The 72089-nt window shown below is 43.2% G+C and overlaps 3 protein-coding genes across 4 annotated transcripts; 1 reads left to right on the top strand and 2 right to left on the bottom strand.

Moving 5' to 3' along the window:
- The first annotated feature begins 40716 nt into the window (after positions 1-40716).
- LOC139410234 (MCM3 minichromosome maintenance deficient 3 (S. cerevisiae), like) lies at positions 40717-56786 on the top strand. Of its 2 annotated transcripts, none has more exons than XM_071155705.1 (17): positions 40717-40776; positions 40863-40975; positions 45347-45555; positions 45740-45870; positions 45988-46226; positions 46374-46482; positions 48192-48345; positions 48672-48803; positions 49063-49271; positions 50410-50584; positions 50755-50881; positions 51003-51153; positions 53687-53827; positions 53941-54026; positions 55959-56035; positions 56214-56286; positions 56576-56786. In XM_071155705.1, the coding sequence occupies exons 1-17, from the start codon at positions 40717-40719 to the stop codon at positions 56784-56786; spliced, it is 2397 nt and encodes a 798-aa protein (XP_071011806.1). The 2 variants fall into 2 exon arrangements, with proteins under 2 accessions (XP_071011806.1, XP_071011808.1); XM_071155707.1 differs by having other exon boundaries at positions 56561-56786.
- A 553-nt stretch (positions 56787-57339) lies between these two features.
- Positions 57340-63387, bottom strand: LOC139409767 (meprin A subunit beta a). The gene is made up of 14 exons (XM_071155147.1): positions 63340-63387; positions 63051-63081; positions 62883-62939; positions 62749-62792; positions 62524-62602; positions 62228-62345; positions 61519-61697; positions 61106-61324; positions 60655-60807; positions 60012-60233; positions 58805-59061; positions 58160-58367; positions 57780-57956; positions 57340-57572 (listed from the first exon to the last, which is right to left on the bottom strand). The coding sequence occupies exons 1-14, from the start codon at positions 63385-63387 to the stop codon at positions 57340-57342; spliced, it is 2025 nt and encodes a 674-aa protein (XP_071011248.1).
- A 2440-nt stretch (positions 63388-65827) lies between these two features.
- LOC139410233 (E3 ubiquitin-protein ligase RNF138) lies at positions 65828-69609 on the bottom strand. The gene is made up of 5 exons (XM_071155704.1): positions 69506-69609; positions 67964-68161; positions 66567-66678; positions 66207-66314; positions 65828-66113 (listed from the first exon to the last, which is right to left on the bottom strand). The coding sequence occupies exons 1-5, from the start codon at positions 69607-69609 to the stop codon at positions 66033-66035; spliced, it is 603 nt and encodes a 200-aa protein (XP_071011805.1). The 3' UTR covers positions 65828-66032.
- Between the last annotated feature and the right edge of the window lie 2480 nt (positions 69610-72089).

Here is a 72089-nt window from a genome sequence, read left to right as displayed (position 1 = left end):
AAGAGAGAGTAATGGATAGAGAAATAGAGGAAGAGACTGAGGCACAGAGAAGGATAGGAAGAGAGAGCGAGGTATAAAGAACTAGAGGAAGAGGTTGAGGCACAGAGAAGGATAGGAAGAGAGAGTGATGGATAGAGAAATAGAGGAAGAGACTGAGGCACAGAGAAGGATAGGAAGAGAGAGTAATGGATAGAGAAATAGAGGAAGAGACTGAGGCACAGAGAAGGATAGGAAGAGAGAGCGAGGTATAAAGAACTAGAGGAAGAGGTTGAGGCACAGAGAAGGATAGGAAGAGAGAGTGATGGATAGAGAAATAGAGGAAGGGGTTGAGGCACAGAGAAGGATAGGAAGAGAGAGTGATGGATAGAGAACTAGAGGAACAGAGTGAGGGACAGATAAGGATTGGAAGAGAGAGTGATGGATAGAGGAGACAGGGCAAAGGATAAAGGAGAGAGAGCGATAAGGTAAAGGGGACACCTAGTCAGTTGCACAACTGAATGCATTCAACCGAAATGTGTCTTCCACATTTAACCCAACCCCTCTGAATCAGAGAGGTGTGGGGGGATGCCTTAATCGACATCCACGTAATTGGCGCTGGGGAGCAGTTGTTGTTCGGGGTTGACTGACTTGCTCAAGGGCAGAACAGCAGATTTTTACACAACCTCTGGAATTTGAATCAGTGACCTCTCGGTTATACTGGTAGATGGAATGGAGAAGGAGACACACAGACAGAGAGACAGACCGTTAAGCGCCCTGAGCTCTGTGACTCTCTGCCTCCACCTCAGGCTGTTTGTGCACCAAGACTCTGGTTAACTGCAGTCAATTACGCTCACAGTGTGTGTGTGTGTGTGTGTGTGTGTGTGTGCGTGCGTGTGCGTGTGTGCGTCAAATCAAGTTTATTTGTCGCATACACAGATTAGCAGATGTTAAAGCAGGTGCAGTGAAATGCTTGTTTCTTGCTCCAGTAGTGCAGTAAATGTCTAATGATACAATACTAATATACAAATGTAAAAAAGAGAAGAAAAGTATACATGTATAAGTAGGAAATGGGTATGTACAGCAGTAGTCATATTGGACTAACTACACTATGTCGAGAATACAGTTTGTACATACAAAGTGAGTAATCAATTAGTCTTCATTTCAGATTTCAACAGAATATTGTTGCAGGAATGCTAATCTTATCTGTTTTTAATTAGCTACAGAAACAATTTTGGAACAATAAACATTATGTAAACATTATTAAAGTGTCCAGTGTGTGTGTGTGTGTCCAGATGGGTGTTTGACACAGTACCAGATGATGCTATGACCCTCCCTTTCCTCATCTCCCCTGAGATCCTACAGCTAGGGACTAGATATACACACACACCATCAGCCAGCCGCAGACAGATTCAGTAACCTGGAGGTGAATTTCCTGCCTTATTGATCTGATCTTAGGTCTTTAGTTTTGAAGAGGGTTTATGATCAGCTAATGACAGAGCTGTAGAGGTAACCTTTGTGTTTAACTCCATGACCCCGCCCTGTGGACCAATCACAGCAATTACTGGCTGTAAACAGGGGCATGCCCTCCAGTCAGCAGCTGGAAGAGAGAGAAGAGCCCTTTAAGACCTATTGGATACATCATTCAGTTAGATAGACAGGTCAATGTGTCCTCAAAGAGAGAGTGGAGCATGGCAGAGACTTGGAGAGAGAGAATCTGACATAACAATAGAAAGACAGAAAATAGAAAGTTCTCTCAGCTCTTTGATGTTAGAGTCATCTTTTAGTCCGAACACATATAGTGAGATGCCAGTATCTACATACCAGGAAACTGGAAGGCAGTGCATAGAAATTAGATATAGCCTAAGAAAAATGTATCTGTGATCTGATCTAGTATACAGCGTACTAGTGTAGATGGAGTAAACCTAGACTACAGCCCCACCTGTCAGAGAGGTTCAGAGAGAGAGAGTAGCCTAGACTACAGCCCCACCTGTCAGAGGTTCACAGAGAGACAGAGAGAATGCATGCAGAGCAGAATTAGGCCGATACCCACTAATTATCAAAATCCAGAAAAGAGCCGTTAAATTCTACAACCACCTAAAAGGAAGTGATTCACAAACCTTCCATAACAAAGCCATCACCTACAGAGAGATGAACCTGGAGAAGAGTCCCCTAAGCAAGCTGGTCCTGGGGCTCTGTTCACAAACACAAACACACCCTACAGAGCCCCAGGACAACAGCACAATTAGACCCAACCAAATCATGAGAAAACAAAAAGATAATTACTTGACACATTGGAAAGAATTAACAAAAAAAACAGAGCAAACTAGAATGCTATTTGGCCCTAAACAGAGAGTACACAGCGGCAGAATACCTGACCACTGTGACTGACCCAAAATTAAGGAAAGCTTTGACTATGTACAGACTCAGTGAGCATAGCCTTGCTATTGAGAAAGGCCGCCGTAGGCAGACATGGCTCTCAAGAGAAGACAGGCTATGTGCTCACTGCCCACAAAGTGAGGTGGAAACTGAGCTGCACTTCCTAACCTCCTGCCCAATGTATGACCATATTAGAGAGACATATTTCCCTCAGATTACACAGATCCACAAAGAATTCGAAAACAAATCCAAATTTGAAAAACTCCCATATCTACTGGGTGAAATTCCACAGTGTGCCATCACAGCAGCAAGATTTGTGACCTGTTGCCACGAGAAAAGGGCAACCAGTGAAGAACACACATCATTGTAAATACAACCCATATTTATGCTTGTTTATTTTATCTTGTGTCCTTTAACCATTTGTACATTGTTAAAACACTGTATATATATATATAATATGACATTTGTAATGTCTTTACTGTTTTGAAACCTCTGTATGTGTAATGTTTACTGTTAATTTTTGTTGTTTTTCACTTTATATATTCACTTTGTATGTTGTCTACCTCACTTGCTTTGGCAATGTTAACACATGTTTCCCATGCCAATAAAGCCCTTGAATTGAATTGAATTGAATTGAGAGAGAGAGAGAGAGAGAGAGAGAGAGAGAGAGAGAGAGAGAGAGAGAGAGAGAGAGAGAGAGAGAGTAGCCTAGACTACAGCCCCACCTGTCAGAGGTTCAGAGAGAGGGAGAGAGAGAGAGAGAGAGAGAGAGAGGGAGAGAGAGAGAGAGAGAGAGAAGCCTAGACTACAGCCCCACCTGTCAGAGGTTCAGAGAGAGAGAGAGAGAGAGAGAGAGAGAGAGAGAGAGAGAGAGAGAGAGGGAGAGAGAAAGAGAGAGAGAGAGAGAGAGTAGCCTAGACTACAGCCCCACCTGTCAGAGGTTCAGAGAACCTCTGTATGTGTAATGTTTACTGTTAATTTTTGTTGTTTTTCACTTTATATATTCACTTTGTATGTTGTCTACCTCACTTGCTTTGGCAATGTTAACACATGTTTCCCATGCCAATAAAGCCCTTGAATTGAATTGAATTGAATTGAGAGAGAGAGCGAGAGAGAGAGAGAGAGAGAGAGCGGGAGAGAGAGAGAGAAAGAGAGAGAGAGGGGGGGAGAGAGAGAGAGAGAGAGAGAGTAGCCTCGACTACAGCCCCACCTGTCAGAGGTTCAGAGAGAGAGAGAGAGAGAGAGAGAGAGGGAGAGAGAGAGAGAGAGAGAGAGAGAGAGAGAGAGGGGGAGAGAGAGAGAGAGAGAGAGAGTAGCCTAGACTACAGCCCCACCTGTCAGAGGTTCAGAGAGAGAGAGAGAGAGAGAGAGAGAGAGGGAGAGAGAGCGAGAGAGGGAGAGAGAGAGAGAGAGAGAGCAGAGGTCACGATCAGATGAGCTCCTGCATTTTTCAGCATTTTCTTTAAAAAAGGTAGATTTAGAGTTAGATAAACTTAGCTACCCTCTACAACATAACCCTCACTTCAAATCAAAACTCAAAACCTACAACCTGATTTTGGACGGAATTTCAGAATCACCTGGAAGGTTCACAACTACCAAGGATTATTATTCTATACAGCAAATTCTCTGGAAAACAACAGAAACCTGAAAACACCACCAAACCTGGAACTGTGTGAGTAATGTTTAGTCTGAAACTATATTCTATTTCCAAAAGCCAAGAAGAAAAATACACGACATTACTTCATAAGGACATAATTCTGTAAAGCTTGATACAGCTTCAATTAGCACTGACATGTCAAGTGAGAGGTGTCAAAGTCCATTAGCCCAACAATGGCAGGAGAGTGAAACAGTCTACTCCAACCAAATGGAGAGGCCTTGGAAGCTGCCTCCTGCTGTTCAGAGGTAATTAAAATACGTACTGTATTTTAATTACCTCTGAACAGCAGGAGGCAGCTTCCAAGGCCTCTCCATTTGGTTGGAGTAGACTGTTTATGTAAAGAATGATAAGGCAAGAAAAGATTACAAAATGAAGCTCCTTATGGAAAATCAAGAGACACTTTTTGCTGACTATTACAAAAATGGGAACATCAGCAACCTTGTCTTCCACACAAACCATCCCCTGGCATGGCACAGTGCTATATTAGCACACTACCCCTTTGTTAAGAGAGGGGGGGTTAACGAGGGGTGGAAACTCAGGACACTTGACAACGAGGACTCTGAGTCAGCTAATATAAACCTCTATAAGTCCGGAACAGTAATGGTACAGGGTAACCCCAAACAGTTTCAGCTGGACTTCCACCAAATTAAAGAATTAGCCCAGCAGGAGAAGCTCTCCCTTGAGAAAGATACCCCCACCCCGAGTGGGTCAGACCAGACCTCTTCATTATATAACCCCACAGACGAGCAACCCCCAGCGGAAAGTCAACCTCCCAGCACAGAGTACTATTCCCTCATTGAAATGAAGGATAAATTCACCCAGCTGGAGGTAAGGCAGGTGGAGCTGGAACAGCAGGTGATTACACTTCAGTCAGCACAGACCCAGACAACAGTCCAGCACAAGAACACCCCCTTAACCAGACCCGGAAAGCTGGAGGTGGAGAGAGATATATCTGCACTCTGGACTGTGGTGAGACAACTTCAACAGGAGAAAGAGCAGGAGCAAGAGAAGAACAGAGCACACGAGGAGAGGATCAGACTGCTGGAGGAGAGGTTGAGGGGGATGGCGTGTGACAGAGAACAACCCACCAGAGAGATGGCCACCCCCACAGAGAAGCCAGCAGAACAGCCCACCTCAGCACCCGACAAAAGTCTCAACACCACAGCAGAACAGTCCACACCAGACCCTGATCGTAGAGTCGACATCACAGCAGAACAGACAAATGAAGAACCTGAAGCCCAGCGGCTCTCACCGCCTCTGAGCACCCCCCCTGTCAGCCACCCTGATAGCCAATCTGACAATCCCCCCACACCCACTGAGGACAAACACAAGACACAGATTGTTCTCCTTATGGACCCAAATGGGAAATATATAGAATAAAAAAAACTTTTTCACAAACACAGTGTGTCTAAACTCTGGTGTCCAAACACCCAACGCGCCCTAGACCTTCTGTCTGAGGACCAACTAGGCTCAACTAGCCACATAATAATACACACAGGCACAAACGACCTGAGAGCACAGCAGGAAAGGGTGGCCACAGCACTGAAGGGAGTGATTGAAAAGGCTTCTTTTACTTTCACCAACGAACAAGTGGTTATCTCCACCCTGCTACCACGAAAAGACTTCCACCCTGCTACAATACAGCATGTAAACGCAAGTATTTCCCGTGACTGTGCCTCAAACCAAATGTTTTCCTGGCCCACCACTCAACGCTGGACTAGAACAGCCTCTATGACCAGGTCCACCACTACAAGGCAGAAGTGCCAAACTTTGCCCGGACTCTAAAGGACATCGTTCTCAAACGTATCCCCAACACTTCACACAGGAGCAACAGATCAATTGACACCCCACCCAGACCAGTGAGACACCCTCCCAGACCTGCAGGACCCCCCCCCCCCCCCTCTGGACCTACACATAGAGGATCCACGCCAAGAGGATTTACATCCAGACCACAGCACCCCCAGACACATTCACACCCCCACCCCAACCAACACCCCCCCATGTCAACCATGCCCACACCCCATTTAGGCCCCCTCAGATCAGACCTATGCCCCTCCTGCCCACCCCATGCACCCCACCCCCGCAGAGGGCCTCAACATGGAAGTCACACATACGCCCAGGAAGTGAGCGGGCAAACAGGCCCAACCCCCACTCTTACACTCGCCCAAGCCAATGGCATGTACCAGATGCTCAGCAGTCTCTGCTCACACTTACTGGCCTGAGGCCAAACCACAACCAACAACATTGGACACTTTATGGAACAAAAAGCCTTCCCTACATCATCCTGGAATATCCAAGGCCTGAAGTCATCTGCCTTTGGCCTAAAGAGCAGGAACCCGGACTTCACCAAAGAAATCGGTAATACAGACATTGTCATCCTGCAAGAAACCTGGTATAGAGGAGACGGACCCACTGGTTGCCCTCTAGGTTACAGAGAGCTGGTAGTCCCATCCACCAAACTACCAGGTGTGAAACAGGGAAGGGACTCAGGGGGTATGTTAATTTGGTATAGAGCAGACCTAACTCACTCCATTAAATTAATCAAAACAGGAACATTTTACATTTGGCTAGAAATTCAAAAGGAAATTATCTTAACACAGAAAAATGTCCTCCTGTGTGCTACCTATATCCCCCCACTAGAATCCCCATACTTTAATGAAGACAGCTTCTCCATCCTGGAGGGGGAAATCAATCATTTTCAGGCCCAGGGATATGTACTAGTCTGTGGCGACCTAAATGCCAGAACCGGACAAGAACCTGACACCCTCAGCACACAGGGGGACAAACACCTACCTGGAGGTGACAGCATTCCCTCCCACATATGCCCCCTTAGGCACAACTATGACAACATAACCAACAAAAACGGGTCACAACTCCTGCAGCTCTGTCGCACGCTGGGTATGTACATAGTCAATGGTAGGCTTCGAGGGGACTCTTATGGTAGGTACACCTATAGCTCATCTCTTGGCAGTAGTACTGTAGACTACTTTATCACTGACCTCAACCCAGAGTCTCTCAGAGCGTTCACAGTCAGCCCACTGACACCCCTATCAGACCATAGCAAAATCACAGTTTACTTGAACAGAGCAATACTCAATCATGAGGCATCAAAGCCAAAGGAACTGAGTAACATTAAGAAATGCTATAGATGGAAGGAATGTAGTTTGGAAATCTACCAAAAAACAATTAGACAACAACAAATTCAATCCCTTTTAGACAATTTCCTGGGTAAAACGTTCCACTGTAATAGTGAAGGTGTAAACTTGGCAGTAGAAAATCTTAACAGTATATTTGACCTCTCAGCTTCCCTATCAAATCTAAAAATCTCAAATAGAAAACTGAAGAAAATGAACAACAATGACAAATGGTTTGATGAAGAATGCAAAAATCTAAGAAAGAAATTGAGAAACCTTTCCAACCAAAAACATAGAGACCCGGAAAACCTGAGTCTACGCCTTCACTATGGTGAATCACAAACAATACAGAAATACACTACGGAAAAAGAAGGAACAGCACGTCAGAAATCAACTCAATGTAATTGAAAAATCCATAGACTCTAACCACTTCTGGGAAAATTGGAAAACACTAAACAAACAACAACACGAAGAATTATCTATCCATCTTTTTGGCTCTATAACAAAGAATAAAGAGCAAAAACATATACATGATCAAATACAAATCTTAGAATCAACTATTAAAGACTACCAGAACCCACTGGATTCTCCAATTACCTTGAATGAGTTACAGGACAACATAAAAACCCTCCAACCCAAAAAGGCCTGTTGTGTTGATGGTATCCTTAATGAAATTATTAAATATACAGACAACAAATTCCAATTGGCTATACTAAAACTCTTTAACATCATCCTTAGCTCTGGCATCTTCCCCAATATTTGGAACCAAGGACTGATCACCCAAATCCACAAAAGTGGAGACAAATTTGACCCCAATAACTACCGTGGAATATGCGTCAACAGTAACCTTGGGAAAATCCTCTGCATTATCATAAACAGCAGACTCGTACATTTCCTCAATGAAAACAATGTACTGGGCAAATATCAAATTGGCTTTTTACCAAATTATCGTACAACAGACCATGTATTCACCCTGCACACCCTAATTGACAACCAAACAAACCAAAACAAAGGCAAAGTCTTCTCATGCTTTGTTGATTTCAAAAAAGCCTTCGACTCAATTTGGCATGAGGGTCTGCTATACAAATTGATAGAAAGTGGTGTTGGGGGTAAAACATACGACATTATAAAATCCATGTACACAAAAAACAAGTGTGCGGTTAAAATTGGCAAAAAACACACACATTTCTTTACACAGGGTCGTGGGGTTAGACAGGGATGCAGCTTAAGCCCCACCCTCTTCAACATATATATCAACGAATTGGCGCGGGCACTAGAAAGGTCTGCAGCACCCGGCCTCACCCTACTAGAATCCGAAGTCAAATGTCTACTGTTTGCTGATAATCTGGTGCTTCTGTCACCAACCAAGGACCGCCTACCGCAGCAACTAGATCTTCTGCACAGATTCTGTCAGACCTCGGCCCTGACAGTAAATCTCAGTAAGACCAAAATAATGGTGTTCCAAAAAAGGTCCTGTTGCCAGGATCACAAAAACAAATTCCATCTAGACACTGTTGCCCTAGAGCACACAAAAAAAACTATACATACCTTGGCCTAAACATCAGCGCCAGAGGTAACTTCCACAAAGCTGTGAACGATCTGAGAGACAAGGCAAGAAGGGCATTCTATGCCATCAAAAGGAATATAAAATTCAACATACCAATTAGGATCTGGCTAAAAATACTTGAATCAGTCATAGAGCCCATTGCCCTTTATGGTTGTGAGGTCTGGGGTCCGCTCACCAACCAAGACTTCACAAAATGGGACAAACACCAAATTGAGACTCTGAATGCAGAATTCTGCAAAAATATCCTCCGTGTACAACGTAGAACACCAAATAATGCATGCAGAGCAGAATTAGGCCACTAACTGTCAAAATCCAGAAAAGAGCCGTTAAATTCTACAACCACCTAAAAGGAAGCGATTCCCAAACCTTCCATAAAAAAGCCATCACCTACAGAGAGATGAACCTGAAGAAGAGTCCCCTAAGCAAGCTGGTCCTGGGGCTCTGTTCACAAACACAAACACACCCCACAGAGCCCCAGGACAGCAGCACAATTAGACCCAACCAAATCATGAGAAAACAAAAAAAAAAGATAAGAAAAGAAAATATAATTACTTGACACATTGGAAAGAATTAACAAAAAAACAGAGCAAACTAGAATGCTATTTGGCCCTAAACAGAGAGTACACAGAATACCTGACCACTGTGACTGGCCCAAACTGAAGAAAAGCTTTGACTATGTACAGACTCAGTGAGCATAGCCTTGCTATTGAGAAAGGCCGCCGTAGGTAGACATGGCTCTTAAGAGAAGACAGGCTATGTGCACACTGCCCACAAAATGAGGTGGAAACTGAGCTGCACTTCCTAACCTCCTGCCCCAATGTATATTAGAGAGACATATTTCCCTCAGATTACACAGATCCACAAAGAATTTGAAAACAAATCCAATTTTGATAAACGACCATATCTACTGGGTGAAATTCCAGTGTGCCATCACAGCAGCAAGATTTGTGACCTGTTGCCACAAGAAAAGGGTAACCAGTGAAGAACAAACAGCATTGTAAATACAACCCATATTTATGCTTATTTATTTTCCCTTGTGTACTTTAACCATTTGTACATTGTTACAACACTGTGTATATATATATATATATATATATATATATATATATATATATATATATATATATATATATATATATAATATGACATTTGTAATGTCTTTATTGTTTTGAAACTTCTGTATGTGTAATGTTTACTGTTCATTTTCATTGTTTATTTCACTTTTGTATATTATCTACCTCACTTGCTTTGGCAATGTTAACACATGTTTCCCATGCCAATAAAGCCCCTTGAATTGAATTGAATTGAGAGAGAGATAGAGAAGGAGAGAGAGAGCTAGACACCATGTCCTTAGAGATATGCTGCCACTGGCTCAATACATGGGCTGAATATTTGAATATCTGCTCATCACACAAACACACTCTTTCTCTCAAATGTTGTTGCACTGTATACCAAAATGTCTATACTTTTTCGATACCAGAACATGAAAAAAAGGTTTGGTAGCCAGCCCATTCTTGCATAATCAATGCTTGGAGTTTGTCAGAATTTGTGAGTTTTTGTTTGTCCACCCGCCTCTTGAGGATTGACCACAAGTTCTCAATGGGATTAAGGTCTGGGGAGTTTCCTGGCCATGGACCCAAAATATCTATGTTTTGTTCCCTGAGCCACTTAGTTATCACTTTTACCTTATGGTGAGGTGCTCCATTATGCTGGAAAAGGCATTGTTTGTCGCCAAACTGTTCATGGATGGTTGAGCGAAGTTGCTCTCGGAGGATGTGTTGGTACCATTCTTTATTCATGGCTCTGTTTTTGAGCCAAATTGTGAGTGAGCCCACTCCCTTGGCAAGCCCACACATGAATGGTCTCAGGATGCTTTACTGTTGGCATGACACAGGACTGATGGTAGCGCTCACCTTGTCTTCTTTGGTGCGAAAAGTGCAAATCAATCCTAGAACAACAGCAAAGGACCTTGTGAAGATGCTTGAGGAAACAGGTACAAAGTATCTATATCCACAGTAAAATTTGTCATTTTTCGACAGAACCTGAAAAGCTGCTCATCAAGGAAGAAACCTCTGCTCCAAAACCTCCATAAAATAACCAGACTAGGTTTGCAACTGGACATGTAGACAACGATCATACTTTTTGGAGAAATGTCCTCTGGTCTGATGAAACAAAAATGGAACTGTTTGGCCATAATGACCAAATTATGTTTGGAGGAAGAAGGGGAGGCTTGCAAGCTGAAGAACACCATCCCAACCGTGAATCACGGGGGGGGGGGGGGGGGGGGGGGGGGCAGCATCATGTTGTGGGGGTGCTTTGCTGCAGGAGGGACTGGTGCACTTCACAAAATAGATGACATCATGAGGCAGAAAAATTATGTTGATATATTGAAGCAACATCTCAAGACATCAGTTAAAGCTTGGTCACAAAAGTGTCTTCCAAATGGACAATGACCCCAAGCATACTTCCAAAGTTGTGGCAAAATGGCTTAAGGACAACAATGTCAAGGTATTGAAGTGGCCATCACAAAGCCCTGACCTCAATCCTATAGAACATTTGTGGGCAGAACTGAAAAAGCGTGTGCGAGCTTTTTATCCAACCCTCCTCCTGGAGAGTCCATGAGAGCTACTGGGTGTGCAGGCTTTTTATCCAACCCTCCTCCTGGAGAGTCCATGAGAGCTACTGGGTGTGCAGGCTCAAACGCACCAGAGACAGTTTATCAAGGTCCTGTTGATTTTTTTTTTACAACGTGGTGCGTTCGAGCAGGGCTGGAGAAAAAAGCCTGCACACCCAGTAGCTCTCATGGACTCTCCAGGAGGAGGGTTGGATAAAAAGCCTGCACACCCAGTAGCTCTCATGGACTCTCAAGGAGGAGGGTTGAGCCCCCTCAAGCCAAGTCCAGATGAGCCCCCTCAAGCCAATGTCTCCACACCTTCAGGGCCCTGACGACAGCCAGCAACTCCCGATCCCCCATGTCATAATTTCGCTCCGCCGGGCTGAGCTACTGCAAAAAGAAAGCACATGGGCGGAGCTTCGGTGGCTTTCCCGAGCGCTGTGAGAGCACGGCTCAAATCCCAGCCTTGGACGCATCCACCTCCACTATGAATGCCAAAGAGGGATTCGGATGCGCTAGCACGGGAGCCGAGGTGAAAAGAGCCTTCAGGTGACCAAAAGCCCTGTCCGCCTCAGCCGACCACCCCAGATGCACCGCCCCCCCCCTTCAGCAGTGACGTAATGGGAGCAGCCACCTACCCAAAACCCCGGATAAACCTCCGGTAGTAATTGGCAAACCCTAAGAACCGCTGCACCTCCTTTACCGTGGTTGGAGTCAGCCAATTACACACGGCTACAATGCAGTCACATTCCATCACCAACCGTGATGTGGAAATACGATACCCAAGGAAGGAGACAGCCTTTTTTAAGAACAAGCATTTCTCAGCCTTGACGTACAGGTCATGCTCCAACAGTCGCCCAAGTACCTTGCGCACCAGAGACACATGTGCGGCGCGTGTAGCGGAATAGACCAGAATATCATCAATATAAATCTACACACCCTGCCCGTGCAGGTCTATGAGAATCTCGTCTACAAAAGATTGTAAGACTGCTGGAGAATTCTTCAACCCGTACGGCATGACGGGGTACTCATAATGGCCGGATGTGGTACTAAACGCTGTCTTCCAAGTTATATGCGCTCCGCTCCTGCTGACTCCATTGAACTGGTGCGGGATTCTGTGATAAGGTACGTCTAGGTGGTAGGTGTGGGAGTCAGGCGCAGGAGAGCAGGGATGTCTGAGAAGAGTGTTTTAATAAGATAGTCCACCAACACAGGAATGACACAATCGAAAAGTTACAACGCCCTCGACAACAGAGAACCCGTGCAAGCGCACGGAAGAACAAACAAAGTTCCGACACTCATACACTTAAGTAACCATGAAAACAAATAACGGTAAATCCAACCGAGCACATCACAATAAAAGACCACACAAATTTAGGCAGGCAGCAGGTTACAATTATACACACAGGAATTAACGCAAATGAAACCAGGTGTGAAAAAGAACCAAAGACAAAACAAACAGAAAAGGAAAAAGGGATCGGTGATGGCTAGTAGACCGGCGACGCCGACCGCCGAGTGCCGCCCGAACAGGGAGAGGAGCCACCTTCGATAGAAGTCGTGACAGCACGATAGAGCTTTCCCAATCCAAAAGGTGCTGAAATTATCATCTAGTTGAACACACGGGTAGGCTATTGCTTAAATTTTATAACAACAATTGGAAGACTTTGGGAGTTTCAGTAAGCAACAATTTGATACATGCCTTCAATTGCATCAGCCTACTTTATTCCAATATTTTCCTCACTCAGTTACATTTATTCACACAGTAATTCTTTATGAATCCACCCAGTTGTGGTTAACAAAACAGTGCATGCTTAGTGGTGAGCTATGTGAAGAGACGGGAGAGTTGTGGTTAACAAAACAGTGCATGCTTAGTGGTGAGCTATGTGAAGAGACGGGAGAGTTGTGGTTAACAAAACAGTGCATGCTTAGTGGTGAGCTATGTGAAGAGACGGGAGAAGTGACATGCCTTGCAAAGTTTAGAACTGACAGGAGATGGTTAACTGGCGCTGCCTAGCAACCATCAAGACTTGAAGAGTATAGTGCCTGCCAATGTCACCTCAGCATTACGGTTACGTCTCTCCTCTCTCTCTCTCTCTCTCTCTCTCTCTCTCTCTCTCTCTCTCTCTCTCTCTCTCTCTCTTTTTTTCTCAAGAAGGCAAGAGTGAGCTCAGGGGGAGCAGGAGGGAGACTGAGGGAAGGGAGGGAACAACAAAAAGAGAGCATGAGACAGAGAGAGATGAAAATAATACCAGAGGAAGGTGGTGGAATCAGAGGGGGTCATATTAGCTTTCAGAAATCTGCATTTTCAGACCATTAAAAAAAATCTGTGTTTTAAACCTTTTCACCTGCGTTTTTATTTTGAAAGTCAACGGTATGGCTTTTGCTTCAAAAGAGTTATACGGCAACTATAGTTCTCCTGGAATGTATTAGAGAATGTGGCTAGCTAGCTTCATTCCCAAATGAACTACCGGTAAACATCAGTCAGAGCACTGTCTTAAGCGCTGTTCGTGAATGCTAGAATCTTATTGATCAAGACGACAGCAACGATTTCTCATTCGAGTGCATAAGTGCAATTACGTTCATGATCTGTAGCAAACCGTGAGTGAACCCAAGCAGCAAATAAAATAACAAGCATTTTAGATCTGCATTTACAAAATGCAGCAAGATATTTTTTCTTTCCTTTAATGTGTGAAAAACAGAATTCTGTGTGATTGCAACCTCTTTAGTATTGATTCTAGTTTAGCTGAGAGAGCATTTTAAATTCTAGAGTAACTCCCTCTACTATCATGCAAAGTGGGAAGAATCTTCCTCATCTCAACATGCTGGGCAGCCGCAGAGACCAGAGAATGGGTCTATTATCCTTCTCCCTGTGGTCCCTTTAGTTTCTCTGTCTTTATGGGCCGTTCTGAAGCAGTGGGTGGAGTGGACACTCAGCGGCATCAGGCTGCCTCAATCACCATGCCAGAGCCATAGTAAATCATTCTGTAGTTGACTGGCTGCTCAAGAAGGGGCATGACTCGGAGAAGGAAGGGGGCTGGTAGAAACTAGTCAGTGGATATATTTTCCCTCACACAGAAAACTACTGGTCGCTACTTACAAAATAAACCTGTATGAAATGACAGGCAAAAATGTTAACTTAACAAACATATTTTATATAAAATAGACTATTTTGGCCTTGGCCCTATGACCATGTATAGCCAACTGTATGGCAAAGTCAATATATAGGCCTAGATTGTACTAGTAAATAGACAGTACACCAATAAAACCTATATAAAACACTCCTGAAGTGCTACAAATATAACGGATTTGTCACCCTAATCCTCATCCATTTCAAAAGACACCAACCACAATGTGACAATGGCACACGCACAATGACACAGACCACAGAAACAGGACACAGAGAGAGCAGGAGGATAAAAACGGGGGTTGGGAGGAGGGAGAGAAGGAGTGAGGTTGGGAAAATGATAAACACAGGGATAAAAAAAAAACAGACAAGGGAGAACAAGTAAAGAAAATAATTGAGGGAGATAAAGAGAGAGTGGGAAAGAGTGGAAACTAGAGGTCGACCGATTCATTAGAATGGCAGATTAATTAGGGCCGATTTCAAGTTTTCATAACAATCGGAAATCGGTATTTTTGGGTGCTGATTTAAAAATTAAACCTTTATTTAACTAGGCAAGTCAGTTTAAGAACAAATTCTTATTTTCAATGACGGCCTAGGAACGGTGGGTTAACTGCCTTGTTCAGGGGCAGAATGACAGATTTTCACCTTGTCAGCTCGGGGGAACCAATCTTGCAACCTTTCAGATAACTAGTCCAACGCTCTAACCATTGCACTCCACAAGGAGCCTGCCTGTTACGCGAATGCAGTAGAAGCCAAGGTAAGTGGCTAGCTAGCATTAAACTTATCTTATAAAAAACAATCAATCATAATCACTAGTTATAACTACACATGGTTGCATATTACTAGTTTATCTAGCGTGTCCTGTGCTGCATATTACTAGTTTATCTAGCGTGTCCTGTGTTGCATATTACTAGTTTATCTAGCGTGTCCTGTGTTACATATTACTAGTATATCTAGCGTGTCCTGTGTTGCATATTACTAGTTTATCTAGCGTGTCCTGTGTTACATATTACTAGTTTATCTAGCGTGTCCTGTGCTGCATATTACTAGTTTATCTAGCGTGTCCTGTGTTGCATATTACTAGTTTATCTAGCGTGTCCTGTGTTGCATATTACTAGTTTATCTAGCGTGTCCTGCGTTGCATATTACTAGTATATCTAGCGTGTCCTGCGTTGCATATTACTAGTATATCTAGCGTGTCCTGCGTTGCATATTACTAGTTTATCTAGCGTGTCCTGTGCTGCATATTACTAGTTTATCTAGCGTGTCCTGTGTTGCATATTACTAGTTTATCTAGCGTGTCCTGCGTTGCATATTACTAGTTTATCTAGCGTGTCCTGTGTTACATATTACTAGTTTATCTAGCGTGTCCTGTGTTGCATATTACTAGTTTATCTAGCGTGTCCTGTGTTGATATTACTAGTTTATCTAGCGTGTCCTGTGTTGATATTACTAGTTTATCTAGCGCGTCCTGTGTTACATATTACTAGTATATCTAGCGTGTCCTGCGTTGCATATTACTAGTATATCTAGCGTGTCCTGTGTTACATATTACTAGTTTATCTAGCGTGTCCTGTGTTACATATTACTAGTTTATCTAGCGTGTCCTGTGTTGCATATTACTAGTTTATCTAGCGTGTCCTGTGTTACATATTACTAGTATATCTAGCGTGTCCTGTGTTACATATTACTAGTTTATCTAGCGTGTCCTGTGTTACATATTACTAGTTTATCTAGCGTGTCCTGTGTTACATATTACTAGTTTATCTAGCGTGTCCTGTGTTGCATATTACTAGTTTATCTAGCGTGTCCTGTGTTACATATTACTAGTTTATCTAGCGTGTCCTGTGTTACATATTACTAGTTTATCTAGCGTGTCCTGTGTTACATATTACTAGTTTATCTAGCGTGTCCTGTGTTGCATATTACTAGTTTATCTAGCGCGTCCTGTGTTACATATTACTAGTTTATCTAGCGTGTCCTGTGTTACATATTACTAGATTATCTAGCGTGTCCTGTGTTACATATTACTAGTTTATCTAGCGTGTCCTGTGTTGCATATTACTAGTTTATCTAGCGTGTCCTGTGTTGATATTACTAGTTTATCTAGCGTGTCCTGTGTTGCATATTACTAGTTTATCTAGCGTGTCCTGTGTTGCATATTACTAGTTTATCTAGCGTGTCCTGTGTTGCATATTACTAGTTTATCTAGCGTGTCCTGTGTTGATATTACTAGTTTATCTAGCGTGTTCTGTGTTGATATTACTAGTTTATCTAGCGTGTCCTGTGTTGATATTACTAGTATATCTAGCGTGTCCTGTGTTGATATTACTAGTATATCTAGTGTGTCCTGTGTTGCATATTACTAGTTTATCTAGCGTGTCCTGTGTTGATATTACTAGTTTATCTAGCGTGTCCTGTGTTGCATATTACTAGTATATCTAGCGTGTCCTGTGTTGCATATTACTAGTTTATCTAGCGTGTCCTGTGTTGATATTACTAGTTTATCTAGCGTGTCCTGTGTTACATATTACTAGTTTATCTAGCGTGTCCTGTGTTGATATTACTAGTTTATCTAGCGTGTCCTGCGTTGATATTACTAGTATATCTAGCGTGTCCTGTGTTGCATATTACTAGTTTATCTAGCGTGTCCTGTGTTGATATTACTAGTTTATCTAGCGTGTCCTGTGTTGCATATTACTAGTTTATCTAGCGTGTCCTGTGTTGATATTACTAGTATATCTAGCGTGTCCTGTGTTACATATTACTAGTTTATCTAGCGTGTCCTGTGTTGCATATTACTAGTATATCTAGCGTGTCCTGTGTTGCATATTACTAGTTTATCTAGCGTGTCCTGTGTTGCATATTACTAGTTTATCTAGCGTGTCCTGCGTTGCATATTACTAGTATATCTAGCGTGTCCTGTGTTACATATTACTAGTTTATCTAGCGTGTCCTGTGTTGCATATTACTAGTTTATCTAGCGTGTCCTGTGTTGCATATTACTAGTTTATCTAGCGTGTCCTGTGTTGCATATTACTAGATTATCTAGCGTGTCCTGTGTTGCATATTACTAGTTTATCTAGCGTGTCCTGTGTTGCATATTACTAGTTTATCTAGCGTGTCCTGGCCAGTTCCCCTCTTTCCACTGGGATTCTCTGCCTCTAACCCTATTACAGGGGCTGAGTCACTGGCTTACTGGGGCTCTCTCATGCCGTCCCTGGAGGGGGTGCGTCACCTGAGTGGGTTGATTCACTGATGTGGTCATCCTGTCTGGGTTGGCATCCCCCCCCTTGGGTTGTGCCGTGGCGGAGGTCTTTATGGGCTATACTCAGCCTTGTCTCAGGATGGTAAGTTGGTGGTTGAAGATATCCCTCTAGTGGTGTGGGGGCTGTGCTTTGGCAAAGTGGGTGGGGTTATATCCTTCCTGTTTGGCCCTGTCCGGGGGTGTCCTCGGATGCCGGGGCCACAGTGTCTCCTGACCCCTCCTGTCTCAGCCTCCAGTATTTATGCTGCAGTAGTTTATGTGTCGGGGGGCTAGGGTCAGTTTGTTATATCTGGAGTACTTCTCCTGTTCTATTCGGTGTCCTGTGTGAATCTAAGTGTGCGTTCTCTAATTCTCTCCTTCTCTCTTTCTTTCTCTCTCTCAGAGGACCTGAGCCCTAGGACCATGCCCCAGGACTACCTGACATGATGACTCCTTGCTGTCCCCAGTCCACCTGGCCGTGCTGCTGCTCCAGTTTCAACTGACCTGAGCCCTAGGACCATGCCCCAGGACTACCTGACATGATGACTCCTTGCTGTCCCCAGTCCACCTGACCGTGCTGCTGCTCCAGTTTCAACTGTTCTGCCTTATTATTATTCGACCATGCTGGTCATTTATGAACATTTGAACATCTTGGCCATGTTCTGTTATAATCTCCACCCGGCACAGCCAGAAGAGGACTGGCCACCCCACATAGCCTGGTTCCTCTCTAGGTTTCTTCCTAGGTTTTGGCCTTTCTAGGGAGTTTTTCCTAGCCACCGTGCTTCTACACCTGCATTGCTTGCTGTTTGGGGTTTTAGGCTGGGTTTCTGTACAGCACTTTGAGATATCAGCTGATGTACGAAGGGCTATATAAATAAATTTGATTTGATTTGATTTGATATTACTAGTTTATCTAGCGCGTCCTGTGTTACATATTACTAGTATATCTAGCGTGTCCTGCGTTGCATATTACTAGTATATCTAGCGTGTCCTGTGTTGCATATTACTAGTTTATCTAGCGTGTCCTGCGTTGCATATTACTAGTATATCTAGCGTGTCCTGTGTTGATATTACTAGTTTATCTAGCGTGTCCTGCGTTGCATATTACTAGTATATCTAGCGTGTCCTGTGTTGCATATTACTAGTTTATCTAGCGTGTCCTGTGTTGCATATTACTAGTTTATCTAGCGTGTCCTGTGTTGCATATTACTAGTTTATCTAGCGTGTCCTGTGTTGCATATTACTAGTTTATCTAGCGTGTCCTGTGTTGCATATTACTAGTTTATCTAGCGTGTCCTGTGTTGCATATTACTAGTTTATCTAGCGTGTCCTGTGTTGATATTACTAGTATATCTAGTGTGTCCTGTGTTGCATATTACTAGTTTATCTAGTGTGTCCTGTGTTACATATTACTAGTTTATCTAGCGTGTCCTGCGTTGCATATTACTAGTATATCTAGTGTGTCCTGTGTTGCATATTACTAGTTTATCTAGCGTGTCCTGCGTTGCATATTACTAGTTTATCTAGCGTGTCCTGTGTTGATATTACTAGTTTATCTAGCGTGTCCTGTGTTGCATATTACTAGTTTATCTAGCGTGTCCTGTGTTGCATATTACTAGTTTATCTAGCGTGTCCTGCGTTGCATATTACTAGTTTATCTAGCGTGTCCTGTGTTGCATATTACTAGTTTATCTAGCGTGTCCTGTGTTGATATTACTAGTTTATCTAGCGTGTCCTGTGTTGCATATTACTAGTATATCTAGCGTGTCCTGTGTTGCATATTACTAGTTTATCTAGCGTGTCCTGTGTTGCATAATACTAGTTTATCTAGCATATTACTAGTTTATCTAGCATAGGGGCGAGGAGAGGGACGCTGGCAATACTATAGTGCCTATAAGAACATCCAATAGTCAAAGGTATATGAAATACAAATGGTATAGAGAGAAATAGTCCTATAAATACTATATTAACTACAACCTAAAACCTCTTACCGTGGAATATTGAAGTCTCATGTTAAAAGGAACCACCAACTTTCATATGTTCTCATGTTCTGAGCAAGGAACTCAAACGTTAGCTTTTTTACATGGCACATATTGCACTTTTACTTCTCCAACACTTTGTTTTTGCATTATTTAAACCAAATTGAACATGTTCCATTATTTATTTGAGGCTAAATGGATGTTTATTGATGTATTATATTAAGTTAAAATAAGTGTTCTTTCAGTATTGTTGTAATTGTCATTATTACAAATACATTTTTAAAAATCGTCCGATTAATCGATATCGGCTTTTTTTGGTCCTCCAATTATCGGTATCATTATCGCCGTTGAAAAATCATTAATCGGTCGACCTCTAGTGGAAACTGAGCTGCACTTCCTAACCTCCTACCAAATGTATGACCATATTAGAGACACATATTTCCCTCAGAAAACAAATCCAACTATTGGGTGAAATACCACAGTGTGCAATCACAGCAAAAACATTTGTGACCTGTTGGCACAAGAAAAGGTAAACTAGTGAAGAACAAACACCATTGTAAATACAACCCATATTTCTGTTTATTTTTCCGTTTTGTATTTTAAGTATTTGCACATCGTTACAACACTGTACATAATATGACATTTGAAATGTCTTTATTCTTTTGGAACTTTTGTGAGTGTAGTGTTTACTGGTCATTTTTATTGTTTATTTCACTTTTGTTTATTATCCATTTCACTTGCTTTGGCAATGAAAATATATTTAATTTAATTTGAACATGTGTTTCCCATGCCAATAAAGCCCTTTGAATTGAATTGAGAGGGAGAAATTGAAGGAGAGGAGGCTGAAATGGGAGGTATGGACGGACAGAGTGAGGAGAGGCGAGGAGAGGAGCGGCAGAAGACACTAGAGCCACACGCAGATTCCAGTTTCCGGAGCTTTCTGACATCTCAATAGAGAGGGGGGGAGGCAGGGTAAGGGGGAAGCGAATGAAGAGGCAGGGGGAGGAGGCAGGGGGACAGATTGGAGGGAATAAATTCTGCTGCAGTTTTAAAAGGGGACACATGGTGTGAGAATGGGATAGGGAGGAGGGAAGAGGAAGGGGAGAGGGGGAGGGAGGGGGATATTCAATAGGAGAGGGTAAGGGGAGGAGAGGAAGGAGGCAGGGGGAGAGGGAGGTGGCAGGGGGAGAGGGAGGAGGCAGGGTAAGGGTGAGGAGAGGGAAGAGGCAGGGGGAGGAGAGGGAGGAGGCAGGGGGAAGAGAGGGGGAGGAGAGGGAGGAAAGGGAAGAGGCAGGGGGAGGAAAGGGAGGAGGCAGGGGGAGGAGAGGGAGGAGGCAGGGGGAGGAGAGGGGGAGGAGAGAGAAGAGGCAGGGGGAGGAAAGGGAGGAGGCAGGGGAGGAGGGGGGGAGGAGAGGGAGGAGGCAGGGGGAGGAGAGGGAAGAGGCAGAGGGAGGAGAGGGAAGAGGCAGGGGGAGGAGAGGGAAGAGGCAGGGGGAGGAGAGAGAAGAGGCAGAGGGACAGATTGGAGGGAATAAAATTCTGCTGCAGTTTTAAAAGGGGACATGGTGTGAGAATGGGAGGAGGGAAGAGGAAGCGGAGAGGGGGAGGGAGGGGGATAGTCAATAGGAGATGAGCAACACGGGGGTCAATGATGTGCCCTCTCTCTTTTCTCTCCTCCCCCAATCCTTCACACAACCATCTCCTCTCACTTCTTCTGACACCAAGAGAACATACACTATAATCACACACACACACACACACACACACACACGCACACACACACACACACACACACACACACACACACACACACTAGACGAGTGCCTGTAAACCAGTCCCAAGTGCTTTGGGCACAGTGTGTCTGCTGATAGTGCTGCCAGTAGCAAAGGAGGTACCACTCAACAGCCAGATATCCTCAGTACTGAAACCGTGGGACCATTCATTCACGCCCTCAATTCCATATTGCTCTGTCTTTCAATCTTCCCTTCCACTTCTCAGGCCTGCAACACACACACCCCTCTGTACTGCAGGTCTCCCGTTCCACCGTCACCCCCTGTCCCTACAATAACACACACACCCCTCTGTACTGCAGGTCTCCCGTTCCACCGTCACCCCCCGTCCCTACAATAACACACACACCCCTCTGTACTGCAGGTCTCCCGTTCCACCGTCACCCCCCGTCCCTACAATAACACACACACCCCTCTGTACTGCAGGTCTCCCGTTCCCCGTCCCTACAATAACACACACACCCCTCTGTACTGCAGGTCTCCCGTTCCACCGTCACCCCCCGTCCCTACAATAACACACAGATTAAAGGATCTCCAAAAACACCTTTTCATACAAACACATTTACACACTAATCCTATTACACTGAGACAAGTCTTTCTCTTCTCTCTCACCCTTTCTCCCTTCATCCCTCTATCTCCCTCCATCCCTCAATCTCCCTCCATCCCTCTATCTCGCTCCATCCCTCAACCTCCCTCCATCCCTCAATCTCCATCCATCCCTCTATCTCCCTCCATCCCTCAATCTCCCTCCATCCCTCAATCTCCCTCCATCCCTCTATCTCCCTCCATCCCTCAATCTCCCTCCATCCCTCAATCCCCCTCCATCCCTCAATCTCCCTCCATCCCTCAATCTCCCTCCATCCCTCTATCTCCCTCCATCCCTCAATCTCCCTCCATCCCTCAATCTCCATCCATCCCTCTATCTCCCTCCATTCCTCAATCTCCATCCATCCCTCAATCACCATCCGCTGACAGTCAATGCCAGTCAATATTACAGTTCAGCTCTCCATCCATCCCTCTATCGATCAATACTCCTCCAACCCTCTATCTCCCTCCATCCACTCTAGCCGTCAATGTCAGTCGATAGCCCATCTCCGCTCATGAGACTCAAATTCAAACCAGTTTTAATGCCACCATGACTGTTCAAGGTACAACAACAGACCCTGAAGCCAATTCATTATTTAACAATTACAGGATGTCAGATTTAATTTGGCTTAAAATTAAAAGGATGACATACATTATTCCCTTGCTTTTCTATCCCTTTTCTCTCCATCCTACTAACTCTCTCCATGCTACTCTACTCTTTCCATCCTACTCTTAACTCTCTCCATCCTACTCTTAACTCTCTCCATCCTACTCCACTCTCTCCATCCTACACTAACTCTCTCCATCCTACTCTAACTCTCTCCATCCTACTCTAACTCTCTCCATCCTACTCTAACTCTCTCCATCCTACTCTAACTCTCTCCATCCTACTCTTAACTCTCTCCATCCTACTCTTAACTCTCTCCATCCTACTCTAACTCTCTCCATCCTACTCTAACTCTCTCCATCCTACTCTAACTCTCTCCATCCTACTCTAACTCTCCATCCTACTCTAACTCTCTCCATCCTACTCTAACTCTCTCCATCCTACTCTAACTCTCTCCATCCTACTCTAACTCTCTCCATCCTACTCTTAACTCTCTCCATCCTACTCTAACTCTCTCCATCCTACTCTAACTCTCTCACACATCTCAAGCTCATATCCTCCTCTCCTTTCCCTTTTTTTCTCCATCACTATCTTTTTTCTATCCATTCCTCCATCCTCCACCCCAACCCCCGGTGTTCAGGCCGTCGACCCATGACTGTGTGTGTGTGTGTGCAGGCACACAGAGGAGAAGGTTATAGCCGTAGATCAGGATAATAAGAGAGAAGGAGGAAAACAGTAGGAGGAGAGGAGAAAGAGCGGAAGTAAAAAAATACTAAATCACAGAAACACTGATCTGAAGCCTCATATCTTACTCCAATGTCCTTGAGATGCTACAGTACCACTGCTGCCCACACACACATACACACTGTCATCGTAAGCACACACACACAAACATATAGGTTCAAACCCCCTTGTTGTTACAAATAGGTCTACACTTGAGTTGTTCAGCAGACAAGGGTTGTCGGCCTAATGGGAGAAAGACTCAAGTGTTGCCAATGGGCAGGGAGAGTGCATATCACACGACCAATAGAAGCAACTTATTTAACATAACGATAAACATATGACCCAACAAGACAATATTAATTGACTCATTAACATGGAATAACTTGGCAGATGCCTAATATATTCATACTATAGGCTGCGTCCCAAATAGCTACACTACAGCATTAGGGTATCCTGCAATGTCCATGGTACAATTCACTAAAGTGGATACTGTCTAATTTGGGTATATTATATTGTGGCATAAATGCATGAATTTATACTGCACTCCCCTGCAGAGTCAAATAACAGGCTGTCTTAACATAAGTGATAGGACTACACTCCATTCCTGACTCAGGCATTTCATTATCAGAGTCTGACAAATGTGACACATTTGTTTGATAATGCTATTATTGCTCTGCGTTGTAATCAGTTGGCTGTGCCCTGTGATGCCGGTGCGTGGGAGTGGTTCAGCATTAGAGGCATACTTTTATCAATTTGATCATCAGAATGAAGGGGGGCACACACACACACACACACGTACACACACACACAGACACACACACACACACACACACACACACACACACACAGACAGACAGTTAAAAAGAAAGAGTTCAAGGCCAAATAAGCCCTGTATGATTCAGACCACTGCTCCAAGGCACAGGATCACCAGACTCACATCACGCTACAGAGCAATTCAGGACAAGTAGGTCAACACACCAACACACCAACACACACACACACACACACAAACACACACACACACACACACACACACAAACAAACAAACACAAACAGACACACACACAAACAAACACAAACACACACAAACGAACAGACACAAACGGACAGACACACACACACACACACACACACAAACATTGACACTCCCCTGCACTGTGAGAAAGAGGCTACACACTGCGATACTGTACTGTCTGTGTCTGCCATGGTAATGCCGTGCTCCCTTCCCTAGCAGCCCTGCTAGCCTGGAATCCAAACGGAATTATTTTGTTTCACGTCACAGTAATGGAGCATTTCAGTTTAGATCCATGCTAAAGCACTGCAGCATCTCCACTACAATACTGCTGCTCCAAAGATTTCCCCCAGTAGCTTCAACACCAACATTCTTCTTTATGCATCCTTCCTTTATCCATCTATGTGAGTCCCATTGAAATGATAGGAATCTCTTTTTAAAAGGAGCCATGTGGTGTAGCCAATATTCATACTGCTTCTAAAACTGTACCTTATGTAACAACATGGTTGAAAATAAATAAATGCCCTATATACCATCCCTACCCCGCCAGTGAGAAAACCCCAATCTAGAACTGTGACAGACAAGCAGACACACACACACACACACACACACAGACAGACAGACAGACAGACAGACAGGCAGGCAGACAGGCAGACAGACAAGCAGATAGGCAGACAGACAGACAGACAGACAGACAGACAGACAGACAGACAGACAGACAGACAGACAGACAGACAGACAAGCAGATAGGCAGATAGACAGACAAGCAGACAGACAAGCAGATAGGCAGACAGACAGGCAGACAAGCAGACAGACAGGCAGACAAGCAGACAGACAAACAGGCAGACACGCAGACAAGCAGACACACAGACATGCAGATAGGCAGACAGGCATTGCGGTCCAAGAGCCCTGACTGAATGGGGAGATATAAATATTTTACCCACTGCATGTTTTGGTGAAACACACGAGCCCTGGCGTATCGCCGCCCCACCCCGACCCTCTCCGTCTTTCTCTGCTTCACTCACTGGATCGAATGTTGGACTGCCAGGGCTGGGGTGGTGCAGAAACATAGCCTCTTGGCATATATATGATTGTGAATGGCTCAATTGGCTACTAACTGCTTGATGAATATGGTTAAATACCATGAAATATAGTGAAACCACCCAAAAAGGCCATCCATGAGTAAACGGTGCCTGGGGAGATGACTATGTAAAATGGCAGCATGCTGCATAACTACATCTTAAGAGACTTGTCTCGAGTCGGGTTTCATGTGGTGAATGGAGGCCGGGGTAGGAGAAGGAATGACAGGTGCATAGCAACCAGCGGGTTGGGATATAAAGAAGGAAGGGCAGCGACAAGAGGGAGGCATGGGGAATAGCGAGGGGCGAGGAGAGAGCGAGGGAAGAATTCAGCAGCAGTGCGTGTGCCGGTATCGATGCCAGTACACTGATGCTGCTTGCCTACTCACTCAGTCCGAAGCCAAGCCCTACCACTCCCCCACAAAAATGTACTGGCTTTCTCTTGGAAAAGGAATGTTGACAGTGACATACTGAAAACATCACAACGTGTCTTTATCTGACGGCTAAATTCAACTCCATGGCGGATGACTGTCCTCTGAAATTCCAAATGCACAATAGGCTACAGCAGAATAGCCATCTGCAGCAATGACCCTGTCCTGCCTCTGTAAGGACTAACAGCAATTGAAAATTCACCATGAGCCTATATAGGCTCCACGACATGCCACTTAGAATAGATTCCCCTGCATGATCCGCTATGTAAGCTTACTATTCCGATGCTGCTGCAGAGAGAGAGAAAATACCTTGATAAACCCCATGCCGGAATAGCCTACCGCAGCAAAATTGCAAGGGACAGCCAATTCAGCTCCTCACCAATACGAAATTACATAATCCACTCTAGATCTCCGTCCGCACACACCACTGGGCGCACACACTACCGACAATCCCACAATGTAACACTTTTCTGTCATTTCAACAGTAAAATACCATAAAAGTGTTTCCCAGCACTAATGCTGTATTTTGCACTGCATTTTGGGTAAAATGCTGAAATCAATGCTATTTAATAACTGTTAATGGATGCTTCCTGTAAAAATTATTCTAACATACTGTATTTCTTTACAGTAATAGCTTATGCCAACAGTAGATTCAAATTGTCTGTTTCAGGCGCCAATCTCATGCTGTCAGGTGAGCCACATGAAGCTCAGACTATTTTTGTAAATTTAGTTTTGAAGCGACAGTGAAGTGGAATAATAATTTCAACAGCTGCTCAGCCAGAAACCTTGACTTGTTTATAAGTATTTTTATGGCTAGCCAATGTTGAATTACTGTATATTTTCTTAGCTAACCTAGCTAGCTATCTACAGTTGAAGTCTGAAGTTTACATGCACCTTAGCCAACTACATTTAAACTCAGTTTTTCACAATTCCTGACATTTAATCCAAGTAAAAATTCCCTGTCTTAGGTTAGGAAGGATCACCACTTCATTTTAAGAATGTGAAATGTAATAATAGTAGAGAGAATGATTTATTTCAGCTTTTATTTCTTTCTTCACATTCCCAGTGCATCAGAAGTTTACATACACTCAATTAGTATTTGGAAGCGTTGCCTTTAAATTGTTTAACTTGGGTAAAACGTTTCGGGTACCCTTCCACAAGCTTCCCACAATAAGTTGGTTGAATTTTGGCCCAATTTTCCTGACAGAGCTGGTGTAACTGAGTCAGGTTTGTAGGCCTCCTTGCTCGCACACAATTATTCAGTTCTGCCCACACATTTTCTATAGGATTGAGATCAGGGCTTTGTGATGGCCACTCCAATACCTTGACTTTGTTGTCCTTAAGCCATTTTGTCACTACTTTGGAAGTATGCTTGGGGTCATTGTCCATTTGGAAGACCCATTTGCGACCAAGCTTTAACTTCCTGACTGATGTCTTGAGATGTTGCTACAATATATCCACATAATTTTCTTGCCTCATGATGCCATTTATTTTGTGAAGTGCACCAGTCCACAACATGATGCTGCCACCCCCATGTTTCACGGTTGGGATGGTATTCTTCGGCTTACAAGCCTCCCCCTTTTTCCCTCCAAACACAACAATGGTCATTATGGTCAAACAGTTATATTTTTGTTTCATCAGACCAGAGGACGTTTCTCCAAAAAGTACGATATTTGTCCCCATGTGCAGTTACAAACTGTAGTCTGGCTTTTTTATGGTGGTTTTGGAGCAGTGGCTTCTTCCTTGCTGAGCGGCCGTTCAGGTTATGTCGATATAGAACTAATTTTACTCTGGATATAGATACTTTTGTACCTGTTTCCTCCAGCATCTCACAAGGTCCTTTGATGTTGTTCTGGGATTGATTTGCACATTTCGCACCAAAGTACGTTCATCTCTAGGAGACTGAACGCATCTCCTTCCTGAGGGGTATGACGGCTGTGTGGTCCCATGTTGTTTATACTTGCGTACTATTGTTTGTACCGATGAACGTGGTACCTTCAGGCGTTTGGAAATTGCTCTCAAGGATGAACCAGACTTGTGGAGGTCTACATTTTTTTGCCTGAGGTCTTGGCTGATTTCTTTTGATTTTCCCATGATGTCAAGCAAAGAGGCACTGACTTTGAAGGTAGGCCTTGAAATACCAAAACTACAGTTTGTTAACTTCTTGACGCACCCATCCCGTTAGCGGGATCATTTTCGTCAACATCCTCTGAATTGCAGAGCTCCAAATTCAAATTAAATTACTAAAAATATTTAATTTTCATGAAATCACAAGTGCAATATGGCAAAACACAGCTTAGCTTGTTGTTAATCCACCTGGCCTGTCAGATTCCAAAAAAGCTTTACAGCAAAAGCTATCCAAGCTTTTATGTTAGGACATCGCTCTCAGCAGACAAAGCATTACAAACAGCTAGCAGCAAAGTAGATTGGTCACGAAAGTCAGAAAAGCAATAAAATTAATTGCTTACCTTTGATGATCTTTGGATGTTTGCACTCACGAGACTCCCAGTTACACAATAAATGCTCCTTTTGTTCCATAAAGATTATTTTTATATCCAAAATACCTCCATTTGGTTGGCGCGTTTTGTTCAGAAATCCACATGCTCGAGCGGTCACGACGTGGCAGACAAGAATTCCAAATAGTATCCGTAAAGTTCGTAGAAACATGTCAAACATTTTTTATAATCAATCCTCAGGTTGTTTTTACAATAAATAATTGATAATATTTCAACCGGACCGTAGCTTTTTCAATAGGAGAGAGAGAGAAAATGTCTGCTCCAAGCTGTTGCGCATGCAAAACTCTGCTGGCACCCAGCCATCCACTGACGCGATGTGACCCTTCTCGCTCATTTTTCAGAAAAAAAGCCTGAAACTATGTCTAAAGACTGTTCACACCATGTGGAAGCCATAGGGAAAGGAATCTGGTTGATATCCCTTTAAATGGAACAGCAATGGAACAGGGAGATGTGTTTCTCTTAGGCATTTTCCTCAGGTTTTCGCCTGAAATATCAGTTCTGTTATACTCACAGACAATATTTTTGACAGTTTTGGAAACGTTAGAGTGTTTTCTATCCTAATCTGACAATTGTATGCATATTCTAGATTCTGGGCCTGAGAAATAGGCAGTTTCATTTGGGTACGTTTTTCATCCAAACATCAAAATACTGCCCCCTAAACTCAACAGGTTAACGAGACATTTGTGGAGTGGTTCAAAAACAAGTTTTAATGACACCAACCTAAGTGTATGTAAACCCCCAATTTCAACTGTATATCACAGCGTAGCCATCTAGATATCACAGTGATACAGTTTACTCAATGGGGAGAGCATGATTGAGTAAAGCCAGTTTGTCTACATTTTCGGATGACTCAACACTATATAATTTAGCTACTACATCTAGTGAATTCAGTCAACACTTAACAAAGAACTGCAGTTAGTTTCAGAATGGGTGGTAAGAAATAAGTTAGTCCTGAATACTTCAAAAACTAAAAGCATTTTATTTGGGACAAATCATTCACTAAACCATAACCCTCAACTAAATCTTGTAATAAATAATGTGGGAATTGAGCAAGTTGAGGTGACTAAACTGCTTGTAGTAACCCTGGATTGTAAACTGTCATGGTCAAAACATATTGATACAACAGTAGCTATGGTGGGGAGAAGTCTGTCCATAAAAAAATGCTGCTCTGCCTTCTTAACAACACTATCAACAAGGCAGGTCCTACAGGCCCTAGTTTTGTCACATCTGGACTACGTTTCAGTCATGCGGTCAGGTGCCACAAAGAGGGACCTCGGAATATTACAATTGGGCAGCATGGCTGGCCCTTAAATGTACACAGAGAGCTAACATTAATAATATGCATGCCACCAAGGGTCACTTTACAATCCCCAAGTCAAGAACAGACTATGAGAGGCGAACAGTACTACATAGAGACATGGCTACATGGAATCCTATTCCACATCAGGTAACTGATACAAGCAGTAGAATCAGATTTATAAACCAGATAAAAATACACCTTATGGAACAGCAGGGACTGTGAGAGAGACACACACACAGGCACAGACACACATACACAAGATAAGACAGACACTCTGCAGACATGTGCACATGGATTTTGTATTGTAGATATGTGGTAGTAGAGTAGAGGCCTGAGGGAACACACGTAATGTGATGTGAAAAGTGTTATGAAATATAATGTCGTAATATTTTAAGTTGCACACTACCGGTCAAAAGTTTTAGAACACCTACTCATTCAAAGGTTTTTCTTAATATTTACCTTTTTCAACATTGTACAATCATCTAGTAACCAAAAATGTGTTAAACAAATCAAAATATATTTTATATTTGAGATTCTTCAAATAGCCACCCTTTGCATTGATGACAGCTTTGCACACTCTTGGCATTCTCTCAACCAGCTCCATGAGGTAGTCGCCTGGAATGCATTTCAATTAACAGGTGTGCTTTGTTAAAAGCTACATTTGTGGAATTTCTTTCCTTCTTAATGCGTTTGAGCCAATCAGTTGTGTTGTGTTGTGGTAAATAGAAGATAGCCCTATTTGGTAAAAGACCAAGTCCATATTATGTCAAGAACAGCTCAAATAAGCAAAGAGAAACGACAAGTCTATCTTTAAGACATGAAGGTCAGTTAAGACATGAAGGTCAGTCAATGCGGAAAACTTCAAGAACTTTAAAAGTTTCTTCAAGTCGCAAAAATCATCAGGCACTATGATGATACTGGCTCTTATGAGGACCGCTACAGGAATGGAAGACCCAGAGTTACCTCTGCTGCAGAGGATAAGTTCATTAGAGTTACCAGCATTAGAAATTGCAGCCAAAATTGCAGCCAAAAAAAATCTTAACAGAGTTCATGCAACAGACACATCTGTGTGAATCAGGCCTATGGTCTGGAGTCCAAACTGGAGATTTTTGGTTCCAACCGCCGTGTCTTTGTGAGACGCGGTGTGGGTGAACGGATGATCTCTGCATGTGTATTTCCCACCGTAAAGCATGGAGAAGGAGGTGTTGGTGTGGGAGTGCTTTGCTGATGATTTATTTAGAATTCAAGGCACACTTAACCAGCATGGCTATCACAGCATTCTGCAGCAATTCGCCAGCCCATCTGGTTTGGGCTTAGTGGGACTATCAATTGTTTTCAACAGGACAATGACCCAACACACCTCCAGGCTGTTTAACACTTTTTTGGTTACTACATGACTCCATATGTGTTATTTCATAGTTTTGATGACTTCACTATTATTCTACAATGTAGAAAATAGTACAAATAAACCCTTGAATGAGTGTGTTCTAAAACGTTTGACCGGTAGTGTAAATAACTGTCTTAATGTTACTGGACCCCAGGAAGAGTATCTGCTACCTTGGCAGCAGCTAATGCGGATCCTTAACGCAAATACAAACATATGAATGGCAACCACACCGGGATTTAGCTGTCAAAACCCTGTGTGATTCGGTTCATTTGGCTCTCAGCAGTGCAACATAAGCCATCGTTTTGCAGGCCAGGAGTGTCCATATAGCCTCTCTTCCCTAACCATTTGTTGAATTTAAACAACATTGTTCCATAATGATACAGTATCAGCTAAACCCGTTCACTTTACCAGTAGTATGCAAACATCTGGTGGCACAAAAAGAAAGGAAAATGTGGTGAATCTGGTAAAGTAATCTGTGGTATTGAGTAATGCTATAGCAATGTTATATTAGTTTAGCTATGGTTTGAAGTAATGTGTATCTAGCTCAGTGGTTCTCAACTGGGTTTTATCCTCGGGACCCAAATTGAACTAATATTCGCATCGCAATAAATTATCGGCAAAATACAATCTGGAAAAATGTCACGTGTGCTCCTGTCTGTGCGTTGTTCGTGTTTCTTGTTTTGTTAATTTGTTTATTAAGTGATGCACTCCCTGAACTTGCTTCCCGACGTTACAAAAACTATTTTAATGCTATAATGATAGTACATTTAGAAATTAACATGACAATGGAACAACATTCCCACCTCTTTCATTGTCAATAATATAATTATGCCCAATGTTAATAAACTCAGTGGTCTGAGACCACAAAATTGACCCAAATAGCACTGCTAATAGCTTGAAAATTATACGATTGAAGAAAAAATTCTAACATTTTTATTTGTTTATTATCTTTTCTACACCCTTTCTACCTGAAGTTCTTCATTGAGGTTTAGACTAGAGCAACCTTTCATAAAAATATGTAAAACACATTTTTTTTCTTCCTCAGACTCCAGTTGAGAACCACTTATGTCTTATTTGTTGTGATGAGGCAGCCTTAGACTGGCCTCATCACCATTTTAAAAGTCTTTAAAATACATTTCATGAAGTTGTTATTATCTAAACCACATGTGTGGTTGGATAAAGTGCACTACTCCATTGCCATGCATAGCTATCTACTAGTTTAGGTGTTCCTGACCTTAATTGTTTGCTACAGAGTTGGTTGCTCAGGTTCAAGACGGCCCTGGTGAGTTAGATAATTAGCGTGTAGTTCACTGACGCTTTCAGTCTCCCTGATTAGTTGTAATCATGTTCTATTTGATGTTTCTCTGTCTTTTAAACTAATGTAAATGTTTTTGTGCAATCATGGGTCCTCCTTATTTCCATGGTGGTGGGTTAAAATCCCAAGCCCTTTTTGGAGAGACCCATAGTATTTGTTTTTGGACTGATTTTTGCAAGTCGTTGAATGGACCTGGCTGGCGTGATCTCCAAGAGGCAGACTGCGGTGGAGGTGTTGTAGGATTATCTGAGGAGTTTAGGGCGGCCTGAGCCCAATGGCGGGAGCAGAGGGTAGACCTCCAGTTGCTGATGTGAGCCGTGGAGGAGCTGCTGTCGTGGCCTCATTAGTGGTGTCGTCCTGGGAAGGTGGAGGTTTCCCCAGTAGTCCAGAGGTGCCCATGTCCCAACCTGGGCTACAGCTCATAAAAGCCCAGGATCTGCTTGTATTGCAGAGGCTGAGTGTATGTGTGTGGGACCTGAAAGTGGAAGGAGTTCCACAGTGGGACCATATGCTGTGGTATTCAGCAGTTGTACATGAAGGATCAGTCTTGTGAGTGGGAGAGTCAGCAGCCATTTGTGTCAAGTTGGAACTTTGAACATTCTAAACATTTGGGTTTTCAGTGACTGACTAATTATCTGCAGCGCTCGCCACTGCGTTTGCAAGCTGGTGAAGGGGGAGAGTAAATTGAAGATTGCAATAAAATGCCATCACTTATACATTTTTTTAATGTGTGATTGTGTTAATTGGGACCAAAACTATTTCATTATTCAAACCATTCCATATACATGTACCATCAACTTCATTCACATGTACCATCAACTTCATTCACATGTACCATCAACTTCATTCACATTTACCATCAACGTCATGTTAAACAGTCAGTCGATTTGAGTGTTTTCAGGTGTGTTGGCCACACCTGATCTTTTTTCTTTTTTTATTTAACCTTTATTTAACTCGGCAAGTCAGTTAAGAACAAATTCTTATTTACAGACGGCCTACCGGGGAACAGTGGGCAGAACGACAGATCTGTCTGTACCTTTTACCTTGTCAGCCTTTCGGTTACCGGCCCAACGCTCTAACCACTAGGCTACCTGCTGCCCCAAAAAAACTTTATTGGTTTGTGTCTTGAAATGTGGTCTGTTTGAACAGTGGGAGAAGAAAATGCTTGGAAGAGTTAGTAGACATGCTATATGCTCTGCAGGAATGTTATTTGTTGTTTTAACCTCTTTAAAACCATATGTTTTATAGCCTAATAAATATTTATTGAATTCTGACCATTTTTATCAGTCCAGTTACAGTACTCATGTTGTATTACTCAATTGAGTTCATAAACTATATTGAATATATAGTTCATAAACGATACTGTACAGATTCCTGGTTCAAATCAACCCTGCAAATCAACCCTTACAGCATCTATGCTGTAAAATAAAATTACAGTATTAAGCTGGCAACTTTAGTGCCAGGATAATTATGTACATTTCGAGGTAAAAGTTGTACAGTGCATGCATACACCTCATTAACCGTGACATTAAGCTAAATTCTGCAAGCCATGGAGCAGGTCTACCTCCAGTTCACGCTGTCGGTTGCAGGAGTCGGAGCCAGTGAGGTATTTTTCTCTGTTCGATAAACATGCTCGAATTTGCATTAAGTTCTAAGCACTCACGATACAAATGACTGTTGTAATTTACATACGGGTGAATGACCCCTGCAACACATTTAATAGGTATAAATTATTAACTCTTGCTGACTGAGAGAATAGGTTGGTTCGGAGCATATAACCTCACTAAAAAGGCATGTGTAGTCTAGGCTATTCTCATTTGAACTCCCATGTAAACAGGTGTTTTTACCTTTTTGGAATAGCCCATAGCTGGCTGAGCGTGGGGGCAAATAGGAGTGTTCTATGGTTCTAGATGTGGCATCCTCGGCTCGCGGGTTCCTTCTCTCTCGCAGATGGTTAGCAAGCCATCGAAATGCTGAGAGTTGGATTGCTAGCCCTGCCCAACTACCCATCATATCGGTGTAATAACCCCAGAAATGCGTAATAACACAAGTTTCACTAGCTATGGTTTCCGGTAAAGCATATCAACTACAAAACAGTGTAGGTGTTAGTGTTGTCAGGTGAGATTCAAGGCTGAGGGAAAAAACAGGTGCATTCACAGTGCTGCAAACACCCTCACAGAAACAGATGCTGCTCGTGCCGCTGTCTCTTGAGTTTCACACACTGAAGGGCTGGATAGGTCAAGTCCTCCAGCTACCCGGTAAAGATGGCCAACGGGAGTAACATGACCACATAAACGAATAAACTGACCGAGAGGCAGGATAGCTCAATTCCCGGTAACATTAGCTAAGAAAAAACAGCAGATATCCTTTTGCCTCAGCTCAGTCCTGGCTAGGTCGCCAACGAAGAAGCATCGCTACAGAATACATTTCATTGGACACATCAGCGACGTAAGAATATAAATCGTTTCAGCCTTACTTACCGCTCTGCCATTTTACCGGTAGTTCCCAATTAAAATCCGTTAGTAATAATAATCCCCACAACGTCATCCATGTTGCCAAAATCGCTGTCTCCGCAGTCACCGAACTACTACTGTAGCTCTCTCCTCGATGGAATATGGTGCACGAACTCTCTCCTAGCACGCAATGCCCGCTTCTCCGTCACTGAGCTGACGTCACCCAGTTTCAACCAAGAGCGCCCGAACTGCGTTTCCATAGCAGCACGGAAATGCCAGGATTCCGACTCCCGAGTCTAGAAATAAGTATTAATCGTCTGATAGAATGAACCAACAACAACCCGCAACAAAATATGTGACAATAAGGTCGAGACCTCTTGTCAAAGTCCGTAATTCTCAAGGAAAACCCGTCCAAACACAAAACAGAAGTAATTCAGCCATTAATTTATGAATTCATTAAACTTTCATCCATAGGCCTGTTGTGTCGACTTTCCCACCGAATTGCAATTTTTTTAAATAGCTTATTTGGTAGTTTCTCGCATGTTATGCTATGTATCTTCAAACATATGAATCCGCGATCGCCTTTTGCTATAGTGGGGTACATCAATCTGGTATATCAATCTGGTATAAACGCATTTGTTCTCAGCTCGGGGAGTAAGAGACCGAGCGCTCTGAGTGGGGCTGGATTGCTGCTAATGATGGGCATCTGCTGCTCTGTGTCTGGAGCCTGAAGAGTGTGAAAGCAGCGCTCCCTAGTGTTCATGTGGGTTACAGACAACTCCACAGCCCTGATTGCAAAATGACAATTTGCTTCAAACCTAGTGCTCTTTGGCTGCATTTACACAGGCAGCTCAATTCTGATCTTTATTCGACGAATTGGAATAAGCTGATCTGATTGGTCAAAAGGACAATTAGTGAAAAAAATATCTGAATTGGGCTGCTTGTGAAAACATACTTCATGACTTCTGCAGAGTCATCAAACGAGCAAAATGATAATATAGGAATAAGTTGGAATCATATTACACAGGCACCGACCCAGAAGTGGCACCGACCCAGAAGATTGGGTGAATTCACTCTCAGAGGCCGACGAGAGTAAGGTCTTTAATCAGGTCGACACCAGCAAGTCCGCGGGGCCCGACGGTATTCCAGGGCGCATTCTCAGAAAATATGCAGAACAGCTGCCAGGCATATTCACTGTAATTTTCAACCTCTCTTTGTCCCAGTCTGTAATTGTCACGACTTCCGCCAAAGTCCGTCCCTCTCCTTGTTCAGGCGGCGTTCGGCGTCACCGGCTTTCTAGCCATCGCCGCTCCATTTTTCTATTATCCATTTGTTTTGTCTTGTTCCATTCACACCTGGTTTGCATTCCCCAATCACACTACATGTATTTATTCCTCTGTTCCCCCTCATGTCTTTGTGTGAAATTATTTATGTCTTATGTCTTGTAAGCACTAGGCTAAGCGTTTGTTATTTTCCGTGTGTTTTCACAAAGCTTATTTGTATTGTTATACATTTATGTTGTGTGACTATTGTGCGCGCTATACACTTTGCCTTGTTGGCTGGAGGAGGTTTTATATCTGTCTGTTCACGACTCTCTGCTCTCCTGCACCTGACTTCAGCACAAGTGCGCACACGCCTGACAGTAATCCGCACATTTTAAGATGACCACCATCATTCCTGTTCACAAGAATTCTAAGGCTGTAATCATGAAGTGCTTTGAAAGGCTGGTTATGGCACACATCAACTCCATCATCCCAGATACCTCTTGACCCACTCCAATTTGCATACCACCCCAACTGATCCATAGATGATGCGATCTTAACTGCTCTCCCCACTGCCCTCACCCACCTAGTTAAAAGGAATACCTACAGTTGAAGTCGGAAGTTTACATACACTTAGGTTGGAGTCATTAAAACTTGTTTTTCAACCACTCCACAAAATTCTTGTTAACAAACTATAGTTTTGGCAAGTCGGTTAGGACATCTATTTTGTGCATGACACAAGTAATTTTTCCAAAAATTGTTTACAGGCAGATTATTTCACTATATCACAAAGTGTAATTCACTGTATCACAATTCCAGTGGGTCAGAAGTTTACATACACTACGTTGACTGTGCCTTTAAACAGCATGGAAAATTCCAGAAAATTATGTCATGGCTTTAGAATATTCTGATAGGCTAATTGACATAATTTGAGTGTACCTGTGGATGTATTTCAAGGCCTACCTACTTTGCTTGACATTATGGGAAAATAAAAAGAAATCAGCCAAGACCTCAGAAAGGAAATTGTAGACCTCCACAAGTCTGGTTCATCCTTGTAAGCAATTTTCAAATGCCTGAAGGTACCACGTTCATCTGTACAAACAATAATATGCAAGTATAAATACCATGAGACCATGCAGCACTGAGGAAGGAGATACGTTCTGTCTCCAAGAGATGAACGTACTTTGGTGCAAAAAGTGCAAATCAATCCCAGAACAACAGCAAAGGACCTTGTGAAGATGCTGGAGGAAACAGGTACAAAAGTATCTATATCCACAGTAAAACGAGTCCTATATCGATATAACTTGAAAGGCCGCTCAGCAAAGAAGAAGCCACTGCCATAAAAAAAGCCAGACTACGGTTTGCAACTGCACATGGGGACAAAGATCATACTTTTTGGGGAAATGTCCTCTAGTCTGATGAAACAAAAATAGAACTGTTTGGCCATAATGACCATTGTTATGTTTGGAGGAAAAATTAGGAGGATTGCAAGCCGAAGAACACCATCCCAAACGTGAAGCACGGGGGTGGCAGCATCATGTTGTGGGGGTGCATTGCTGCAGGAGGGACTGGTGCACTTCACTTCAAATAGATGGCATCATGAGGGAAAAAATTATGTAGATATATTGAAGCAACATCTCAAGACATCCGTCAGGAAGTTAAAGCTTGGGTTCGCAAATGGGTCTTCCAAATGGACATTTGTACTGACTCTACACACACGCACACCCACTCACACAATGATCATATGCACTACTGCTACTCTGTTTATCATATACTATACATATCTACCTCTATCACTCCTGTTACGTTCCCCAGTTTCTGTGTTGTAGTTTGTGTATTTGAGTGTGTTTCAGGAGATGGCTTCCTGAAATCCCCCAGCAGCTGATTGGTCGACTCCACAATTAATTGGAGAGCTGACCCCGCCCCCTCGACAGGACGCAGCTGTCTCCAATTTCCAATGCCTTCAGAAGCTATAAAAGCCAGTGTTCTGTTGTTCAGGGGAGAGATGGATTGTGATATAGATCATTGCTGAGAGAGGAGGTTCATGGCTGAGGGGTATAGCATGTTGGTCGTTGGTATGTACTATGTTAGTAGTTGTTGGTAGCAGCTTTGGTATATTCTGTGTTTGTTAGTTTTTAGTTAGTTTTTTCTCAGTTTTGTTGTGAAGTGGATTGTTTAATATTCTGTTTAATTTGTTCCCAAGGGGAAGGCACCTAGGGAGTGCTTGGGCAAGAGGCCCGCGGGCATACATATACCCGTAGTATATTCACTGTCTAGGCACACTAGGTAAGACCTGGGTGGACCACCCCCTGTGTTTTGGTTAGGGCACCAGGTGGTGGTAAATAGTGGGTAGGCAGGTAAGGAGTGGGGGCTTTGAGATTTACTTTCTTTGTTTTGGGTCCGTCCAGCCCCTTTTCCCCATATTACCGTGTGACGGAATAAATTCCTAGTAAGCGGTGAATTCTGCCTTTTGTCATCCTTACTCGCACCTACAGTCCATACCTCTTTTGCTTCATGTTGAGTTGTAGCAGGGTGTTGCGTTCCCTCTTCAGAGGTGTGCGTAACACCAGTATCCCTGCACATTGTAAATATGATATTGACCCTGTATATAGTATGCTTTCTCGTTTTTATTTTTTATTCTACCTTATGCAATACTGAACAAAAATACAAACGCAACATCAAGTGTTGGTCCCATGTTTCATGAGCCAAGTGAAAATATCTAAAATGTTCCATATGCACAAAAAGCATGTTTCTCCCAAATTTTGTGCAAAAATTTGTTTACATCCCTGTTAAGCATTTCTCATTTGCCAAGATAAACCATTTACATGACAAGCGTGGCATATCAAGAACCTGATTAAACAGCATGATCATTACACAGGTGCACCTTGTGCTGGGGACAAAAGACCACTATAAAATGTGCAGTTTTGTCAACAATGCCACAGATGTTGAGGGAGTGTGCAATTGGTGTGCTCACTACAGGACTATCCACCAGAGCTGTTGCCAGAGAATTGAATGTTAATTTCTCTACCGTAAACTGCCTCAAGTCATATTAGAGAATTTGGCAGTACGTCCAGCCAGCCTCACAACCATAGACCACGTGTCACCACGACAGCCCAGGTGTTCCACATCTGGCCTCTTCACCTGTGGGATCGTCTGAGACCAGCCACCCAGACAGATGAAACAGGAGTATTTCTGTATGTAATAAAGCCCTTTTGTGGGAAAAAAACAACTGATTGGCTGGGCCTATGCCCTCCTAGGCAAACCCATGGCTGCGCACCTGCCCAGTCATGTGAAATGCATAGATTAGGGCCTAATTTATTTATTTAGACTTATTTCCTTATATAAACAGTAATTCAGTAAAATTGTTAATAGTTGCATGTTGTGTTCAAATTTTGTTAAGAATATTTTCAGTATAACATTGTTACTGATTACTGCATTGTGTTTAGAGCTAGCAAGAAAGGCATTTCACAGTATTTGTGCATATGACAACACTTGAATATTTGGGTGTATGATACTTTTGGTAAATAAACTCCAATCCATTAATTTAACCTAAAATGTGCCAAATCGGTGTGCATTTCAATTAAGTGGATCCCTCTCTCATCCTCTGCTTCTGTACTGATCGGAAATAACTGGACAGTTGAAAGCAAATCCCTTGTAAAGATCCACCACATTGCTTTCACCTTTCCTGATTCTTCTAATTAGTGCAAATGAGGGATGAAGGCCCAACTACTGAGATGCACCAAACATTATCTATTATATTGACAAGCGTGGCGTGGCAATTCTAAAGACGAAAATACTTGTCCTCAACAAGGGGGATCGATTCATCTCGCCCGGGCACACGTGTAGGCGTGTTTCACACCGGCATAAACCAGGCGCTGTGCCCCACTCTGTCCGAGGGCGAAGTCGGCTCAAAACATCAACTCATTAACTAGTCATGAGTAGGATACTGTGTTTTCACACGCAAAAGTGATTGCTTTTGATAGGAACGCTTTATATGCCTTCCCAATGAGAACTATTTTGAAAATTAAAACATTGATTTTATGGAAAAGATAAATATGTTTCTGGATGATGCACCAGGCTGTCTTGTTGCCAACATGACAGTGGCTCAGATTACTGTTCGATTCGCCCCAGGCCAGATTAATCGAACCCCCTCAATGATTGGAGATCAGGTGGGACCATTCTAGCCAATGAGAGGGAAGATACGCGTTGTTATACTCAACATTGCCAGAATGCCACGTGCAACCATTTATAGCAGTATATGTTTAACAGTTTAAACATTACGAAATTTATATTTAATCAAAAAAAGTCTCACGTAATTCTACTCTCATATATCTCCTTACAAAAAAGGGTTTATCTCACATAGACAGATTTTGGCAGAATAAATCCTATCGATTCGCCTGTTCCTTTCTGCATGCACTCACCCTGATTAGAAGTGTAAAACAACACCTGTAGATTTCTCAGTCCATCACACCTGCACATTTAATTACCCCAACCTGAATCTGGCCACGGCTTTTTGCCAGACTACAGTTTACCTGGAGGAGAAGACGGACCGTTGTATTTGCCCTGGGAAGGTGTTGAGATGGAAGATCTGGAACTGAGAGAGGCGCAGAGAGAATACTTGGACTTTCTGGACGACAATGTAAGTACAGAGGATAGTAGAATGTGTTACATAAAAATCAATCAAAAGTGCGGCAATGTAAGATGTGTTGCTTATTTATTTTGTAGCAAGATCAAGGAGTTTATCATGAGAGGGTCAGAAGTATGGTGTCAGAAAACCGGTGCCGCCTCATCGTGAACATCAACGACCTGAGAAGGAGGAACGAGAAGCGGGCCAAAGCGTGAGTATAGACCCTGACAAACAAACCCAGTTATTACTCGAGTTTCCCACGTTGGACATTGAGTGAAGAGGAAATTCCCATCTTTTGGAGGGCAGTGTAAGTATTTAACTTATTAACTAAATGTTTTTCAGCCTTTAGCCTTGATTAGGGTTTGAACCTCTCATTGTACATATCGAATCATGGTTATACCTTTACAAATTGTCAGTGCTATCCGAGATCCTTACAACGTCCATAATCTTGATATTAAATGTAAATTCCAATTAGGCGGAGAGATTAAATGTAAAGTCCAATGGGGGGGACTTCCCAAGGATACCTAATAGCACGTATCATTTCAAAATGCCCCCCCTATAGGTCAGAGATCAATCACAATGTGATTAGAAAACATGTTCAACAACCGCTTTTTCCGTTTTCAGGGGAAGTGGAAGAGGCAACTTCTGGGTTTGACCACTAAACCCACAGGTGCAACATCGAGACTTCCTGGAAGGCTTGAGTAACAGACCAGGTTTTGAGAAGTAAAAAATTCCTCCTTAGTAGTTAAGTTTTGCCAAATCTGAAGGCATAACCTAGATTCAAGCCAATTTCATAAGTAGTTGAACATGTTATTACTCCAAACTTGTGAAAGTGACAAACTGACATGTTTTAATTTTAGGCAAAAACTTCTTTTATATCAAAGGAGTTCCTTTGATTTGATGGCCTGCACGTGTAGTTTGGCTCAAGATGATTTAGACCAACTCACAATGACTACAAGTGAGATCAGGGATTTCTATTGGAAAATCTGTTTTATCCCACCATACTGTACAGCCTTTGTTAACAAGGCAACATATCTTTACTCCACATTTACTGGATTGGTTGAACAGTGCAGGAAAAAAAAGTAGCCCTAAACCCCATTTTTTTGAAAATTATCCCACCCCAACCATGTGAAAAAAATTGTAACAGTATTTCTGATTGTCTTAACTCTCTGTATACTTTTAATGTGGGGCTGTGACAGTTACTTTCAAATGAGTGACATAATGTCTTAATTCACCACTACTAATGAGATGGGTGTGCTTGATGCATGTTACGTTTGCTCTTCTAAGTCAGGGGACGTGATTGTTTAATCTCTGCGGTCACATCCAATCTGGATCGATATTTGGTTTTAATGCAGATGATGCTTTCAAAAATACAAGGTAGAATCATGTCAATTATCTTCAGGTCGGTGCTCTAGCAAAGGGGTCTGGGTTCCTGAGTTGGAATGCCAAGTTGAATGACAGTTCAAAATGATTTTTCCCAGTCGGACCCCCCCAGAGTTCCCAGTTAGTGACCCATGAATGTGTTGTCTGCAGCATTCGGTCACATGACAGCTCGTTCAGCTGTTCAATTTAATTTACCAGTATGTCAACTGAGCCAGGGATAACAGTCAAATGGAATGGAAAGTAGGTCCCAAAATGGTCTTTCCTAGCATTGGAGGTGAGCAGCCTTCACTCATGTGGGACGCTTACTGATGCTGTTCTCTGTTAGAAACATGCACAGCCGAGGGACGGGGGCATGGTTCGCATTTGAAATACTCTCTCTTCAATAAGTATTCTTTCCTCTGATTCCACTGACTCGGTCGCTCGTCTGTAGAATGTTTTTGTATTTCCCCTGCATGCTTGCGTTCAGTTCGTTCAGTTTATCAAATACACTGCCGTAAAAAAGTACACTGAACAAAAATATAAACACAAATTAAATAAAATATCCCAGAAATGTTCCATATGCACAAAAATCTTGTTTCTATAAAATTGTGTGCACCAATGTCTTTACGTCTCTGTTAGAGTATTTCTTATTTGCCAAGGTAATCCATCCACCTGACAGGTATGGCATATCAAGAAGCTGAATAAACAGCATGAACATTACACAGGTTCACTTTGTGCTGGGGACAATAAAAGGCCACTCTAAAATATGCAGTTTTGTGACGCATGTCATCCAAAAAGTTAGACTTTTGAATCATCTGTCCACAGAACATTCTTCCAAGATTCTTGATGATCATCCAGGTGCTTCCAGGAGCTGTTTGGTGAACTTGAGTCAACTTTTTGGATGACATGGTTCTCGTTATGCCTGGCAAAAAAACAAACACTGCATTCAACAGTAAGAACCTCATACCAACAGTGAAGCTTGGTATTGTGATGGTTTGGGGATGCTTTGCTGCCTCAGGACCTGGAAGACTTGCCTTAATAGAAGGAACCATGAATTCTGCTCTGTATCAGAGCATTCTACAGGACAATGTCAGGCCATCCATCTGTGATCTGAAGCGCAGCTGGGTCATGCAGCAAGACAATTATTCTAAACACACAATCAAGTCTTCATGAAAATGGCTAAAAGGCAACAAATTTGAAGTTTTGGAATGGCGTAGTCAAATCCAGACCTTATCCCAATTTGAGATGTTGTGCAGGACTTGAAACGAGCGGTTCATGCTTGAAAACACACAAATGTTGCCGAGTTACAGCAGTTCTGCATGAAAGAGTGGGCCAAAATTCCTCCACAGCGACATGACTCAACTACTACATTAACCGTTTGGTTGAAGGTGGCACAACCAGTTGAGGGTAAGGGGGCAATTACTTTTCCCACACAGGGCAATTGGGTGTTGCATTACTTTGTTTATGTAATTGTTATTTGTTCCCTATCTAATATTAGGTTTTAGTTGGAGATCTGATAACATTCAGTATCAAAAATATGCGGAAGTTAGAAAGGGGGCAAATACTTTTTCACGGCCCTGTATCTCTGTTACATAGGCAAGGATACATTTTGTCATGACAGTCAACCAAGTATTTTTTAAATTAATTTTTTTACCTCCGTTGTGAATGACAACAGATCCCCTCTCAATGTGAAAAATCTGCCCAACACTCCTCGATAACCACCAAGTGTGAAATATATTTATCTAAAATATAAATACAACAATTTGGATGACTGGATGTCAGACTATCCCGCAGGTGAAGAAGCCGGATGTGGAGGTCCTGGGCTGGCGTGGTTACACGTGGTCTGTGGTTCATTCCTGCAGTGAGCATGCCAATTGCACACTCCCTCAAAGTGTGAGACATCTGTGGCATTGTGTTGTGACAAAACTGCACATTTATAGTGGCCTTGTATTGTCCCCAGCACAATGTGCACCTGTGTAATGATCATGCTGTTTAATCAGCTTTTTGATATGCCACACCTGTCAGATGTATTATCTTGGCAAAGGAAATAAGCAAATGTGTGCACAAAATTTGAGAGAAATAAGCTTTTTCTGCATATGGAACATTTCTGGGAACTTATTTCAGCTCATGAAACATGGGACCAACGCTACATGTTGTGTTCATATTTTGTTCAGTAAAGAACTGTGGTGGATGCCAAGTGGTGGATTGTCATGTTCTGATAACATCGCCACATAGTTTTGCCAACAGGCATGCGCAGTGGATGTGGTTTGATGTAGTTATAATGCAGCAGGTAACTTCGATTGTTATCTGAGTTCTGTGTTAAGCTCTTTTGCCGCTAGTTCCTCTCGGTGTATCATAAAATGCTTCCATATGAAGCTAGAGTGTAGCGGTCTGCCAGCCATAGATGGATCCCTATCTGTGCAAAAGCCTACCATTCGATTCCATGGAATCTGTTTTTCGTCAATATAGCCTCGCAGCACTCTGAACATCCAATCTCCTGTGCCGTTCCATGCTCGGAAATTGTGAGAAAGATGTGTCCTCGTGAATAGCATCCTCGGACATGTATAGCGATTTTGGGGGGGACCTGTGCATGGGCATCTCGGCCCTCAAAGCTATCGTCCATTTGGAGAGCATAAGCCGGGGAGTTTCTGATTGCTAGCAAAAGCATACATTCTTACAAAGGTGTTTCTGTGAGTTTGTGCATCTGCCTCCCCACACATGGTGAAAACAATATCATTAGTGGCCGGTTATATCAGTCTCTGCAATAGTGTCATCGTGTAGTGGGAATGATACAAGTGCAACGGTCAAGTGTGGCCTTTTCCCATGATCTAAGGGCTCTCTCTGGTTGAACTTTACATTTTGATTCATTTTCATTCAGATTAAGGTTAACCAGAATATTATGTATTTTATTTCTTTTTCAGGATTTTGGAAATTCTCACGACACCATTATCATATCAGGCGAACCCACATGGGGTCGCAACCCCTAGCTTGGGAACTGCTGAGTAACTGAATTTCTTGTTCACTTAATTTTTCTCATCAATTCATGCACCTTGTTGGAGAGCGAGGTAGCGGCAGTGTTCCATTCCCTTTATTGATCCTTGAGTGACAAATGCCAAGTGGTGGATAAAATGTTGTAATTGGTTTGAGGCCTGTATTCCTGATTTTGTTTAAAATAAATGAGAATTTGTTTATAAAATAGACTTTTAAATACTCTTTTCAGATTGCTGAAAGACTCCTTCATTGAACTCGTTGCTTTCCAAGGAGCTCTGAAGGACTTTGTTGCGTCCATCGACGCAACCTATGCCAAACAGTTTGAGGAGTTCCATGTGGGGTTCGAGGGTAGCTTTGGAACCAAGCACGTGACCCCTCGAACCCTCGCGGCACGATATCTCGGGAACCTGATTTGCGTGGAAGGAATCGTTACCAAGTGTAAGTATATAATGAATTTGAATTGCTCATTATCCAGTTGTATTCAGATTGATCAATTGACCATTCTTTACCACGCAACCTTTCTTGGTTCCTCCTTATTAGAATTACACTACTGCAATCCCATTCAACGGATATTCTACTCAAAATAACTAACAGCCTGCATGTGTTTCTGTCATTGTGGTAGGTTCTCTGGTGAGGCCTAAGATCACCCGTAGTGTCCACTACTGTCCAGCCACTAAGAAAACCTTGGAGAGGAAGTACACTGACCTGACCTCCCTGGACGCTTTTCCTTCCAGCTCCATATACCCTACCAAGGTGTGTAACTGTGCAATTTTGAATGGTGCTCTATCCCTCCCCATGCTCCCCTATCTACAACATTCCTGCGACAGATATCACACAAACTTCTTTGCCACCTCTCTCCTTGGTCTATAGGATGAGGAGAACAACCCTTTAGAGACAGAGTTTGGGCTATGTGTCTATAATGACCACCAGACCCTGACCATCCAGGAGATGCCTGAGAAGGCCCCTGCCGGACAGCTCCCCCGCTCTGTGGACATAATCGCTAACGATGACCTGGTCGACAAGGTCAAACCGGGCGACCGTGTTCAGATGGTTGGGATCTACCGCTGTCTGCCGGCCAAACAAGGAGGCTTCACCTCTGGCACCTTCAGGTGGGTGGGTGTGGGATGTGTTCTGCTTCCAAATAGTTTTGATGAAGGGTTGGGGTAAATTTCAATTCAGGAAGTAAATAAAATAAGTCCTGTTGCTTTTCAATTATCCTTTTTATTTTAGTGAACACAACCTTCTGTTTAATGCAGGACGATTCTGCTGGCCAATCACGTGAAGCGGATGAGTAAAGAAATCGTGCCAACCTTTTCTGCTGAAGATATTAATAAAATCAAGAAGTTCTGTAAAGCCCATTCTAAAGTAAGTCACTGACTCTAAAGCGTCTTGCATTGAACTCTGATGGGAAACTCTACTACAGTATCTTGTGGTAGAGCATTTTAAATGACGATCAAGGTGTTTCATACAATCAGACGATCGGATCACTTCTTGGCATGCAAACTGTTACATCACATTTGGTATACAGTGCATTCGGAAAGTATTCAGATCCCTTGACTTTTTCCACATTGTTACATTAGACTTTTTCTAAAATGGATTAAATGTTTTTCCTCAATCTACACAACTCCAAATTGACAAAGCAAAAACAGGTTTTTAGACATTTTTGCAAATGTATTACAAATAAACTGAAATATTACATTTACGTAAGTATTCATACCCTTTACTCAGTACTTTGTTGACGCACCTTTGGCAGTGATTACAGCCTTGAGTCTTCTTGGGTATGATGCTACAAGCTTAGCACACCTGCATTTGGGGAGTTTCTCCCATTCTCTGCAGATCCTCTCAAGCTCTCTCAGGTTGGATGGGTAGCGTTGGTGCACAGCTATTTTCAGGTCTCTCCAGAGATGTTAGCTCGGTTTCCAGTCCGGGCTCTGGCTGGGCCACTCAAGGACATTCAGAGACTAGTCCTGAAGCAACTCCTGCATTGTCTTGGCTGTGTGCTTAGGGTTGTTGTCCTGTTGGGAAGTGAACCTTCGTCCCAGTCCGAGGTCCTGAGTGCTCTGGAGCAGGTTTTCATCAAGGATCGCTCTGTTCATCTTTCCCTCGATCCTGACTAGTCTCCCAGTCCCTGCCGCTGAAAAATATCCCCACTGCATGACGCTGCCACCACCATTCTTCACCGTAGGGATGTTGCCAGGTTTCTTCCAGACGTGACACTTTGTATTCAGGCCAAAGAGTTCAGTCTTGCTTCCATCAGACCCTTTTGGCAAATTCCAAGCTGGCTCTCATATGCCTTTTACTGAGGTGTAGCTTCCATCTGGCCACTACCATAAAAGCCTGATTGGTGGAATGCTGCAGAGATGGTTGCCTTTCTGGAAGGTTCTCCCATCGCCACAGAGGAACTCTAGAGCTCTGTCAGTGACCATCAGGGTTTTGGTCACCTCCCTGACAAAGGCCCTTCTCCCGCGATTGCTAAGTTTGGCCAGGCAGCCAGCTCTAGGAATAGTCTTGGCGGTTCCAAACTTCTTCCATTTAAGAATGATGGAGGGCACTGTTATTGGGTACCTTCAATGCTGCAGACATTTTTTGGTACCCTTTCCCAGATTTGTACCTCAACACAATCCTGTCTCGAAGCTCTACTGACAAATACTTTCATGGCTTGGTTTTTGCTCTGACTTGTACTGTCAACTGTGGGACCTTATGTAGACAAGTGTGCCTTTCCAAATCATGTCCAATCAATTGAATTTACCACAGGTGTACTCCAAGTTGTAGAAACATCTCCAGGATGATTAATGGAAACAGGATGCACCTGAGCTCAATTGAGTCGCATAGCAAAGGGGCTGAAAACGTATGTAAATTAATTAGCAAAAATTACCAACCTTCTGTTGCTTGTCATTATGGGGTATGTCTAGATTGAGGATTTTTTTATTTAATACATTTTTGAACAAGGCTGAAAAGTAACAAAATGTGGAAACTCAAAGGGTCTGAATGCACTGTGTACCAGTTGGCTCATTTGATACCAATGCTCTTCAGTCATACACATGTCAGTTTTCTGTGTCATGATTGTTTTCCAGGATGTGTTTGAGCATCTGAGCTGCTCACTGGCTCCCAGTATACATGGCCATGAGTACATAAAGAAGGCCATTCTGTGTCTACTGCTGGGGGGCAACGAGACCATCCTGGAGAATGGGACACGTATCCGTGGAGACATCAACATACTGCTGATAGGTTAGTCTTATAGTCAACCACTACTATTGATGGGTTGGAGTAATTTCTAAGACTTTTTTGTGGTCTAGCTCTATGGTTGTCCTGATTCTTCTCTGCAAGTGTACACCTGCGCACTTCACGGGTCTAACCATGGTGGGAACTTCCTCTGGCTGGTTGGAACTCCCTCTAGCTGATGCTAACACCAATCCAATGCTTTCAAATCCATAACAGGAAGTGTGCAAGTGCACACTTTACACATTGTTGCACATCGGGATGTAGCTTAACATTGAACTCCATGCATGGCCTCTTCTGTTTGTCTCTAACCTGGTTGGTCTCTCTCTGGTCAGGTGACCCGTCGACGGCTAAGTCCCAGCTGCTGCGCTACGTCCTGCACACTGCTCCACGGGCCATACCAACTACAGGACGTGGATCAACTGGCGTGGGGTTGACCGCCGCTGTCACCACAGACCAGGAGACTGGTATGGAGAACTATTTGGGGATGTCATTTTTAATGATTGTGCTCTTGTTATTTGTCTGCATCCTGTTATTCCCGCTCCATCCACCTTCATAAAAACGGAGTTCCCGCAGAGAAAAATATCATTATTGAAGCTGATACTCCTTCCTCTTCCACCTATTTACCATAATTATTATCCCACTCTGCATACCACTCACGCGATGCACACGCTTCTGTTCATACCCTTTCTCGCTATGTCTCCATCCCTCTCACTTCCTCTCCAGGTGAGCGACGGCTGGAGGCCGGGGCTATGGTGCTGGCAGACAGAGGAGTGGTGTGCATCGACGAGTTTGACAAGATGTCTGACATGGACCGCACAGCCATCCACGAGGTGATGGAACAGGGCCGTGTCACCATCGCCAAGGCTGGCATAATGGCCAGGCTCAACGCCCGTTGCAGTGTGCTAGCCGCCGCTAACCCAGTCTACGGCAGGGTGAGGCGAGCTAATGCTAACCCAGTCTGTCTATATAATCTAAGACCATGTATAGTGCTGTGAAAAAGTATTTGCCCCCTTTCTAATAAAGTGATCTTGAGTGAACAAAAAACATAACAATTACATATTTCATGAACAAATTTCTGCAACACCCATTGGCCCCTTACACTCGGAACTGTTGTGCCACCTTTAGCTGCAATGACTGCAATCAAACGCTTCCTCACGTCGCCGTGGAGGAATTTTGGCCCACTCTTTCAGGCAGAACTGCTGTAACTGGGCAACATTTGTGGGTTTTCAAGCATGAACTGCTTGTTTCAAGTCCTGCCTCAACATCTCAATTGGGATAAGGTCTGGACTTTGACTACGCCATTCCAAAACTTCAAATTTGTTGCCTTTTTAGCCATTTTCATGTAGACTTGATTGTGTGTTTGGAATAATTGTCTTGCTGCATGACCCAGCTGTGCTTCAGATCACAGACGGATGGCCTGACATTGTCCTGTAGAATGCTCTGATACAGAGCAGAATTCATGGTTCCTTCTATTAAGGCAAGTCATCCAGGTCCTGAGGCAGCAAAGCATCCCCACACACGTTGCTGATTTTAAAGCAGTTATGCATGGAAGAGTGGGACAAAATTCCTCCACAGCGATGTGAGAGACTGATCAACTACAGGAAGCATTTGGTTGCAGTCATTGCAGCTAAAGGTGGCAAAACCAGTTTGAGTTTAAGGGGGCAATTACTACTTCACACAAGGGAATTAGGTTTTGCCTAACTTTAATTAGATAAATAAAACTGACTTATTCTAATATTAGGATTTGGTTGAAGATCTGATTAACATTTCGGTATCAAAAAAAAAATTCACAGCACTGTATAACAGGATGTCACAGCTACTTGCCAATAATCCTCCATCTCAATAACTGGAATACATAGACTTTCCTCACCGCCTTCTTAATGCACCGTCATTGGGCTCGACCTGGACAAGGCTTTGCATAGATTCGCCAATCTTAATCACATAAATTGTTTTTTGGGATGCAAGTTCATTTGTAGGTTAGTAATTCTTTGTGCGGATCAATCCATTTTGTACACACTGTTCATGTCTCTGTGACAACCTATGTATGTTTTCTCTTACCTTTCCTTACAGTACGACCAGTATAAGACTCCCATGGAGAACATCGGTCTGCAGGACTCTCTGTTGTCTCGGTTCGACCTTCTCTTCATTGTTCTGGACCAGATGGATGCAGACAGTGACAGGAAGGTCTCGGAGCATGTTCTACGCATGCATCGCTACAGAGCACCAGGGGAGCAGGAGGGAACAGGTGGGGTACACTACTGACTAAATACACCTGCTAATGCACTGCTTCTCATTCAAAAGAACAAAGATTATTTTTTATCAAACCAGTGGAAATGATTTCTGATTTAGTACCTGGTGTGTGGATTTTTGTTGCTCACTATCTGATCTGTTGATTGATGCCCCTGTACCCTGCAGCCATGCCCATGGGCAGCACTGTGGATGTGTTCGCCACAGAGGACCCCAACCTCACAGAATCCGCCGAACAGGAACTCCAGATCTACGAGAAGAAGGACAATGTCCTGCACGGACACCGGAATAAAAAGTATCCAGCAAAACCTCCATTATTACACTCGTAGTACATTAAACATTATGTTCTTATAGAACCCCCCCCCCCCCTGCCTTTCTTATAGAACCCCTGCCTTTTTCTGTCTGTCATCCTCCAGGGAGAAAGTAGTTACCATGGAGTTTATCAGGAAGTACATCCACGTGGCTAAGCTGGTGAAGCCTGTTCTAACCCAGGAGACCTCAGACCACATAGCAGAGGAGTACTCCAAGCTCCGCAGCCATGACCAAGTGAACGCCGAATCAGCCAGGGTCTGTAGTACTTACATGCACTATATTACCAAAAGTATGTGGTGGACACCTGCTCGTTAAACATCTCATTCCAAAATCATGGGCATTATATGGAGTTGTCCCCCCCCCCCCCCCCCCCCCCTGCTGCTATAACAGCCTCCACTCTTCTGGGAAGGCTTTCCCCTAGATATTGTAACATTGTTGTGGGGACTTCCTTCCATTCAGCCACGAGCATTAGTGAGGTCGGGCACTGATGTTGGGTGATGAGGCCTGGCTCGCAGTCAGTGTTCTAATTCATCCAAAGGTGTTCAATGGGGTTGAGATCAGGGCTCTGTGCGGGCCAGTCAAGTTCATCCACACCGATCTCTACAAACCATTTCTATATAAACTTCTCTTTGTGCAAGGGGGCATTGTCAGCTGAAACAGGAAAGGACCTTCCACAAAGCACAGAATTGTCTAAAATATCATTGTAAGCTGTAGCATTAAGATTTCCAGTCACTGGAACTAAGGGGCCTATCCCGAACCATGAAAAGCAACCCCAGACCATTATGCCTTCCCCACCAAACTTGACAGTTGGCACTATGCATTTGGGCAGGTAGCGTTCTCCTGGCATCCGCCAAACCCAGATTTGTCCGTCGTACTGCCAGATGGGGAAGCGCGATTCATTACTCTAGAGTAGTGGTCACCAACCGGACTTGTCAATTTCCAAGGCATTTCTAGTTGATCTCCAAACATTTCTGTAAAAAACCCAACAATAAAACCTTCTGTTCCTATTTTTTTTATTAGTCTCGGGCTGTTGGTGATAAGTGCAGCCAATTCAGCTTCCCTGCACGCTGGGTAGTCAAACTGTTGCCATTTCATGTGTCGGAAGGTACAAACTCTGCCTTTTCGGTGGACTTGGAGAGGAAATCAAGTGCACTATGCCTCTGCTGGCCAATCAGATTGCTCAGATGACCGAGTCTGCAGTAACGTAGCAGGCATAAGAAAGCAAAATTGATTTCAAAACGTTTACAAACATGACTAGAGAGAGACTGTTAACGAATACAGCAGAGCTGCTGTTTTTGAGTGAGTTCATGTTTAATTTCTTACTCTGCACTGTCAACACTTTGTATTCAACACTTTTATAAACCAAAAAATGCATGTTCTTCCTATTTCCACTCATCGCTACAACAAGTAGTGCAGCAGTAATGAATGAGTAGGAAAATGTATCTTGTTATAAGCGGCTTGGGTCTTTAATATCAAGGAATATTTCACTTTCTCTGTTAATTGAAGTAACAACATGAATTTGTACATGAGGCAGAAGTAATGCAGTGCGACTCGTTTCGCCATCAGCTGGAAGACGGTGTGCCTTTTGGTCAGTGGAGGAAAAGGAGAGCAAGCGGAGGGATGTTGAGACGGTTCCTCAGTCTGCTGCTCTCTCCCTCCTCTGAGGCTGACCATCAGATGTAGGCACCATCAGCCCAGTAAAATAAGTAATACAACAATGGATCTATTACCAGTGATCATATAGCCTGCCTCAAACGTTGAAATATAATTTTAAATGTTCCAAACAATGCATTGGCAGATAAATTCAAGCAAAGCCAGTATGTGGTGATAATGTATATATGCCTATAGCTTAGTGCACAAACCTCATTGCTACAACTGTTTTTAATAGGTTATTGTTGCATAGGCTTACATTTAAGTCATGGTAATAAAAAATCAGAGCGGTAGATCTCAGCATGCATTTTGACTCAAAGTGATCTTGACTCAGTTAAGGTTGACCACTGCTCTAGAGAGTGTTTCCACTGCACCGGTCCAATGGCAGCAAACTTTACACCACTCCAGCCGATGCTTGACATTACACATGGTGATCTTAGACTTGTGTGCGGCTGCTCTGCCATAGAAACCCTTTTAATGAAGCTTCCGACCAACAGTTCTTGTGCTGACTTTGCTTCCAAAGGCAGTTTGAAACTCTGTAGTGAGTGTTGCAACCGAGGATGGACAACTTTTACGTGCTTCAGCACTTGCCGGTCCCGTTCTGAGCTTGTGTAACCTACCACTTCACTGCTGAGCTGCTGTTGCTCATAGACATTCAACTTCAAAATAACTGCACTTACAGTTGACCGGGGCAGCTCTAGAAGGGCAGAAATTTGACGAACTGACTTGTTGGAAAGGTGGCATCCTATGATGGTGCCACCTTGAAAATCACTGAGCTCTTCAGTAAGGCCAATGTTTGTCTATGGAGATTGCATGGCTGTGCTTTTTATTTTTTTAATACCTGTCCGCAACTGGTGTGGCTGAAATAGCTGAATCCACTCATTTGATGGGGTGTCCACATACTTGTGTATCTTATCCGGCACTTTACTGGAGTCTAAAAGCTGTTTAGGAATTATGGAATACTTTTGTTATTATTGCATTGGGAATCCTTTCCTGATTGTTATGCCCAGTTTACAATCCTGTATGTAAAATGATGATACAGTCAATCAATTAATCATGGAAACATGCACTATTGGTTTGGCAGTGTCTGCTTCAAATAGACATTGTACTTTGTGTTGATGGGTTGTCTGCCATGTAGACAATGCCGGTGACAGCCCGAGCACTAGAGACAATGATACGATTGTCCACTGCCCACGCCAAAGCACGTATGAGCAAGACCACAGACTTGGTTGACGCAGAGGCTGCCCTGGAGCTCATGCAGTTTGCCTACTTTAAAAAGGTAACGTTGGGATCAAACAGTTTGACACTGGATACATTCCTTCATTTAATTTGGAGACAAAATGATTAACTTTATGGATAGGCTTTAATTCATGTTGCTATGTCTACATGTAGATTCTGGAGAAGAGGAGGAAGGTTGTCGAGGACGACATGGGTGTGACTCAGAGCCAGGAAGTGGCCAGTCAGAGGACAAGCACCAGGTCTGAGCCCATATTCAAAAAGCAGCTCTGACTAAGAATGCTGGTTATAGGATCAGTTCAGCATTTTGGCTCATAATGAAAAAAATATACAATAGATTGTATATCGCTCTTTTCACTACGAGAATCTGAGGCTTCAATAAAAACAAACTAAATCAAATCTAGGGTTCTGGCAGGTCATGGACGATTTTCTTCTAGAGCGTCAGACGATGGGGGTGACCGTTCTAGTACAGTGGCTTGCGAAAGTATTCACCCCTCTTGGTGTTTTTCCTATTTTGTTGCCTTACAACCTGGAATTAAAATGTTTTTTTGGGGGGGGGGGGGGGGGGGGGGGGGGGGGGGGGTTGTTATCATTTGATTTACACAACTTGCCTACCACTTTGAAGATGCAAACAACAAATAAGACAAAATAATTGAACTAGTCACCCCCCAAGTCAATACTTTGTAGAGCCACCTTTTTTGCAGCAATTACAGCTGCAAGTATCTTGGTATGTATATAAGCTTGGCACATCTAGCCACTAGGATTTTTGCCCATTCTTCAAGGCAAAACTGCTCCAGCTCCTTCAAGTTGGGTGGGTTCTGCTGGTGTACAGCAATCTAAGTCATAACACAGATTCTCAGCTGGATTGAGGTCTGGGCTTTGACTAGGCCATTCCGGGACATTTAAATGTTTCCCCTTAAACCACTCGAGTGTTGCTTTAGCAGTATGCTTAGGTTCATTGTCCTGCTGGAAGGTGAACCTCCATTCCAGTCTCAAATCTCTTGAAGACAAACAGGTTTCCTTCAAGAATTTCCCTGTATTTAACACCATCCATCATTCCTTCAATTCTGACCAGTTTCCCAGTCCCTGCTGAGGAAAAACATCCCCACAGCATGATGCTGCCACCACCATGCTTCACTGCGGGGATGGGTTTTCTCGGTGATGAGGTGTTTGGTTTGTGCCAGACAGTGTTTTCCTTGATGGCCAAAAAGCCCAATTTCAGTATCAACTGACCAGAGTACCTTCTTCATATGTTTGGAGAGTCTCCCACATGCCTTTTGGTGAACACCAAATGTGTGTGCTTATTTTTTTTCTTTCAGCAAAGGCTTTTTTTCTGGCCACTCTTCCTTAAAGCCCAGCTCTGTGGAGTGTACGGCTTAAAGTGGTCCTATGGATAGATACTCCAATCTCCGCTGTGGAGCTTTGCAGCTCCATCTTTGGTCGCTTTGTTGCCTCTCTGATTAATGCCCTCCTTGCCTGGTCTGATGGTATTGGTGGGTGGCCCTCTCTTGGCAGGTTTGTGGTGCCATATTCTTCAATTTTTTTAAATAATGGATTTAATGGTGCTCTGTGGGATGTTCAAAGTTAGATTTTTTTTTTTTGTAACCCAACCCTGATCTCTACTTCAAGTTTGTCCCTGACCTGTTTGGAGAGCTCCTTGGTCTTCATGGTGACTCTTGCTTAGTGGTGCCCATTGCTTAGTGGTGTTGCAGACTCGGGCCTTTCAGAACGTGTGTGTGTGTGTGTGTGTGTGTGTGTGTGTGTGTATATATATATACTGAGATCATGTGACACTTAGATTGCACACAGGTGGACTTGAACTAATTGTGACTGGTTGCACCAGATCTTATTTAGGGGCTTCATAGCAAAGGGGTGAACACATGTGCACTCAGCACTCATTTTTTTTTCACTTCACCAATTTGGACTATTTGTGTGTCCATTACATGAAATCCAAATAAACATCAACAAAATAGGAAAAATGCCAAGAGGGATGAGTACTTTTGCAAGGCACTGTATAGACACAAGGGAACCTGATCCCAGATGAGTGCTCTTACTGACATTTTTTGAATACAGGCTTATCTCAAGGATGTAGGAACTGGAGAGATTGGTTGCATCAAAGACTAGGTGTGAATAATCTTAAATGGCTGCCTTTGTCTTCTTTCCTTCATGACCAGGAAGCGTAAGGAAAACATGGACGTGACAGATGCTGGAGCAGAGTCTGACCCTTATGAGTTTGAGGATGAGGAACACGGTAAGGCGCCCGCGCACACACCCTGCACGTACAAGGTCTGTCTGTACCCCACCTGGTCACCAATAGAGCTCAGTTCTTAGGGTTATAAACCATTTCTCTATCTGCACCATTGTAAATACTTTATTTTGATGACTAAGAATCATCATACATTTCTTATCCCTCTCTTTCTCCCTCCTAGCCCAGTCTATTCTGAAACACAAGAATACTACCTCTCAGAGCCTGAGGACAGGACAGGACATCAGACAGGACAGGTACATCTCCCCTCTACTCCTTTTTATTTCAGTAACCTTAACTCTACTGGACCTTACTGGTCACAGAGTACTGCACCACTTAGCTACTCTACTGTCAGAACTGGTGATTTTAAAGGTAGGCTACACCTTGTCAGGGATTGGTACTGCTCAAACACTAAACAAAATCAACCTCTAAGCCTGTTGCAGGAAGAATGGCATGTAAAAAATGATTAGCCCATTTATCCGCTCTTCGGAGACAGTCCAGGTGGGATGACGTTCGTTTGTGTATTCTCAAACCCCTCCTGCCCAGGCTGAAGCTGTTTAAGGCTGCTCTGATGAAGGCCTTCCAGACTACACGTTCCCAGTCTGTAGCGGTGACGGAGCTCATGACCCTGGTCAATAAGACCACACACGGTCAGGACGACCATGAGTTTGACGAGCAGGAGGTAGAGAAGCTGCTGGGGCGCATGCAGGCCGACAACCAGGTCATGATGTCAGAGGGCGTGGTCTTCCTAATTTAGAGCTGGGGCAGCCAATCACAAGAGCCAGTCCCAACCTGTCTGGTCTACTCATGGTCATCATAAACTGTCTCTAATAAATGGGTTGAGCATGAAATGTGGTCTGGAGTTTGTTCAAATGTAAATGTGGAGTTATTGAAAGGCCCTCTGTAAGTGTGGGAGTTTATCCAGGAACCAGTGAATGGTAGTAGTTTTAACTGCAAACTGGAAGCAAGACTAGTTTGTTTTATTAGATAGTTTTTTTTTTTTTAACATAAAATGGATCAAATTCACTTGCAATAACATACAATGTATCTTCCATTGTTGGTCACGGTTTCTTATGAAGAGATGGAAGGTCATTGTCAGATTTTCCTGTAAAGATATTCCATAACAAGTCTCACTTCTGGTTTGTATTGATAATTTATAGCTAACATTTTCCATCTATTGATTCTCCTCAGGCAGTCAAGTGTTTGTTAGGCTATATTCTAGTTTCTGTCAAGTTTCTTCAGTAGCACTTTAAACAATCTGCCGATGGAAAAGTAAAGAAGCCATTTTAGGTTGGTTGTCACTCGCAGTACTAGATGTTCTCCACAACGATCACATCCCTGTCACTCTCCGGTCTCCTCACTCTCCTGGTGTACACCGCACTTACAATGGCAACCACAAACATGACCGCCGCCAAGCTCATGGACACAGACATCACCACTGTGGACGTGTTGGTCTCCCTGCTGGGTGATACTACGGCACTCTTCTCAGACTGATGAACAGCAGAATGAGGAAGGTGCTGGGTCTCCAGCAGTGCAGACACATCTGAAGAGGTTGGGGTTAAGAACACTGGTTTAGAACAGAGTGAGAGGTCAAGGTAGTCTGGTCTCAGATCTGTTTCTCTGTCTTGCCAACTGCTATAGTCATTGTTATGCTGTAAGATGGCACAAACGGACCTGGGACTAGAGCTAAGGAACGATTGGGAATGTATGGTTAAGAGCCTTCTCCAGCGACGGGAACGTAATGTCTTACCCTCTAGACCGAGGAGGAAAATGGCGTCGTCTCCTTTAATGAAGTTCCTGCTCTTCAGCCTGCTGTGGGTGAGGTAGCTGCTGGTTCCGGTACCAGGCCCCCGGTAGAACTGGCTGCCATCAGAACCGTTTACCAGACTGCCCACCTTAAGGGGATTGTCCCAGTAGAAATCATTGCCTGGGGGAGAGAAGGGAAATCTTCAATAGAAACAATTTGACTTCAGGTTCTCCCACACCTGTCTCCCTAACTGTTTCTAGTCTAATTTGAGTCTCCTCACGCTCGTCTCAGATTGGAAGACCTTGCAGCTTCTATGAAGGACAGAGCCAATGGCATGCTATTATTTGGCATACTGTAAGCATTTTTTGTGTACGCATTCTCACCATCTGAGGACAGCTTGTTGGGGTCGGTGGTGATCATGCGGTGGTTGGACATTCTCTGTCTGATGTCCGGGTTCTGGTCCATCAGGGCCATGGTGGCCTGATGCCATGGACAGGGCCAGGTGAGGGAGTCATCTTTAGGGCCGGAGGTTAGGTGGAAGTAGATGGCCATGCTGCCTGGGCTGCTACGGCCATTGATGTACACGCTCACCTAGGTAGTTCATTATTACCAGGCCAGGACAACAATGATGTATTCAAATGCAGAAAGGGAAAGGGGATACCCAGTCAGTTGTACAACTGAATTCATTCGACTGAAATGTGTCTTCCGCATTTAACCCTTTATCGATGTTCACGTCGTCGGCGCCCGGGGAGCAGTTAACTGCCTTGCTCAACGACAGAACGGTATATTTTTCCAACTTGCCATCTCAGGGATTCAAACCAGCAACCTTTTGGTTACTAGTACCAACGCTCTTAACCGCTAGTCTACCTGCCACCCTGAAGGACAGCTTCCCAAAATAAACAAATTCATGGCACCAGCGTCATTGCTAGGATTGCTGGTCCCTTTGTTGAATTCTACCACATTTATGCAAAGAGTTATGGGATATTAGAAAATTCACGTCTCAACCTTGTTACTATAGTGACACTCACCATGAAGGAGTAGCCACTGGGGGACAGGAAGCGTGGGCTGTAGATGTTCACACCTGTCGGTGTAGTTTCTAAGAGACCGGCGAAGTCACGGATGCGCCAGATGTGCTGCGGGCAGGTTGTCTCTGATAGGTTGATGTCATCCAATGAGAGCCCTCCGGTGGATGCCCCTGTGCCCTTCAAGCCTTCAAACTTAACCCGGAATTTCATCTTCACATCCAGGGTCACATGGTACAGTTCCCAGGAGTCTCTGATGCCACCTGCAAGACCGAAGGAAACAGACATCCACACAAACCCTATAAACGTACATGCTGAGCAGACCGCACGCATGTTGATTTTGTCCCCCCACACCTGACTCGATCAGGACACACAAGGTGACATATCAAAATGAACTCTGAACCAACTATATTAATTTGGGGACAGGTTGATAAGCAAACATTTATGGCAATTTAGCAAGTTCGCTTGCTGCTGTTAGCTAATTTGACCTGGGATATAAACATTGGGTTGTTATTTTACCTGAAATGCACAAGGTGATCTACTCTGACAATTAATCCACAGATAAAAGGGTAAACCGAGTTAGTTTCTAATAATCTCTCCTCCTTCAGGCTTCTTCTTCTTTGAACTTTATATGGCAATTAGCAAACAACTTTAAGGTGCATTACCACCATCAATTGGACTGGAGTGTGGACCTCAAGTTCATCTTTCAATCACCAATGTGAGTATAGGCTCCTAAAAACCAATGAGATGGCACCTGGGTATATGCTCCTAAAAACCAATGAGATGGCACCTGGGTATATGCTCCTAAAAACCAATGAGGAGATGGGAGAGATGGGACTTGCAGCGCGTCAAGCGTCACAAATAGAACCAAGTTCTATTTTAGTTCCCGGTTACGCAGATGCGCATGAGCAGTGTGGGTGCAATGATTGAATAACATGTATGTGTACATTTATTTTGCAACGTGAGCGGTGTGGTCAGCATATACCCCTCAAATTCAAATCTGGAGCTCAAAGCCAGCTCCTCTGCTTTTTACAATTCTTCCCCTTTGTAATCAGGGACTGATTTAGACCTAGTACACCAGGTGGGTGCAATTAACTATCAGGAAGAACAGAAAACCAGGAGTATTCCAGACCTCATAGGGTAAGATTTGAATACCCCTGCTCTATACTGTTGTACAACATTGTTTTGTATGAGCTGAGATGTGATGTCAAACCTGTGATATCGATTTTCTGGATGAGCCTCAGTTTTCCTTTGGGGTTGGCGTCATCATACTCCCGCACCCACACGTTCAGTCGATCATCAGCACCCCCGCTGTTGTGGAGGTAGAACTGCAAGCACTGGGAACCTCTCTTGGGGTAGAAGAGACGACTCTCCAGGTTGGCCTGGTCCCCATGGTTACCCTTAACAGTACTGAAGTGCATGAAATAACCTTTTCCTGGAAACAGAAATAAAACATTTGAGTGAGACAAACTGATCATGGATCAAAAAATATGCATATTCTGTAATGGGAGAAAATGTTTAATCTTTTATAAAACCAATTAAAATATTAATGATGTCGACCTCAAATAGATGTTATCATTATGGTGCTACAGAGTTCTTCAATGTTGTGATCCTCTGAGAACTAATCAACCAAAGTCCCTCCACTGAATCTTAAGAGACAAAGAAACACGTTGGAGGGCATTGACCTTCCTGGCCATTCTCTATCTCTTTAGGAGAACAGCAGATAAGTAGATGTGCCATTATAGTGGCATGATTATCATGTTACACTAGGACTATGGTCTCTGGGCCTTGCATCAGAGTAAAGTGTGTGCGCATGCATAAGCTTCTGTCTGTGCATGCGTGTATGTATATCTTACCATCACACTGGCCCATGTTAGTGTAGTCGGTGTTGGGTCCCCCAGCCACACTGTGTCTGTGTTCCCACTGAGCTTTCCCAACAGGACCCTGGATCATCCCACAGATATTCTCCTTCTCAAAGCTGCATGAGTCCAGGAACGTTGAGGAAGTTGCTGTGGAGAGAGGGAGATGGGGTGACAGAGAGGGAAGGTCAGCATTAGTCTATGAAAGTAAGAATCAAGAGACCAATAAAAACAGCTTTATGTAACTCTTCTGTAGATAATCTACTACCTGGCTGGACAATCCTTATGTAATCACCTTCATTAGCTAGATATTTATTACATATTGATAAAGTTAAAGCATTAACTAAAGTTCAGTCTGATGAACTCCTGAGTTACAGTACATTATTGGCTGATTGATGGATTTTTGATCGGACTTTTGATTGATATTGATTGACAGGTGAGGACTCACTGCAGTTGTAGAGCCTGTTGAGCTTCAGCAGGTCACTGTCGCTGAACTCCATGCGTTGACCAATCACGTCCATGAAGCTCGGTATCTTAGTAATGATGGAGGGCTCTGACCCGATGTTGAAGGCTGTTTTACTGTAGTGCATCACAGAGCCGTAGTCATAGGGCACGTTCAGAGCACTCGACACTGACTCACCGTGGATCAGGAAGTTATGTTCTTTTCCTAAAAAGGGAAATAATGCAATGTTCAGTCAATGAAATGCATATGTATAAAGTACATTTAGTTGGTGACACACCAGCAGATTGATAGACAACTACAGACAGTGAGGCTATATATAAATAATCTCTAACATACTATTAACTAAAACATGGCGGTCATCTTATATTATTAATACAGATTTATTGATTGATTGCTACCTTCTTCGATGCGGTCCCACATGATGTTGACATAGTCATCGCGGTCAGCTCTGGACTGCTCGTGCCAGAAACCCAGAGCATGCAGAAACTCATGCTCAACCGTTGCCAGACGGTCACAGTTACGACCAATAGACAACCTCTGCTTCCCCACCTGCCTGTTACCTACTGAGGAGTAGCACCTAAAGAGAGAAGGAGAGAGACCCACAAAGAATTAGAAAACAAATAAACTCCCATATCTACTGGGTGAAATACCACAGTGTGCCATCCCAATATTTGTGACGTGTTGCCACAAGAAAAGGTCAACCAGTGAAGAACAAACACCATTGTAAATATAACATATGTTTATTTATATTACCTTTTGTACATGAACTATTTGCACATTGTTACAACACTGTATATATACAATATGATATTTGAAATGTCTTTATTCTTTTGGAACTTTTGTGACATTTTGTTTGTTAATTTATTATTGTTTATTTCACTTTTGTTTCTTATCTATTTCACTTGCTTTGGCAATGTAAATATATGTTTCCCATGCCAATAAAGCCCTTAAATAGAAATTATATTAGAGATAGAGAGAGAGAAAGATATGGAAAATAGAGTGGAAGAATAGAATTATAATTTATAATTGTTCAAAAATGTTTTGGCTTCTGACATTGTGGTGTCCGTGTGTGTGTGTGTGTGTGTATGTGCATGCGTGTGCGCTCACCCGGTGCCTTTGAACACAGATATATAGTTATTCTCTCCCTTCCATGGCACAAAGTTGATGCAGGTCTTCAGTCTGTACTGCTCGAAGGCCTTCAGAATCACCCCCTTAGCATTTATGTCTACGCACACGCGCACACACACACACACACACACACAGAGAAATATATATTTCAAAATTGTATGGAATTTCTTTGCACTGATTTAAATGTATTTTTGTGTTGAATTTAGTCACACTGATTGATTTAAATGCATTTTACCAAAGGTATGTTTGAAGTATTGAAGTGTACTATTTCTCACCCAGGCTGTCCTTCAGATAGTAGGGTACAGTCTGAGGCCAGCGATACTGCTCCCCAAGAATAGTGTTTCTGCTGTCAGTCTAAACAGAGAGAACCACACACTCTCAATCAGTGCAATCAGACACAACACCCTCATGGTGATCAGTGATGACCAGATATTATTGGCAGGCTATGAGAAATCCATATCATTATTCAAGTAAAGGAAAAGATGAGCTGTCAAACTCACCTCATCTATTACAATATCACCCTCCAGCAGGTCCAATCCTGCCTCTGCAAATGAACACACTAGAGTTAGACAATCAGCACACAGAGATACTATCTATACACACAGTCATGTTATAAAGTTACTTTCTTATATACCTTTATTGATGTCAAAGATGTCCCAGTCGTGTCCGTGTCCCTCATCCACATCAGTCTCTGCAGGTAAGAGCATGTCTAAATCAACCACAGCACACAATTGCTTGACATTATTTCTACCACCACTATGAGTCATAGTTATGAACAACAACAATAAGAGGTTTCACTCACCTGTTTCACCTGTGAGCCGGGATGCTGCTGACTACAGCAGGCAATAAACAAACAAGAAAACAGATAAACAAGGAAAAGAAAACAGAGCAATGCAACAGGTCTGCACTAAAATGTAACAAGATTAGAAATGTGACCACACAAAACTGAGAAAAAAAGAAAGCAAAATTATGACAAATACAGTAACTGTATCAGGCACCACAAAAATACAGTTGGTCAGAGCAATGTAATGTCATTTAGGTAATATAGTGTTTTACATGAAATGACATTCGTGATGGACTAGGAAACGTACCAAGCACCAGAGCATACTGAAGACCAGAACAATCCATTTAGAAGCCATGGCTCTAAGACTGCCGGTAATCACAAGCACAAGAAGAGAGAAGGGGTCAAAGACCACCGATATGCAGCAGTTCAAGCCTTAGTCTGGGTGCAGTTTGTGACCACCGATATGCAGCAGTCCAAGCCTTAGTCTGGGTGGAGTGTGTGTTTGCTAGGTTTTATACAGAAGCTGAACAAATTGCAAGGCTTGCAGGATTGTGCAGATTGCGTAAAATGTATGGTTTAAGATAAAATATCTTCAATTGCTGTCAAATTTATTATTATTGATTGTTTAATTGTCCCCCATTAGCTTATGTAAGTGTTACAGGAACACATGTACGTGCATGCATGCACACGTACAAACACAGACACACACACACGTACAAACACAGACACACACACACGTACATAATGTTGTTTTGTAGACTTCAAGGATCAGTGCCTAATATAATCCTCCAGGACACACGATAGGTTTGATTTCAATATTCTTTATTATAGTTATTCTATGTCAAGAATATACAAGGATATATATATACAGTACCAGTTTTTCTTTATTTTAACTGTTTTCTACATTGTAGAATAATAGTGAAGACATCAAAACTATGAAATAACACATAACATCATGTAGTAAGCAAAAAAGTTGATTTGAGATTCTAAGAATCCCTTTGCCTTGTAATTTAGTAATTTGGCATTCTCTCTTTTTTTTATTTTTTTTAAATTTTTACCCCTTTTTCTCCCCAATTTCGTGGTATCCAACTGTTTAGTAGCTACTATCTTGTCTCATTGCTACAACTCCCGTAAGGGCTCGGGAGAGATGAAGGCTGAATGTCATGCGTCCTCCGATACACAACCCAACCAAGCCGCACTGCTTCTTAACACAGTGCGCATCCAACCCGGAAGCCACCAATGTGTCGGAGGCTACACCGTGCACCTTGGCTAGCCCGGCCCGCCACAGGAGTCGCTGGTGCGCGATGAGACAAGGAGATCCCTACCGACCAATCCCTCCCTAACCGGACGATGCTAGGCCAATTGTGCGTCGCCCCACGGACCTCCCGGTCGGTTACGACAGAGCCTGGGCGCGAACCCAGGGACTCTGATGGCACAGCTGGCGCTGCAGTACAGCGCCCTTAACCACTGCGCCACCCGGGAGGCCACTCTTGGCATTCTCTCAACCAGCTTCATGACGTGGTCATCTGGAATGAATTTCAATTAACAGGTGTGCCTTGTTAAAAGTTAATTTGTGGAATTTCTTTCCTTCTTAATGCGTTTGAGCCAATCAGTTGTGTTGTGACAAGGTAGGGGTGGAATACAGAAGATAGCCCTATTTAGTAAAATACCAAGTCCATATTATGGCAAGAACAGCTCAAATAAGCAAAGAGAAATGACAGTCCATCATTTCTTTAAGACATAAAGGTCAGTCCATCCGGAAAATTGTGCAGTTGGAAAAACCATCAAGCGCTATGATGAAACTGGCTCTCATGAGGACCGCTACAGGAAAGTAAGACCCAGAGTTACCTCTGCTGCAGAGGACAAGTTCATCAGAATTACCAGCCCAAGAAATTGCAGCCCAAATAAATGCTTCACAGAGCTCAAGTAACAGACACCTCTCTACATCAACTGTTCAGAGGAGACTTGTGTGAATCAGGCCTTCGTGGTCGAATTGCTGCAATGAAACCACTACTAAAGGACACCAATAAGAAGAAGAGACTGAGCAATGGACATTAGAAGGTGGAAATCTATCCAAATTTGAGATTTCTGGTTCCAACCGCTGTGTCTTAAAAAAGTAGGTGAACGGATGATTTCTGCATGTGTGGTTCCCACCGTGAAGCATGGAGTAGTGGTGTGGGGGTGCTTTGCTGGTGACACTGTCAGTGATTTATTTAGAATTCAAGGCAAACTTAACCAGCATGGCTATCACAGCATTCTGCAGCGATACGCCATCCCATCTGGTTTGTGCTTAGTGGGACTATCATTTTGTTTTCAACAGGACAATGACCCAACACACCTCCAGGTTGTGTAAGGGCTATTTTACCAAGAAGGAGAGTGATGGAGTGCTGCATCAGACGACCTGGCCTCCACAATCACCCAACCTCAACCCAATTGAGATGGTTTGGGATGAGTTGGACCGCAGAGTGAAGGAAAAGTAGCCAATAAGTGCTCAGCAGATGTGGGAAATACTTCAACACTGTTGGAAAAGCATTCCAAGTGAAGCTGGTTGAGAGAATGCCAAGAGTGTGCAAAGCTGTCATCAAGGCAAAGGGTGGCTACTTTAACACTTTTTTTCTTACTACATGATTCCATATGTGTTGTTTCATAGTTTTGATGTCTTCACTATTATTCTACAATGTAGAAAATAGTAACAATAAAGAAAAACCCATGAATGAGTAGGTGTGTCCAAACTTTTGACTGGTACTGTACGAAAAAGTATATCAAAGCTGATATTGAAAATGTCCATTAGTTGATACATTCGATAGATGCAGTAAACAGGGCATGATTTTATACATTCAAAAGAAAGAAAAGAACAGCTGCAACAATCAACGTTCGACAACATTGCCATTTTTACAAACGATTCTGTGAGCAGCTTTAGCATGAAAATATACAAATCATGATGAGTGTGTTATTGCTAAATTACTAGATTACTGATGTTGCGGCTGATATCGATAAAGATCATCTGGGATTCAGGTTGGTATCCTGGAGAGACTCAATAATGCCATCTTGCAAGTTCAACATGTCGGTTTGATGGGTGTTCTGTGGACCAAAGAAACATCTTATTAGTGTGTGTGTGTGTGTGTGTGTGTGTGTGTGTGTGTGTGTGTGTGTGTGTGTGTGTGTGTAGCCAACCGTGTATTTCTCGGCATAGTAGCAGTGTCTCAGGTTCAGATGCATGATGAAGTTCCTGCTAATTTGGTGTGGATTACCATGAGGCAGAGAGACGCACACTGGACACACCTAGAGGATGCCAGAGAGCAACAATCACTCAGAGCAACCAAGTTTGATCCCAATTGGCCAACAACTTCCTAGGACTAGAGACTATGGACGAGGAATCCCTGGAGTCTGTGACAAGTGTTAAGAAGTGGATTATCTTGGTTAAATAAAATTGAAATAAAATGAAATAAACTCATATTTGAGACCCAGTGATTGAGAGCAACTGACGACGCAACTGACAGCTTTATAGTAATTCATTACAAATATATCACTGACCACGGGCCTGTTGTCATAGTAATGCTTGCCATTGCAGTGAATCCACAGATCCCTCGCATCCAGGCAACTCTCCTGGCAGAACGGACAGACAAACGTCATCCTCACCACAGAACTGAGAGAGAGAGAGAGAGAGAGAGGGAGAACCGACAGACAGATAGAGAAAAACAGAGAGAGTGAGAACAGACAGACAGAGAGAGAATGAGTGAGTGAGTGAGTGAGTGAGTACAGACAGAGAGAGATAGAGGGAGGGAAGACAGACAGACAGACAGACAGACAGACAGACAGACAGACAGACAGACAGGTAGAAACAGAGAGTGAGAAAAGACAGACAGACAGAGAAAGATAGAGACAGAGTGAGCGTTGAAGAGAAAAATATAAAACATGTAATACTGTAGACAAGGGTAAATATTCACTCTTAACCAGCACAGTCTTACCTCACTAACTGGCCTTGCAAGCCCAGCAAGTTTTCATACAAGTCACTGAAAAGAGACATATGATCAGGTTTCATTTCTCATGATGAGTCTGCAGTAGTCAACAATGAGCAGCAAATATGCAGTACAACAATAAAAAGAACTCTAAACACCACACAAGCACCCTTATGGAAACATACAAACCAATGGTGACTCTGACTTACCCATCATCCGTGAAGGAGAGGGATGGAGGAGCAGCCAGTACTGGGCGAGCAGAGTTAGAGGTAGAGGGCATGGAGGTGGGTCTTTGCGCTGCGGAAGGTGTGTGCTGAGGGATGGCCAAAGGCTGTCGTCCTGGGGCGGAGAGAGCCCTGGTGCGGGGTGTTGGGGTGGGTTTAGATGTGATGGTAGGTGTCAGTGTGATGGCAGGTATGGTAGTTGTGGTTGTAGGTGCTGGTGTAGTTGTGGCACCTGTTGGAGTGACTGTGGGGGCAGGTGTTTGAGCCATAGTCATGTATAAAACATTGGTTGTGGCAGGACGAGTAATTGTAGGTGGGGTGGCAGATCGGATGGTAGGTGGGGTGGCAAGTTGGCTTGTAGGTGCAGTAGTGCCAGCTGTTGGGGTGAGTGTTGGGGCGGGTCTACGAGTCATAGACATATATAGGTCTACATCATTGGTTGGGGCAGGAGGAGTGATGGAGGAAGAGAGTGGTCTGTGGAGGTGTCTTGGAGTGGGAAGGGGAGGGGCTGTGGTGACAGCTGGGGTCTGATTGGCCAGGCTCCTTCCTTCTGTCTGAGTGCCCATTTGCAGCAGTCTGATATAGCTAAAAAAGAAACATTAAGTGTTCAATTGGTCAACCTTAAGGTCATTATTGAGACTGTCAATGTATGAATTGTAAACCTCTGAATTTAATGCTAAAATACGTCATGCACACTCTGTGTTTGGCTGTGTGTGTTTGGCTGTATCTGGACCAGTCAGTCATTCACCTCTGGACGTCACCTGCCACAGATCTTGTTGCTGGGGTGGAAAGCCCCGACAAGCCAGGTAGAGGTTGACCCAACCTGACGACCATGGTCCCCGTCTTGACTCTGACAGGCCTGATGTCATCAACCTGCGCCTCAGCTCTGCACACAGGGCAGTGGGGTAACCACATTACAGAACGGGTCAGACATGGGCGACAGAACCTGGAACACACACACACACACACACAAAACATAAGATTGAGTTTTACAGTGCATCATTCAATGAAATGCATAAGCAACATGCACAGCTGTGGTTATTGTCCATTGATAAAGTGGCACATTCTTCAGTCATGAAGTAAACACTTACAGGAAGAACCAAACCTGTTCTGTGAGAAACTGCTATTGACTAACACTGCAGCTATGTAATAAATCCAGACTACACTAGTCCTAAGAATGGAAGGGAATAGTTAAAGAACTCTCATCCTCATTCTAATAGGCTACTTCTGATTGCCATTAAGAACAGAGTTTAACATAGTGGTGAGAGTGGTAAATTGAGCCAAAGAGGTAAGTTGAGCCACCCTTGTTTCCGGCAAAATGAAAGGTAACAACAGGGCCTGGCCTATGTAAAAAGTGACTGTGATTGTGTTAAATTGTGTTTGGGAAATAAAGATAGACATGGTTTTAAAACGGTAGTGGTAATGTTTCATTCAGTACAGAAATTTGTAGGCGGCTTAACTTATCCTGTCCCGCGGCTCAATTTACCCCATACCCGAGGTAAGTTGTGCCAAGAGACCAGAAGCTATGTTTTAAAAACTGTAATGTTTATATGAATTCTGATTTTTACCAGGGATACACAATATCCTGAAATATATGTAGATCTCTTTGGTAGAAAGAATATTACATTTCCCTTGACGGAGTGATGCTGAATGTAAAAAAAATGTAAAATTACCCCACTCTCCCCTATAAGTATAGTATTTGCTAGAGACAGGTATTTTTTGTGATGTGAGGGGAAATTCCCCTGTGTTACTTACCAGCATATGTGGTGGAAGTAAATCATCTGTTTATTACTTAGAGTATGAAGGTATTGGACAAATCATAGCATATAATCTTTGACAATTTGACATGCCTAAACTAAACTTAGTCTCTTTTAGAAATAATCTGAGCTCATCTCAGTAGTTTATAATTTTTCGCAAGTGATATTGAAAAGCACTGTGAAGGAGAAACATAATGTTGAGTTTGTACACAGAGGCTGTTCTTTGCACTGTGCTGATGGTCTTTATTCATAGAAATGGAGAGAACTAATAGAACATGTATTTGAGGGAGTTCCTTATACTGAAATCATTTCATTAGAAAGATTGACCTATTTGGACCTATTTGGGGTTAGAGATATAAACCAACCATCATCTCTGGGAGTTCACAGCTACAGAGGAGCTTCTGTGTGAAATTGAATCTACTTTACGTTCACTAAATTTGAACAGAAAGACCTGGCTACAAATTAAGTTACAGATTAGGCTTCACACTGCAGTATAACACCAGAGAATATGACAATAAAAAGAGGTGACTCACACATGAGAACAGGCAGCAGGGTGATGTGGGTCCGTTGGGGTGCTCCTACAGATGGGACATTCATCCTCAGATGGGGTCTGTAGGCCTGCTGCAGAGTGGGCCATACTTGGGCTGGGACAGTTTTCTCTGTCAGACAGCCCGAGACAGAATACGAGTGTTTCTGAGGGAAACTCCGATCACACAGCTGACTGTGTTTTTTAAGATCAGCCCAGAGACTTTTTGGACTGGATTTACTTCCTTTACTGAATCGACTCAATTCCGGGAGAGGGTGTGTGTGTGTGTGTGTGTGTGTGTGTGTGTGTGTGTGTGTGTGTGTGTGTGTGTGTGTGTGTGTGTGTGTGTGTGTGTGTGTGTGTATGTGTGTCACACTCACAACCAGGTTCTAGGATAGGGCATGGGATGGAAGGCAGGCCACACAGTAGTCCAAAAATTTGACATATTTTATTAAACATTGAGTATAAAAATGTTACACAAGCTGACAGAACACAATAGTTATCTTGCTGTCTGTCTCCAAGTCCACACAGCCAAACATAAATTGTATTCAGGATACGTACACCTAACACAATAACTCATACAGTGCCTTCGGAAAGTATTCAGACCCCTTGACTTTTTCCACATTTTGTTACTTTACAGTATCATTACGTGGCCCTTTCTGGATATAGATCGTGGCTTCCCCCTCTCTCACTCTCTCCTACACCCAGGTTCTGTTATCTCAGGTCGTAAATTCCTGGTGGAGACTCTCTCCCCCTGGTCATGCAGAGAGAAAGACACAGAGAGAACAAAGGATTTAATGTGGCCGAACTCCTAAAATTTTTCCACAATGGGAAAATGAAACAAAATGTCCACTTATGAGGAGGTGGGAATGGTCCGTGGCCACTTAAGGGAAGTTTATGATAAGTGTGTTTCATTTGGTGACCTCAGAGAGGACAGGAAACACACATAACTATAAATCTGAATGTGTACATTTCTCAATTATGGTGTTTGCATCTAATTCTTGTATAAAATGAATGAGTAAAGATGAAACTATTTGTGAAATTATGTAATGTGATGTTAAACCTTTAATGTGAGAGAATTGTATTCCCTTTAAAGTTTAACTAAGTCATTAGCCCGCCCCAGTGAGCACAGACATGATCAGGCCTTTTCTACTGTTACGAATAAAAACCCCTCCTGAGGAAATCCTCTTCAGACCACGCATACCTCGGTGTAAACTGAGGTGGCACACATTTGAGTACCAAGACTAAGCAAACCCACAGCGTGAGCTGTGATTGCGAATAGTTATTGATTTCCTAACCATACCAGGTGGAGCATTGGCTACACGGCGGGAAATTGTTAAACTCTGAGACTATCAATCCCTACAGTATAAGGGAAAATCTTAGACACTAATTACTAGTCCGCAGCTAGAAATTATGGAAACTTAGGATCCGAATACCGACAACTGACAAAACTTCTATTCCATGAGAACATTTGTGAATGGTACACTGAAGTGCCCATTCTAACCACAAAATACTTTGATCTTCAGGGAAACAGAAAGAGATAGAGGAACTCGGATGGACTCTCCAGCAGACGGACCGGATTCCAACAGAAAAGATCACGACACCTGGGCGTAAATACAGTTGAAGTCAGAAGTTAACATACACTTAGGTTGGAGTCATTAAAACTCGTTTTCAACCACTCCACAAATTTCTTGTGAACAAACTATAGTTTTGGCAAGTGGGTTAGGACATCTACAGTGGGGCAAAAAGTATTTAGTCAGCCACCAATTGTGCAAGTTCTCCCAGAAAGTGGAGGGGTGTGTGAGGATGATGTGGTGCGTCTCTCTCTGGAATGCATGCATATGTAGGAAAGTGCCCATTTGGCAATGTTTGATTTTTGATTGTCTTAACTCACCACGTACACTACTAATAAGCATAACCTATCAGTAATTTTATCTTTGCCTCACACAAGTCAACAAAGTATTTTTTTATCCATTGCAAATTTATCCATTCCTCAGTAATTGAAACATTCTTCCAACACTCCCGGCCAAAGTATTTTTTTATCCATTGCAAATTTATCCATTCCTCAGTAATTGAAACATTCTTCCAACACTCCCGGCCTCGATAATCAACAAGCCTCGTCTGAAAGAGCCAAATTTCATGATTTGATGGTCCCATATATCCATTGGAAATTTCCTAAAAAAACGGCTGTCTGTCCAGAGCTCACTTGCCCAGGAAACTCTGAGGTGCTGTAATAGGCTAGTTGATGCAATGTTGGAAGTTCGCTAGCGACAGCTTCTGGCTAGACCCAGTGATCATACAATGTTGAACTTCACTAACAATAGCTCAAGTCAAGACAGATATAAAGGGAGGCAGACAGGCGGAACAGAGAGATGAATGTGATTAAAAGAACCAGAATTATCATCAGGATATGTTCAACAGTTTTTATTTATCGGCTTTAGCCCTATGCATTTTATTTTTTACGTTATTATTGAAATGAAACTGTTGCACACAACAAGCGGCAGACAGGATTTTCAAGAGTGTCTTCCCCAGATAGCTGCCCCAGAGTGTCTGCCTCAGATAACTACTTTCCCCTGAAGGATAGAAACGAG

This window comes from Oncorhynchus clarkii, chromosome 5 (genome assembly GCF_045791955.1).
Source record: "Oncorhynchus clarkii lewisi isolate Uvic-CL-2024 chromosome 5, UVic_Ocla_1.0, whole genome shotgun sequence".
Lineage (NCBI taxonomy): Eukaryota > Metazoa > Chordata > Actinopteri > Salmoniformes > Salmonidae > Oncorhynchus > Oncorhynchus clarkii.
This window is presented reverse-complemented; position numbering and strand designations above follow the sequence as displayed.

Bases quoted from the DNA above. Each gene is read 5' to 3' on its own strand.
- LOC139410233 (XM_071155704.1), bottom strand. From the start codon at position 69,609: ATGGCCCACTCTGCAGCAGGCCTACAGACCCCATCTGAGGATGAATGT. The intron at 66,679-67,963 runs GTGAATGACTGA...TCTCTCTCTCAG, and splicing joins GTGGCAGGTGACGTCCAGAG to TTCTGTGGTGAGGATGACGT. The intron at 66,114-66,206 runs GTTGGCTACACA...TTTGGTCCACAG, and splicing joins ACTATGCCGAGAAATACACG to AACACCCATCAAACCGACAT.
- LOC139410234 (XM_071155707.1), top strand. From the start codon at position 40,717: ATGGAAGATCTGGAACTGAGAGAGGCGCAGAGAGAATACTTGGACTTT. The intron at 45,556-45,739 runs GTAAGTATATAA...TCATTGTGGTAG, and splicing joins GGAAGGAATCGTTACCAAGT to GTTCTCTGGTGAGGCCTAAG. The intron at 46,483-48,191 runs GTAAGTCACTGA...ATTGTTTTCCAG, and splicing joins TCTGTAAAGCCCATTCTAAA to GATGTGTTTGAGCATCTGAG.
- LOC139409767 (XM_071155147.1), bottom strand. From the start codon at position 63,387: ATGGCTTCTAAATGGATTGTTCTGGTCTTCAGTATGCTCTGGTGCTTG. The intron at 62,793-62,882 runs GTATATAAGAAA...GTTCATTTGCAG, and splicing joins CATCTTTGACATCAATAAAG to AGGCAGGATTGGACCTGCTG. The intron at 57,573-57,779 runs GTAAGACATTAC...CAACCTCTTCAG, and splicing joins TTTCCTCCTCGGTCTAGAGG to ATGTGTCTGCACTGCTGGAG.